Consider the following 68,824-nt stretch of genomic DNA (forward strand, 5'->3'; position numbering starts at 1 on the left):
GGGCAAGTTACACATGGCCGGTCCATCGACAAAAATGACATTCGTAAGCTAATTAAACATACAAAAAATATACATTATTATTTATTAAAAAAATGTGCATTTTTTATGTATATTATAAATTAATATATAAAAACATATAGTTGCTGGCTTATTTGGTGGACGGCTATTTATGTAATTTTCTCAATAAAAAATCAACGCTTGTTAAACAAATGATTCTTGGGAGACAATTTTCAAAGTTCTTCTGTAAATCAATTGATAATAATTTACAATTAATTGGCTGAGTCCTCTCCTACCCAAAATCTAGATTTATTAATTGTTGCTATCATGCTATCGATAAAATCTTTGGTGGAAGTTATAAATTTATTTTAAGCGTGAGAGAATGACTTGATCTGATCAACCCCACACACGCCTTGATTGATTGCTTTTCGAATGCGGAGATGACAAACGATATGCATGCAATGTAAAGTAACAAAAGAGTTGATATAAGTGGGGACAAAAGGCACCTGCTTTTGTTGACAAAAGAGGACCTCCACAATATTATTATTTGACCTGAATTTCTTCATATCCTATTACACGCGCCATTTCTTCCTCTCTTTTTTTTTGTTTTTTTGCTTTATATATCTATGTATGATCTCATGAAGCTTACTCTTTTGTTTTTCCTCTTCTCAATTTCATGTGAAAGTGTTAAACTTCTCAATTTCAATTCATTAATAACCGGGAGTAAACAACAATAATTTAAATTTAATTTACCTAACGTATACAATTTACTTATTTTGAATAATATCTATTATATGATATATTCAACTTTTCAGCTAAATTTTAATGCATGCACCTAAACTGAATTAGCTCGTCGTAGAAGTATAGAAGTTAGAAATCTTAATCAAGGTGGTCAAACAAAGAGATAATATATTATGTATTTTGTGTACTTTGAGCTACGCTATTGACAATTTCTTCTCAGAAAAATAGAAATGGCAATCCCCGTTTATTAAAATAGTAGTATTGGTGTAACTCGGTCTATGTCTGCTCTCATGCATTACACAAGTGAGGAAGGTGACCAACAACTGGATAAGCGAATGTTAGGTGAACCTGAATGGTCTAATGAAATGATAAAAATAACAGGCAAAATTTGTTAGGAGAACTGCTCCTCTACTTTTTAAAACATATACAGAATAATCTTTATGCTTCATTTATGCCAAAATTGTTCTTTAATAGAATGAAGACTCTGTGGCTCAAGTAAATTGGCTCTCAGTTTTCTCATTATTAACGAACTGTATAATATCCTTCCTGCATAGTTGCAAGTAAACTCCTTACTCAAGCAGCTTAAGCAAACGTAAATAAGCTGCTAGAAAGCCCAAAATTTGCTCTTACCATCGTAATTCTCCGCATACATCAAGGGGAATGGAAATTTCCACCTTTCCTGTTTTAACGTTGTCTTTGATTATACTCGAGTCAGTACATTTGATATTTATATTGTCGGTTTGGTAATGTAGATACTCATAGAAGCCAAACGTTTTAGACCCTGAAAAGACGCAGCAACAGTACTATAAGTCTAGAAAAAGCACTATTGTCCATTGATAACTTCGATGGGATGTTTCTGCTTAAAAAGCTAGATAAACAAACGATTGACTTGACGTGGTGCGACAGGAATCTGATTCTCATGTTAGGCTCTTGGATTTGAAACATTGTCATCGATCTTGTCAACTCAAAAAGAGTGTAAAAAAACAGCGACTGCATGACTGCATCTACCATGAAACAAGTAAAAATAATCTTTCAAGTCACAGCATTTCTCTCCTCATAATTTGTGTGAGCACCACTATGAACAAAGTATCATTGGTGGCGCGGGGGGCGGGGGGGTGTGTTTTTGGGGGGGTGGGTTGCAAAATTGCAGGTCTATCAGAGCTTGCAAAAACTTTCATGGTTCATCAATCTCTACTGCCACAAGAATGAGAAGGCTAAATCAATATTTTGTATGCAGAGCCAGAGCACCAAATATTAGTTGCTTCCAAAGAGAAACCCGTCTTGTGCACATTTCTAACTTGGAACACCGGCCTGGGACGTGGCAAGACTCTCATCTAGAGGCAAACAGGACTCATATTGATCCGTACCTAACTTCACTAGTTCTCCCTGTTGCTTGAGTAGAAGTAGGTTGGCGCTCCCATGAAGCTTGATTTGCAAAAGGATTGTTGACATCTTCTGGTCGTGAATAGCCATGGCCTACACCGCTTACCTATTTTTCAGTTCAAAAAGCACATTAAACCAATTCAGCTCAATTATTTTCACAGCATGCTCAAAAACAACATTTTTCCCTAGCATACGCCTCTACTACATCCATACACCCTTAACCTGGACAACCATACCCCTAGGACTACTTACACATTCAGCTGTCACTCTCCCCCTCTCTACCCCCTGTGGTATAACCTCCACATATTCGCTTTTCTGGCCACAAGAAATGTATTGATAGCTCACCCAAAGCCTTCCACACCATCCCAAGCAGTTCAAACCCCACAAGTAGGTATACTTACAGTTTCCAAACATGCGGATAAAAGTGTCATTCCAGGCAATGCATCAAGCCCACGCTGTAAAAATGAAATTTAATGATTACTAATTGCCGCAAAAGAATCATACAATTGAAAGCGGAGCTGGCAAAAAGAGAGAGAGCACGGTACATAGCTAAAGCACGAATAGTTAACCTACCTGATTCTGTACTCGTGTCTTGTAAATGAAACCTCCACAGCAGAATAGTGTTGAGGCAACTAATACTCTGTTCCACACAATATGTCATATTTATATGATGCTACACAAGATGACCAAGAGCAACATCTGAATATGCGAAACGCTATTCAACATATAAATTTCAACAACAGAGTCAACAACTTCCCAAGCAAGATAACCAGTTATGCTGCAGCAAAATGTATGATGCAGAACTGCATAAGATCTGGAAGAACTCACTCAAACATTTCAACATGAAAATAAGAGGTTGAAAAGGAACATGACATACATGCATGATAATACTCCAAATATGGCCCATCCTCTTGCAGCATCACCACCTTCGCTTTGCTGATTTTCTGCAGATATTTCATTCTATTATCAGGATTTAAATGGAACAGCCACTCGGAATACTAGGGTACCAGCTAGAAAGGACATATAGTATTGCTAGGACTGCATCATTCCTAATATCAGATCTTCCCTCCGCCCAAATACACAACTATTGCTGCCCCCACCCCCCAAAATATCTCTACCAATGAGATTCTCATATGATAGAGACAGGGGAGGGCCGCACTGGTTAGCTAAGAGACCGAACCACATTCTTTTTTCCCTTTTATTTTTAAAGTATTTACTTTTGCTCAGAAGTTATCGGCTGTTATCGTAGACACACATTGTCAAAGACCCAAACATGCACTGCTCTATGAGCATAATGTATGCCCATTGATAAGAAGTGTATATTCCAACCGTTTCAACTTATGTGTCTTACTTTCCTTTTTAGTCTATTTGAAAAGAATGTCTCTTTCTATATTTAGTAAATTTACTTTCCTTTTTAGTTTATTTGAGAAGAATGTCTCTTTCTATATTTAGTAAATTTTTAATTTCAACATTAGTAAATTTTTAATTTCAACATTCTCATTTTACCCTTAATGGCATTCCCTTATAGGAATGACATGTCATGTTTAACACCAGAAGTTTCAAACGGTATTTTTTTTTTTTTTTCATATTATACACACCTTTAATTTAAGACCACAAGATTCAAAAGTTTTCTTCATATTCTTAAAATCAAACTGACACAAAATGAAACGGAAGGTGTATAACTGACAGACATAGAATGATATAAGTGAAGTTGAATAAAAGCCAGATTGCACTTACCACACATCTTTGTGAGGGTGAACTGAATGGGGTCATAGTCTTTTATAGGAACGGTGACCTGAACTTCATAGGGGTTATCACGAGCAATATCACCTGAAAATACAATCAGCAATTTAGAGGAACAAACAGTTGAGCCAAAAGATAATACAATAGCAAAACAAGAAATATCTCCCTAAACAGTCTTATAAGTGGAACAAGTCAAGTCATTATACATATCCAGTCGATCAGTAATACTGTTGGTGACAAAGTTGTTGGTGATCCACCAGTTGCTGCTGAACCGGATAATCTGACCTTCAACCCTTGCTCCGGAGAAACCTGATATGTATATGGAGAGGGATGGAGAGGGGAAAACAGTGAACTTCCAAGTGAATAACATACAAGCACAAGAATAAATGCATAATGAAAAGCTTAGGCACCTTTACTAATGGTTTCTGCACAGAACCCGAAACCGAAGCAATTGCAGTCATATAAAGTGCTACATGAGTTTGTGCAGTGATGAAGCTACAAAATCACAATAAGAATCAATTGAAATAATTTTATGCATTTTAGACTGTGATATGATAACAACTACTGTGACCTTGCAGCTTATGATAAAGAATGGAAGTCTAGATCCCACAAGAACAGGACGAGTACAAAAAGCACATAGGGTAGGCATAATGTGTATTAGAACCTTGCAGAATATAGAAGTCAGAATATATTCACAAGCATACTAAAATAGGCAGTGTAAACTAAGTTGACCAACACAGAGACAAGGATGACAACCAGTCCTCTCCATGGTATTGCTTGGTTACCTGAACCAAAGCACACTCCTGAATAAATGCAAATCATCTCTGTGGAATCATGAATGGACAAATGATATTTTACTGAAAAGAGCTAAGTTAATCAGACTCTTCACTTTCGGTGCCGCACCCGTGTCGACACGATGTGTGTGTGGGTGTGGGACCCGTACCCGATTTGGTCAAACGATTGTGGGTACTTTGACCAAAATCGATAGATAAATTTGAGACATACAATGATTTCTGAAATCAAAACAAAAGCTAGGGCTATTACAATAGCCATTTTACACCTCTATATCATTCGCAACAGTCATGTTACACCAAAAAATAGTAAGAAGATGCATCTATACTTAATATTAATTACAGGTTCAAATTTGTCTCAAATTTTTTTCCATTCTTTTCCTTTCAAATAATCCACTATATTCTAGGCGTATTTTTATAAATCTATTTTAGATATTTGAATTATTTTTAGCCGAATCCCAGCAACCGTAGCACCCGTATCCATACCTGGATCCGTATCCCTGAATCTTAAAATTTATATCATGAAGGATCCAACCTCTAGATCCACACCCATATCGGATACCCGCACCCGAGTCCGAGTAGCTTAGGAAAAGAGTGGCCAAACTTCACATTGAAGGAAAAGCAGATTTAGACACGTGACTAAATATGGGCACCTCGAAACAATTTTCTATATTACAATTTTTCCTTTTAAGGGATGACTTTTTTGGGGTCAAGTAAAAGATTTCATCGATAATAACAAGGCCTACTTGGCCGTATACAAGGGGTATACTAAAAAAGGAGAAACCTACAAAATATGGTTCTCTCCAAACACCACCCAATCTTCTATACAAACAGGAACTACATGGGTGAACCAAAAGAAAATAAGGGATCAGAGACTACTCCTTAGTTGAGCAAAGCTCATCTCCACCCCTTCAAAAGCTCTCCTATTTCTCTCTTTCCAAACGACCCACATTAAAGCAAGAGGAGTAACATTCCACGCCTTGTGCCTTCTTCTCCTAGCTCCACTCTTCCAGGTGAACATCAACTCATTCACGGATCTTGGCATAGTCCAAGAAACACCAAACCATCAAAAGATATCCCGCCATACTATATCAGCATATGTGTATGCCTTAAATTTAAGCTAGCATTTCTATCCAATTCAACATCTTATGTCTGGCAGGATCTATCCTGTTACAGAATAGACCTCAACTATAAAACACAATTACATTCCCAGATAAAATGCAGAAGTAACCATACAGAAAACCACATAACCAATACATATTCTCTTTCAGAGCATAATAATTTTACTTTTCATCAGTCAAGACTCAGTTTGAAACCTCTTCTCCCTCATAGACTCAAATGCAGTATTGATTAGAACTTTGGCAGAATCAATATGATGAGCCATAATACCTCCACAATTTTGGAAAACTGCCAGATACCTAGGTGGAGGTGATGCCAGACTAGAAAAACAAAGATACAATTGATTTGTTTGAAGAGATAAGCAGCACAAGATCAAGATAAGTACAAAGAAAAAATCTAGAGAAAAGCAGTGACAACAACAGTAACAATATCACAATCTCCTTTTGATCTCTTAGCTTGAATATACATGGAGTTTACGTGTAGTTGAAAATTACAGTGTTTAAAGAAAAGTGGGCCCAAACCCAAATAACCTAACTTTATGAATTAAAAATGGGTTCAATCTGACTCATCGAGCAGTATACAATTCAACAAATAATGAATAAACGATGGAGGCTTCTACTTAAAGAAAGCAGATATATTTTTGTGATAGTCCAAAGAGGAAAGTAAGACAGACATGTCACATAAAGGGAGTAACTATAATAAGCAAAGAAAAGATAATACGTGTAAGTAATGAGATGCCCCCTTCACCTGAATTCCTTGTGAGCTGCTTCATAGCCCATTTGAGTCATGCCATTGTAAACCTGTGCATTCACAAGCAAGGGCCTCCACACCATAAGTCATGTGAGACAGTTTGAAGGTACTGGATGAAAGAAGAAACGTTTCCCTTACAATTTCCCATGACCGTGGATGAAAACCAACTGTGAAACCTTCAAAGACTCGCAGACCTGGTTTCTCACATGGAATGGCAAGTTCAACCACAGCTCTGTCCAAAAGTCATATTAGAAATACAGCTAGACAAGTTTGAAGTTGAAGTGTACAAATAATGCATTCAAAAACCTATATTTAGTGATGTCATCATGCAATTTGCATTATTTTATGTAACTCTTCCCCAATAATCAAACCTTTTCAATTACTCTCGCTGGTCAACTTTGCCCTATGCCAATACATGGTGTAGAGACATTAGAGAAATAGTTCCATAATTCGGTAATATGAGCTTACTGAAGCATTACGATTCCAAATTTTCTTTGCACTGCACAGGTTGAGAAATGTCCCTTAATTTATAAAGTCCAAACAGAGGCCTGCCATGGCAATGAGTAAATGGGTAGGTTGAACTGCAAATATTTGAAGCAGTGCAAGAGATGTTCTCTTAACTTGATGAAACAAATTGCCGTGAAGCTCAAGAGGTTATGAAGTAGGGTACAATGTTTTAACCCAAAGGAAAAAGAATAAGAAACGCCTAAGTTGTAGTCATAATACAGTTAAAAGTCAATTTGATTAAGCTTCAGAATCAGATAGGATATGCGGTTTATGTCCTGTATTGAAATAAAACATAAGGATTTACACACAAAACGAAATGTATTTGAGTTAAAAACTTTTTTTATTGAAATATTGAAGAGACGTGTTATGAACTGCCAAAGGTACATTGGACCAACTTGGACAAGAAAATATTCCATCCTTTCAGAAATACACTACCCAATTACAGCATACCCCATAAGAGCTGTGAACCCACCTCATGCTCACCCCACTTCCAGTTTTTTAGGGACACATGCATCCAATTAACTCAGCTAAAGGAAACATGATAATATTGTTAATTTTAGGTCTTTCTGTTTGCAAGGGCCTGGAAAGGGAATGTGCCCGCAACTCCAAATATATACTCCCTCTGTTTGATTTTATATGACACTATTTCCATTTTGAAATGCTCCAAATATAATTCCTCAACTTTCAAGAATGAATTTATCAAATTATTCAAATTTTAAATTTTATTGTGATGATTTCAGTGTCAAACTAACTTTTCAACAATTACTTTAATATTTTCTTCCAATACCGCTAACACAATATCTGTCACATTAATATTGTAAACTACAAGCCTAATAAAATACGATTATACAAAATGGAATGAAGAGAGTATAACTTTTCTAATCTTTTAGACCTCACCCCAACATGCAGTTTCCCTTTTTTTTTTTTTTTTTTTTTTCATTCTTTCTCTTTTTTTGGGGGGAGAGGGAGAGGAAAGGGGACAGGGGAGGGTGTCAAAACACATAGCATATGAGCTAAAATGATGTCGAAAATACCTACAAGTAGACTCATATTCAACATTGCAGATGCATCCAAGTCCACCTGAGGAATTGAAATTTCCAAAAAGAATTAGCAAGATAGACAATGATACATTCTATACCTGACTCCCACAATTCCAAATCCCACATCATTGTTGAACAAATAGGTCATAGAGGATTCCTGAGTCAATTTTGAGAAGATCAAAGAACCTAGGATCTTGTAATACTTCACCCTATTTCTGCGAAGTAGTTCAGTTAATACATTAATTGCAGAAAAGTCACTATCTATATCGGACTTAGTTCAGTTAATACACTTAATTGCAGAAAAATCACTATCTATATCGCCAGATCTTTTTAAAAAAAAATTAGCTTCCAACTTTAACAATGAGACACATATGAAACAGAAACCAGGGAGAAAGAGACAATACTTGACTGACAAATTTAGTCCAAAAAATAATAATGCACTGCAGATTTAATGATGAAATTCAGACCCATGACCTATCAACAATTCGCATACTGTTAAGCACATCCCCGGAATTAAACCAAAATTAGCAGTATGCTAGCCCTCGCCTAAATCAGGATCATAACACAAACTAAAGTACTAAACCACAGAAATCACATTGTATGTATGAACACAACTGTCTATGTACCAAGGATAAGATTCAGTGCGTCCACCTCAATGAGTTGTATACAGCTTTCCTTTACAAGGGTGACTAGCTTTGTTCTTACATACCCAGATAACCCATCCTGGACACCTCAATAACAGACATAACTTCTGGTAGATCCTCTAATTAGCAGTTGTTACAGGTACATAAACTTCATGACTCAATTCCAGGAACCACAGCACACTGTTAATGCAGGAACATAATATTCTACCTCCACACAGAGCTGTGGAAAACCCTAAAATGGCAATTTAGGATATAGACACTGGTCAACAGCTAATAATGATCTCACTAGTAACTGAAATAGACACTAGACATTCACTGGATAAAGCATGCATATATGAGCCACCAAAAATGACATTGTCCAAGGTTATTCATAACACTGGCAATACTTTGTGCAATCTTTTCAGCTCGCAAATCTTGTGCATTAATATGTGATATCAAAATTATGTTTCTCTTAGCTGACCCCCAGGCTTTGATTTATTTTTATTTTTATTTTTATTTTTATTTTAACCCCAGGCGTCATGTTTATGATGCCATTGTAGATCTAAATTTTCAGGATCAATTGAGTGTTTCAGAAGTATTTTAGAAATCAATCAAAAATACTAACTTGGAAAATTGGTTGTTTATTGAGGCTATTTCATACATCTCGAATTAACAAGCTATCTTACTAGTCAATGAAGGGTTTACATACCTTTGCATTGTCCATGAGGACAGTTTCCACAAATGATATTGACCTATCAATGCAGAGAGTAAGAGATTCAATCGAACCGTGTTGAAGTTCAGTACATGGAACCAAATATTGAGACATGATATTCTTACATGGCCCACTAACCACTTATCTTTTCAGAGGATCTATAATATGATTCTTGAAAATAAAACAGAAAAAATGTTACATATTTATGTGTGTGTGTATATATATATATATATATATATAGAGAGAGAGAGAGAGGGGAGAGAGAGAGAGAGAGAGATATTTAAACCTTAGCTGTTCGGCCCATCTTGTCATAGCTCAGCTCACAATTCCTCAGGTCACCATTGAAATATTCCTGGGGACAATATAAACAATTTACATTAATCTTAGATTTGCAGGTAAGATCGGAATTAAAAAGCAGACATGTTGTTGTTTCAAGCGACACAGCAATTAGAAGCAAGGGAGTAATGCATCTGAGGAGCAGATTGACGCGACTTGAGGCACATACTTCACAAAAATTGAAGCGCAAAGCTATCCAAGTTAGAAGTGTTTCCTTCTACAGTTCTAGCAATTACTAGTATGTATAACATGTTTGCTAAGTCTACTAGTATACCTACAGCTAACAAGTCAGTAAACAAACCCTCCGTATAACCTCGCATTAATTTTTATTTTTTTTCCTAAAGTGAATCAGTCTTTTTTCAGCTTATCTAGTAACTGTCATTTCCACTTTATGTAGTAAACAGCTTCTGCGAACCAAGAAACAACTATCTACATGAATCACTACAGTCTCCTTGCTTCATAATGTTTTAAATATCACAGAGCAGAATATAAGACCACATGCCACACATCCCTGTAGCCTATGTCAATTACCGATGGCTACATGATGCATCAATCCCAGAGAACAACAACAACTACGCCTCAATTCCAAGCAAGTGGAGTTGTTATATGAAACCTCATTGTCCATGACTTTCCTTTTAAACCTGTCTCGGTCCATTGGGAGTGAGAGGGGAGAACCAGCCAAGGGAACTAATAAAATATCCTTAACTTCCCTATTGCACCAACAGGTATCACACTCTTGCACAAACATGCATGAATCTTTTAGTTTCTCCTCTATAAGATTAAGTTGCACCAATAGTTCAAAACCTTACCTGAACGAAGCTGACATGTTCAGACCCAGCACGAAAATAGTTGAGTTTATCAAATCTACCGTAGTCCACATATCCCTGCAGTTCAGGTGACTCTTTATTACATAAGGAATCAGGATTACAATAGAATATAAAGGACAAGTCAATTAAGTAGATGTCTTCTTAGCATAACAGCTAGGAATTTCTAACAATCTCGAAGTTACACTAACAGATTTACAAAGAAGAACTCTTTTCCCCACTTTCACTAGGCACGCGCAAGCAAATCCAGCTTTAGTTTGTTCATCAATTTCTTGATAGGCAGTTAATTTCTACTCTTGTGCACTTCAGAGGTGCCAGCCTAAGAAAATTACTCGTCACAAACATGGAGAAAAGTAAGTGGAAGAAAAATTGAAAGAAAGAGATGTGGAGGAAACTAGGAAGAAAACAAGGTTCATCATTCGGAATAAACATCACACATTTCCACCACATCCACACTACTTTAACGTGTGATTCATCATTCATACATCCTTAAGTCAGGTCAGCCACTTTGATGCCACATAAGCATAGTCAGGTGTCAGATGTGTTTATTATGTGGGGTTTTAACAAGTAGATGTGCTGAATTGGACAATTCTAAGTAGGGAGACCGGCTTGCCAAAAGTGTTCAAGTTGGAATGCTACTTCATTCAATAAGTCATATATAAATAGAAGTATGAGGTGGTTCACTTAATTCAATATGAAAATCTAGTGGTAACATACATGATTTATTGCTCTTTATTCTACTTTAAAGTAACTTAAATTACAAATGCCATTATCAATACATAGTGGCATATTCAATAGCTATTAATCTAATTAGCTATGAGTCCCTAAAAGATGTCTTTTATGCATCAGGTTAGGGATGCGAAGATGATCAACAAGGAAGGAGCTAGTTGCAAATTACTAGATAAGAAGTTTGTAACAGTTGGAGAGAACATTTTCCAGAAAAAAAAGAGACAGAACGGAAAGAGGAAATAAGCATCTCGTAATATATATATATATATATATATATATATATATATATATATATATTGTAAATAAATAAATGAAAACTTCATAAAATGCGTTACATTTCGCGATCTAGACTCGACATCTTTGCAAAATCGAACCACCAAGTCAGGATCATCCTACATTAAAGACAACTCATGAGTATTACACTGTAATTGAAACCATTGGTGGACATAGTAGCTCATATATCAAATCAGACATCACCTTCCCCTTCCCCTCATACTCAAATGGCTGTCCAATCCAGCTACTCTGGAACACAGGTTAAGAAATACCAACTTTATCCAATATGTACCTCCAATAATACAATCAGTTTTAATCATTTCAGATCTTGAGACCGATAAAATATACAACATTTAAGAAGTTTGCAGGTATTGTGGCACCATCATGGTGATTTAACAAAAGGAGTTGAGATGTGGTTCATGGTAAGTGACATTATAAGGTGAACTTAGACTTTTTTTATTTCAACCAACTGAAAATAGTCAATTTCTGCATTTTTGTGCCCTTTCTCACTGAATCGGCAAGCAATAGTTTCAAAGGATACAAAATCGTGAATGTGACTGGAGTTATCCAGAGCATAGCAACCAGTATTTGGTGCAACAACTGAAACAACTCTGATTGCTTGCAACGATACAACTGAAAAGAAAATCAAAAAGATAGATTAGATCAACGTTTTCCAAATTCTCAGTATAAAGACATCGGGTGTGTTTGGTATGACGGAAAATGTTTTCCCTAAAAATTTGAGGAAAAACATTTTCTAGATCAATAAGAACACACCAACCCACCCCCACCCCGCCTACCCCACCTCCTACTCCCCTCCCACCTAGCCCCTCCTATTCTACCCCTACCACCAGAAGTTGCACTCCGAATTTAAAAGCCTCATAGTGTTTTACTTTGAATATATGCAAATACTCTTAAAATTGACATTTTTCAACTCGGTACCAAATACAAGAAAATGAGAAGGAAAATCACTTATTTTCTTGGAAAACATTTTCTGTCATACCAAACACACCCTTCAAGTAGTTCCAGAGGATGCTTCCTCATATACCAATAGTATATATTATCACCTGCTATTGCTGTGATTAGCAAATGATAAGCTACATCTTCACCACAACATTTTTTTAGGCTCCGCATCTCGCCGAGTACGGTGGTCCTGTCCTGTCAATACAGTTTAAATATGCATCTCAATATTTTATTTTATCACTATGCTAACAATGACTAATTGGTTAACGGAAATTACAAGTTATTGCTGCAATTGTTAGCTTTTTTTGCTATGACGATAGTTCGGAGTTGGTAGCTTACCAGTAGAAGATGCCTGCGTTGTTAGCACTGGTCCGTGTACAGATTTCTATGAATTGCTCTATACAATTACTTCCTCCAAAACTTTCAATTGACTTGCCCAGTTTCCCTTTTGTTTGTCACCTGTCTTTTGATGTGATTTGGAAATGTCCTAAATTGTTTAATCTACCAACACCCCTTTTTTATTTTATTTCTAAATAAATAAATAAATAAATGTATAAAACATGAGCTCTCTCTGTTGGAAGAAATTAAGAGTACTAGGAGCCTGTTTGGATTGGCTTAAAAAAAACGGCTTATAAGCTGTTTTCAGTTTATAAGCTGTTTTTTTTAAGCTAAGCAAAATGGGCCAATTTATTTTTTTAGGTTTATTTTAAACACAAAATGACTTATAAGTTGGCCGGGTTAAATGAGCCAATGGTAATATTTTTAATTTTTCGATTTTATTTTAATTATTACAAAATAAAATTAGATATTTTGAAATCATTTAAAAAGTCATGCACAAGTGGGGCCTCACATAATTTTATGAGAAAAGACATAAAAATAGCTTTCAAAAAAAAACAATTTAATTTTATATACCTCCTAAAACGAGGAAATTAATATCAGTGATGTGACAACAAGAAAATGAGATCATTTTCTTAAAAAGGCGTGGAAGGTAAAAAAAAATAACACAAAAAATGATCCCATATCTACATTTGTCATTTTCTAATTGGATGGTTTCTTTGTTCCTATTACAAAATTTTCCACCTCCCTTTTTTCTTCATAGATTCCCCAAATTAAGAATCTCGACGGACTCAAAGAGTTGATTCGTTTGTGAGTTTTTCTCTGGATTCGGTGATTTTTTGTGTTTCTTATCTTGTCGCGGTGGTTCGGTGGACGGCGAAACGGTGAACGACCCATAAAATCGATTCAATATGCGAAAAAGAGATGCGAATCGAGTGAAAAAAAATAGAGATTTTGTTCTTATGAAGGGGGAAGAGATGGAGAGGGGTGGTGTACTATGACGGAGACAAAACGAAGGACGTCGACGATGGTTCTTTCGATCTTCGAGGTGTCGTGCTCTATCATTGTCACGAAACGAAGACCGGGCGAGATTTTGTTCTTATGGCATCGCTCCAACTATGTCGTTGAAGCGACGCCGCCCCCTCTTCCATTTGTTTATCTCACGGCGAAGCAAAGATCCATTTCTACTTGGGGAACGGGTGTTAATGACGAGTGGGACGAGTGGGTTTTGTTAATTTTATAATTATTTTTTTAGTTTGGACGAAATTATTAAAAAAAGAAAACTCATTAAATGATGTGGCTCACTCAGAAAGCGAGTGGCTCAACAACACCCATTTTTGACTTAGTCTGGACAAGGGTGGGTGGAACAAAATTCACTTGAAATTTTTTTAGGGGTATATAAACGTCTGTAAATTTAAATTGCTAAATTGAATTTTCGGAATAAGTTAGGGAGGGATTTTATGTATTTTCTCTAATTTTATTGATTGAGTCTCACCCAACATAAATGTTTTCCTCTTCTCCTTAGGAAATGGGACCAACTATCTAATAACAATACAATATGCAAAGGAACAATTATTAAGGTTGCGGTCAGGGCGACTCAACACATATGGTGGCCTAAAGCAAAACTTTAATGAGAGGCTTAAGCTTTCTTGTTGAGACGGAAAAAAATGGTATATAATTTCATTTGAAACCTATTTTCTAATTTTTTGATAAGTAAAGTTATTTAAAACTCATGGGATTTATGTTAAAGTTTTAATCCGTCTTTATTGAGTTTTGAATTATCAAATTCATATTTTCTAATGTACGTATTTATATTCACATTCATATTTTCTAATGTACATATTTATATTCAAATTCATATTTTCTAATGTACATATTTATATTCTACTAAATAATTTAAAAGATAATATAAATCTATGAAGTAAGAACGTCAAATATAACAAAATTTAGATGTAAAATAATAGAAAAATAGAATAATGGAACTTGATTCAACGGATAATTTGATATCACTTTTTGTTGCTTCAATATGCTTGGTGCAAGGCTTGAAAAATCGAGGAAAAAAATAGAAGAAAAAAGTTTGACGATTTACTTTGACTCTCTTATTTTAATGAAATTATTTCTGAGACTTGAAAAAAGGCCAAGGGAATACAAAATATTAAAAGAGTAGAATACATATTATTTGAAAAGAAATGTTAAAAAGAACAAGAATAAAATGGATTATATTGATGGTGTTGGTTGTATCAGTAAACGAGGCAAGAAAATATTATTTACCATAAGATTTAAGGAGTGATTTCTCAAAAAAACTACAGTCAGACATCTCTATAACAATCACTCAATATAACAATCTTCCCGATAACAATTAAGTTTCCTTTAGAACTTTTTTCCTGCTATATGATACTTGATTTTTATAATAGTTTTTTTTTTTACCTATAACAACAACATCTATTAATATAACATATTTTTGTATTACCCCTTTATAACAATCTTACTCAAATGTTAATTGATTTTACTATTTCTCGCTTCCATTACAAGTCATTTATCTTTCATCATTGAAACAATATTAGTACTTCTAGTTTGTTGTCATAAGCAACATATAAAAATAGAAATCTTTAAGATAAGTAATAACAAGTATAATATTTTAATTATATATTTTAAATCTTTAATATACCACATTTGATAAGAACATAACATTAATAGTTACTCAATAATAATTTTAAAAAATTGCATTAAAATCTTCACATTAAAAAAAATTGGGGCCCCTACAATTATGGGGCCTCTTCACCATCCAGCCGCCCCTGGTTGCGGTGTTACTTCGATGACAATTGTGTGAATTGCCATGTTTACCATTTGTAATTTGTACTAACACCAGTTCCATAGGATATTCATATATTTGACATAATTTTGTTTCTATAGTTGATTTTTAAAAATTTAATGACAAAGTGTTTTGACATCTCTGTTCTTTTATAAAATCATCCTCTTTGTGCTAAAACAATGGCAACTCGCCGATAGTTGTTTAATACAATAAGTAAAGTTTTAAAATGTAACAAAAATTTAATGATTATAAGTATTCACATATATATCTTATGCTTTTCTTTTGGTTTGGAAATATATATTTGGTTATCTACTCTTCGCGTCTAATATTGAAACTTACACTTTTAATATCTACCCTCTTCCTTTCCAAATTAACTTGTAATATTTTCTTTATGTTAAGGAATCAACTATTGTACTTTGTGCACATTTGGTGGTTACAATTAATATTTAGATATATGCAACTGAAATCTTATATTTTATGTGCGTATTTCGGTAGTAGTTGAAACACGATATATATTCAACATTTGATGTGAATGCATTGAATTGACAGCAATGGATGATCAAATTCAAGTCCATAGTGACATTAACGATATTAAAGGTGGAGTATCCGGTCGAGTTGTAGGGGCACGTCGAAAGAAAGACTTTCATTCAAAATATACATCACAAAAAAGAAGTTTGGAGATATTACAAACATATGAATGGATGGAAAGAAAGAAGAACACAATAATGATTGTGGCTTCGCTTATTGCAAACATGGCATTTCAAGCTGGCCTCGACCCTCATAGTGAAGTTTGACAAGGTGACTCAAAAGGTATTTAGTACTAACTAATTTTAGCTAACATAAGCTTTCCTAGCCTTACTTTGTCACACTGTCGTCAATGTTTTTGAATATGATACGTAATATTTTTTGCAGGATACCACCATCTCGTCCTCGTGAACATACATCAGGTTCATCAGTGATGACATCTAATAACCCACTATATCATGGTCGATATATGTTGTCTAATACAGTTGGGTTTATAGCTTCTTTGAGCATTATATTGCTATCGATAAGTGGTGTACCTTTAAAGAAGAGAGGTTCCATGTGGGCATTGATGTTCATGATATGGAATGTTATTTCTGTAATGGTACATACTTGTGCTACATCAATCGTAATGTTTGCTTCAGAACTCCTATACGAAAGTGTCGTAATATACATACCGAGTGATGTCAAAATGAACATAGTTAGAGCAAAAATCAAGAACATACTTTCGAATATGAAGTCAAATTTATAAGAAATTAATAACTGATTTGTTCAATTTATAGAATAAGAGAATTTCTTTTTAATTGATTAACAAAAATGCAATGGCATGCATCTCCTAAACTCCTCAGTATGTTTCGCATGACTTGTTCCTCAATTAAATGTAAATCACACACACACACACACACACACATATATATATAGAAAATGACACTCAAATTCTCCTCTCAAAGTGATTCTCACTACTTCTTTCATTAAAAACTTTAACGAGCAAAAAGCAAGGGCATGGTTTTTCCGACTTGTTCCTCCCATACGCACAAATCTGATACTTCTTTCATTAAAAACTTTGAGCAAAGTAAACCATCACTTGCTTTAAATAACCAATTCTTTATCTTCTCCGTGTCACCTTCCAAACCAACTACCAGAGTGTGACCATAAAGGGAAGAAGTTCAACTTGTCATTAGGTTATCGTGTGCCTCCATACTTCCTTCTTTCATAAGTGGCACTCCAAGATATGTCGAAATGTTTTGCTTTATTTCGGTGATCTTGTCATTGATTTCAGCAAGACGGTTCTAGTTTGATGACGAAGAGATAGCCTTTTGGGATGGAAGCGCATGAGAATCTAGTAGTTCCATCACTATCGTGATTGATTCCCGTCCTCAATTCTAAAAACTTTTCAAAGATTAAGTCTCGCACACACACGTGACCATATATATAATTTTTCCTCTTGAGCCTCTCTGCGTCTTTGAGAAAGATTTGCATGAATAGCGATTCGTTCTTGAGCTTTTTCAAGAACATACGTATTGACTTAGAAACACGCTTTCCTCGGTGAGAACATTAAGAAGTTTCTCCAAGAATACGGTGACTATCGCATCCACCATTTCTTTGCTTCAAATTTACGAAATGCAAACAATGAAATGGGCTTACCTGATATAACCAAAAGAACAAATTGCTAAGGGGTGAGGATGTGGAGGGACTCGAGGATAATACTGGTGGATTCACATAGAGATTTTCATAAAATAAACATGAAAAGTCTTTTGCAGTTTTAAGTGATAATAAGAAGAAAGAAGGAAAGCACAGAGACTAAATATGAGTTAATTAAAGGAAGAAGAGGAGAAATTGAGAGAATGGGGCCAACACGGTTCAAAGAATAATCCTTGCACAGTTTTGTCCCAAGTCAACGAGTCTTCTCAATTCTGTTTCTTTAAAAGCAGCAAGGAAGGTGTGGACACCATGACTAACGCCTAGGGGTGTCAATGGTTCGGTTTGACCGATTTTTTGAAAAAATTTATACCATATCAATTTTTTGATTACTCTACTATATATAACCAAGATTAAATTTTTGAAAACCGTCCTATTGAGATTGATTTTTCTTCGGTATCGATACGGTTCGGTTAATATTCTGTATTTTTTTTAAAATCACCTAATGTAATACAAAAAACAAGGATTAAAAGTTATGAAAGAAACAAACTGAAAACTCTACATTATTGATGCTCACAAATACAACGACATCTACTTATAACTTATAAGGGACACACTGCACAATAAATATGTATATTCGTTGCTTCTAAAAGAATATTAAAATTATTAAAAACTAGAATTATAAAATGGATCTTGCAGGTAGCAAGGCGGCAAACCAACAATTGTATCAAGACATGATAATTGGTGTTTAAAGATTATTTTTATCATAAGAAATTATTGAAAAGCAGAACTATATAAATTAATTGTCATATATGTTCCAATGGCAGTGGAGAAAGAGTAATTGTACTAAAAAAAATTAGTTAAAGAATTTGCAATATGAAGTTATGTAGTTACTACCATTGCTAATTGGAATAAGAACTTTAAAAATTTAGAAAAAATATAAACAAAAAGAAGAGGAGGAGAAACCAAACCTTTTCTTCTTTTGCAGCAGTTGATGATATTATCGTGTAGTAGTGTTCCAAACTTTACGTATTTGGTTTCAATAGGGCCGACGGGTAGGTTTAAGTTTTAGTTATAGCCCTCTCCATTTAAATTCATCCCAAGGACAAAATATCTAAAGCTATGTATTATAAATTATGCTATATAAAATATATTTCTACGTATGTATTAATTCGGTTTGGTTCGGTATTTTTTCAGTATTTTTATAAAATAAAAAAAACCCACCCTAATTATTCGGTACGGTTATCCATTTATTTTAAAACCTTCGATTTTATTTTTAAAAAAAAAACTAAAATCGGCTCGGTACGGTACGATTCGGTCGGTTAAATCGGTTTTTTAAAAAATCATTGACACCCCTAATTTGTAACGCCACAAGGAAGAAGACTAAATGAATGGTCGAAGCCCTCAGAGACTTCTATACTTTGTTATTACAAGAACATAGAAGAAAAATCAACTACTAAATAAATTGGAGATTTTCTAAAATCCAACTTATTGTAAGAACTGACAATTATTTTTACACAAATGTACAAGTTCCTAACCAAAATAAAAGAATAATTAGTCCAAGTAAATTGTAAAAAGATGTAGAGAAAGAGAAATGCAGCGAAGATTCTTTTTCCTCTTGAGTCTCTCTGCATCTTTGAGAAAGCTTTGCATGAATAGCAGTTCGTTCTTCTTTTTCGAATCAGTTGTCCGCATTGACTTAGAAACCTGCATTCCACGTTGAGAACATTGAGAAGTTTCTCCAAGAATACGGTGATCACCGCATCCACCATTTCTTCGTTCAAATTTCGAAATGCGACAGAATGGGCTCACTTGATATAACTAAAAGAACAAATTGCTAAGGGGTGAGGATGTGGAGGGACTCGAGGATAATACTGATGGATTCACATAGCCATTTTCATAAAATAAAGATGAAAAGTCTTCTGCAATTAAGAGCCCGTTTGGCTTAGCTTATAGGACGTTTTCGCTTTTTTGAGTTTTGTGACAAATTTTATAAGTCATTTTGTGCTTAAAATAGCCTCAAAAATAAGCACTTGCTACATTTATCTAAAAAGCGAACTTAAAATTTACCCTTCAAGACTTCGCATTAACATTAGCCCATCCAAACAGGCTCTAAATGTTACCTCCTGCAAAAGGAAAATCTAAGTTTGTCCAGGATTGTGATATCTCTTGACATTATATTGACGCCCACTTACGCCTTGTTTGGTTTACCTTGTAAAATAATATAGTCCTAGCATCGAACTAGTAATACAAATTTTGGTTCAATTTCTGTTTCACAGTAATAATATACACCCCGGATCTAGTATTATTATGTCAGATTTTAGATGGAACAAAAATACATGTATTAGTACTATCTGGATAAAAGAACCTAAAATGATAGTACTAAGATTACCCTTAGAGGAAGCAGCCTAGTTTTAGTAATGAAGGATATAGTAAGAACCCTTAATAATTTTTTAAAAAAGTTTTTTCTTAAACTAACGAATTGCACACGACACAAATTTAGTCGCAACTAATTCTTGGTTTTGGCATCCAATTCCTGCATAACAATCTTTGAATTACTGCGAGTGATCACATAACAATCCTTATTCTAATCCCTTCGTTTCAATTTATGTGAACCTTTTCGGAGTACGTGAGTCAAACTTTATAACTTTGACCGTAAATTTTGACAAAGATTTTTCAAGTTTGTAAAAATAAAATCTATATATAATATAAAGCTAGGCATAGACAAGGTGATGTGGCATCTCTCTATGGCCCCCATTAGTATTTATCTTTTTTCTCTTCATTCTCTTTTTTACTAAATAAAATAAAATATTGAAGGTCCATCCCATAAAGACTCAGTCACCATTAAATAGCATTATTTGCCACTACTTCCCTTATAATTTATGTAACTACATTGTATTAAATCTGTATCTATATATTATAAAGCTAGACATAAAGTAGGTGATGTGGCACCTTTCTTTGGCTTGCATTGATATTTATCTTTTTTGTCAATTTTTTGAATTTTTATCTCATTTCTTTAATTTAATGTAGTCTTCACAAATTATGACAAATAGTCTCATCAATGGTTGTTACCGTTACAACCTTTCATATTCCATATGTATGGACCATGACAAGCTCTCATAATAATTCATATTCATGGAGGATATAGAATATATGTTGTCTTTACAAATCACACTGAGTTATAAATATTTCATATTTTCGCAGATGCAATGTGAGGTATATGTTGTGGTCCAGTGTAAGTTTATATTACCATTTGTTTTTGATGTTTTCCTAGGATATTGTTGTTACTGCAATTTAAAACGTTCTCTTGATTGTTTCAAGATTATACATTCCTATAGTTATCTTTTTTATTTGAATAGAAGAATTATAAGTACGAAGTACTAGTTTAAACTTTTAGGATCCATCGAACTTATTTAGGAAGTCTGTTATCAAAACTCTTCTTAGTTGTAATAGAGTCTGTAGGTGTAGTCACGTGTATTCTTTTTATTTCCAGGTTTAAGGTTACTCATCTTCGAAGTCACGAAGAAATAATACTGGAAGGTATATATTTTATTGTTTTCTTTATTTCCTGTTTTAATACCTTTCTCTGTTTCAATTTCACTTGGATTTTTATTAGTGATGATATTCCAAAAACTGAAATTCTTTTTCATATAGATCAAATACTAATATGTGAAGATTAGTAGGTAGCTATTTTCATTGATGAGTTGGGTTTGTCTTTTGTTTCGTATTTGCAGGGAATAGCAAGCTTATTTTTATGCTAAGGCTTCCTGTGCAATTTACAGACCATTTCATTAGAAATAGTGGTAATGTTCTGTTTAATTTTTTTCACAGATCTCGACATTGTGTTAACAGATTTTTATTTTGAACAAAACCAACCATGAGGGATGAAATCCTAGAACAAAAATTGCAATAGAACTGACAAATTTTATTTATGGACTAATAACTTATGCTATCTTACAATGATAAATAATCTCATTTTTCGTTTTGTTGGCGTGCTTTGGTGGTCACCCAAACATCGTGATATTTGAAATAGATAGTTGTACTTATGGGGCTATTTGGTTCATAGATAAGTTATAATAGATGGATTATAATATTAATATTAATATTAATATGGTCAAGAGGTCACTACGTATTTGATGTTTCACAAATTGTTTTTGTCAAGCTCAACTTTCAGGTTATAATTATATTTATTAGGATATAAGATCGTTGATACTATTTTCTAAATTATAAAAGTCAATTTATCTGTACTTTTTATTTTTAGCAGGAAAGGAAGAAAGAAGGACATACATTTACCCTAAAGATCTTTAGTGCTTAACTTTTCCACTTTAACAAACATAACCTCCGGCGAATTGATCATGTCCATAAACTTGAAGTATTGATTTCTTTTATTTAATTAATTCATAAAATTAAATTTTGTCCGTATAAAATTTTAATAAACAACTCTGTAAAATCAAGTAAATTTATTTTTATTTTCATAACTGCGCAAAGCGCGGACATGTTCTCTAGTGTGTGTGTGTATAACTGTATATGTATATATATATATATATATATATATATATATATATATATATATATATATATATATATATATATATATATATATTTGGGAGTTCTTGAAACTGATAAGGAAGTAAATATATTGAATATTAATTATCTAAATCACAGTTTGTGTCTTGCTTTAGTCAGTTAAATCTTTAATTTTAACTTATGCCATGTGTCACCTATCCAAGTAAGAACTTTGAAAAATGGAGAGAAGAGAAAGGGAGAGGAGCCCTATCCGTTATTGTAATAACAAGTTCAGGAAAGTCGGACTACTTATTTTTTCGATTATTAATTCCTCGGTTTTTTTAAAATAAAATTAGATATTTAGAAATCATTAAAAAAAGTTACATGTTTATGACAGTTTGTTGTTGAAAATGAGAAAAATAATTATTACATTTTCGATGGCTAGTCATGAAAAAATAGCTATAAAATATTACCGTGAATGTTAATAACTTTTCATCGTGTTTCAATATACTTTTAAAGTAGACATTATTTGCCTCATCCAATAGTATATTGCTGAAAAAATCAATTGCTTTCACTAGTAAAAACAGGTCAAAAACTGAGGGCCAAGGTCGGGTTTTGAATGAAAACCGACCCAAAAGGGCGTGTCGGTTTAAGGTGCGTTGCTTTTTGAAAACCGATGGACAGAGTCGGTTAAGACTCACGGACTCCATCGGTTATTTAAAATAAAAGAATGTCGGAATTTATTGAAAAAGTCAGTATAAAAATTTTAAAAAAATGACGGACTCCGTCATTTTTAAAAATAAAATAAAATAATGAAATGTAGCAACTTAGAATCGAGTTCAAGTATGTACCATGTCATTGAACAACTCTATCACTAGAGCAAACTAAACCCGTCAACCGGTTTGAAGCGGACCGGAAAAAGGTTACGGAATCAAGTTCGGTTGCACGGTTAAAAATCCAAAACCGAACCATCGGTTCAAACACGTCCAAAACCCTTTTTTTTTTCTTTTTTTTTTTTTTGTATAGTATATATATATTATAGTATTTATTAGTATATTGTAGGTATATTTACATATGTTATATAAGTTTATAAGTAACGTTTATATATTCCGACTAACGGGCAATAAGCAAGATCGCAATACAAGCATATACGTGTGTGTGTGTGTATATATATATATATATATATAGATATATTAAGTTATATGCTTAAGTTATACTACATATACCTAAAATATAGTAAGAATATACTTATATATATATCAATATACTTAGGTTATATAACTTATATATATATATATGTTTAAGTATACTATATATACTTATAACTTAAGTTATTTATAGCTTAATTTTTTTCTAAGTTTATAAATTCGTATATATACGTATATATATATATATATATATATATATATATATATATATATATATATATTAAGTTATATGCTTAAGTTATATACATATATACCTAAAATATAGTAAGAATATACTTATATATATCAATATACTTAGGTTATATAACTTACACACACACACACACACACATATATACATACATATATATATATATATATGTATAACTTATATATTATAAGTATATTCTTAGTATATTTTAGATATATTTTTAACTTAATATAAGTAAAAATATGAACACAAGTAAATAGAAGAAAGATATAGCCATATATATATAAGTCATATATAACTTAAACATATATATATATATATATATATATATATATATGTATAACTTATATATTATAAGTATATTCTTAGTATATTTTAGTTATTTTTCAAGTATATAACTTTCTAGTTTTTAATTTAAGTAGATGTATATTATAAGTATATTCTTAGTATATTTTAGGTATATTTCTAACTTAATATAAGTAAAAATATGAACACAAGTAAATAGAAGAAAGCTCAATGAGCCATATATTTTATTCATTCTTGGATAACATTTATTTGCAAGTTGTAGTTTTTTTTAACTTGCAAATAATACATGAGTTGCAAAGAAATAGTAGAATAATAAAATCACCAATTCTCAATCATTTGGTTAATTTCCCCCATATCATATTCGTCCATGGAGATATCTTCAAAGTCTTCCATTTGGTCCGGTCCGCTTGCTATCAAATCTTCAATCTCTTCCTCTTCGCCTTCCTCCGCTTCTAAGTTTTGATTGCGTCGCTCTAATCTAATCCAATCGCGAATGCACACTACTACTTGCAAGCTAAAGCCGGATAATGAGTGTCTATGGTCTCCAATTTGTTGTCTTCCTTGGCTAAATGCACTCTCCGAAGCCACGGTTGATACTTGAACCGTAAGAATATCTCGAGCCATTTTTTAGAGTATCGGATGACTTGCCTTGTATTTCTTCCACCATGCTAAGACGTCCAACTCATCTAGTTCCTTGATATCCACATTTGGCTGCATCAAATAAAAGTTATATTCATCAAAGTTTGCACTACAAGAAGGAGTTGGTTGAATGTAAAACTTTTAAATGCGACAAACCCGACCTTTTTGCTACTTTGAGAAGTAGTAGGGCGTGGAGCAACGGGTGTAGCACGTTCTTCCAAATTAGAATAATAAGTAAAAACTTTTCTAAACTCGTCATCAATAGCGAGTTTGGTCCTAAAGATGGTTGAACTCCTCTTCAATTTCTAAAAATGTATAAATTTGACCAACCAATGCTTTAGTATAAGACACTTTTGAACAAGGATTTAAAAGAGAACCCAATATAAATAAAGTTGGGATGGGAAAAAAATACTTCTTAAATTTGATTATCATATCAAAAATAGTCGCTTGATAACCGGGTTTATATTTATACTCTTGTAAAACTCTAGCTATTTCCGCTAAGTAAGCTAAAATTTCGGTTACCGTGGGATAGAATTATTTAGAAAAAGCAAGAGTTGCATTATAAAAAATTTCTAAGAGTTCAACACATTCCTTGACATCTTCCCAATGCGTAAAATTTAACCAATCATCACTATTAATATTATATTTGTTGTAAACTTGTTATATGGGAATCCTATACTCATATGCTTGTTGTAGCATAATGTAAGTGTAGTTCCACCTAGTCTCAATTTCTACTTGAATTTTCCTAGGTTTAAGGTTATTTTCCACACAAGCATTCTTAAAATCTCTAAGCCTTCCCCTATTAGCATTCAAATTAAAAAAGTGAAAACGTAACCGCATATCTAACTTTTTTTGAATAGAATCGTCAAAACACACAAGACCATTTTTACAATTAAGTTTAAAATGTGACAACTACATCTCACATGAAAAATATTTTTTAGCGGAGGGTTTAATTTCTTTTTAAAAGACCAATCGCCTTTGTATTATTAGAAGCATTATCTAAAGCAATACAAAGTGTTTTTCTATAAATGTTAAAAAATCTCATAATAGTAGACATTGAATCCACTAAAAAATTTTCATCGTGACGGCCTTTTCCTTCATCATATAAAAAAGCTATAACTCTTTTTTGCATAACCCAATTGTCATCAACCCAATGACATGTAATAGCAAAAAAATCTAACTTGTTAAGACTAAGATCCAAATCAGCGGTAAGAGAAATATTACAATTTAAAGAATTAAATACATGGCGCAAATAAAATCTATATTTTTTATACAAATCTATAACATCCGCTTTACAAGTACTTCTAGAATACCCTCAAATAACGGATTATAACAACGTTGAATGTAAGAACAAACCCCAAAGGAAAGGAAAATGGTAAACAATCATAAGCTACCATTTTAGCTATTTCTACACGCTCTTTTCTTGTCATACTTAAAAATTTTACGGAAGTTCGTGGGTCTATCGTCATTTGAATACCCCATATTTGAACCCGTTTGCTCTCCCAAACATCCATATATTTCTTTCCATAAACATTTAGTGTACCCGTTCCACCATCCTTACTAGTTCCTTGCCTAAAAGCAAATACTTGTCCACATGGTACATTTAACTGTTTGGCTTTCCTATCCTTAGTCATAAATTTTCAAATTTTTATTTTACGAGTTCTAGGCGGTTTGTCTTGTGTATGTGTGTGCAGTATATGTATCTATATGGGATTTTTGGGGGCTTGTGTTTCATCATCAATTTCATTAAAAGTGTCGGTATAATGTTGTTGCATTGCCTCATGATCTAAAAGTGGATTATTTCAACCAACATCAATACCTAAATTAGGTGTTTCTTCCACAAATGTTTCCTCATTAAGCCCCCCCTAACAATACCACTAACTACGACACGTGTCTAAATCTCTTCGCCATTATTAAATAGAATTAATTTAAATCACACTCAAATAAATCACAAGAAAATAAATTGCAACAAATTAAATTAAAAAAAATAAAGATAGAGTTGGAACGAAGGTACCAAAAAGTAGGACAAATTTCCAACAAAGTGAAGTTTGCTTGTTGCAAATCACCAAATCTACTTCGGATTGTTGCAAAATCACTAACTCCACCAACAATATTATAATTGTAAAATTAATAATTAAAACTATAATAAGACTTTATAATATTTATTTGAGAGAAATTTAAAGTGGCTAATTGTTGCAAAGTAACTATAATTGAGAGATTGAGATTTGAGAGAAAGAGAAGAGTGAATTGGTGTGGATTAAAATAGAAATGGAGAGGGGTTTATATAGGGGTGGGGGATGGATTAAAGTGTTTAAAAAAGTTTAAAAGTTTGGGGGCGGGGGGGGGGATTGGGTTTGGGACCGTTTGGCAACGGCCATTTTTGCAATGGACGTTGCCCAATGGTCCGACTACCAACGGGTATATTTAATTTTTTTTTTTAATTCCAATTTAACTTGCTTCCGATTTTACCGCTTTTAACTGCTTAGGCCCGATTTTACGTTTGTTTAACATTTTTAAAAATCGAAACCGGACCGGTATGTAATAAATGTTAACGGAACCGTTTTACCTCGTCCGGTTTAACGGTTCAACAGTTAAAACGGACCGCCTATTGACGGGTTTAGACTAAACCAAGTAAAAATCTTAAATGGATTGTTCCATTGACACTCCTCCATCAATCATGAACATCAAATATGACATCTCGTGTAACCTATAATGTAAAAAAAAATAAAAAAATCAGTTCAATTATAAAAGAAATTAGTAGAACAATTTTTATTTTTTTATTTTTTACCTTTTATCAATCTTAACTTTATTCTCTTAATTATTATCCCGAGAAAAGAAAAGGAATGTATATGTTGTTCTCTTTATCCACCTCATTCAAACTCATCAATCTTGCTTATGTTCTTCAGACAAGTTAGCAAGAGAGTTCAGAAACTTGCTAGTATATGATTTAAAGAAAAAAAAAAAAAGTTCATAAACTTGTAGCATATGATTTAGGAAAAAACTATAGAACTTAAAAGAAAAGAAATTGGTAAATCAGTAAGTAGAAATTAGCAAGATATTTTGAGACTTTAAATTATATTCAGCTAGTTAATTGACCCGCGCTTTGGGCGGTTAGACATTGCGTTTTGAAAATTTAATTGATGTAAAAGAGATTAAAAAAAAAATTGATACAAAATATAAAAGTGTTTAATCTTAGACAAACATATATAAAAAAATCAAATGTATAAGGAAAAAATACATATGCAAAAATAAAATAAAAAATTCAAATAATTAAAATTTCCTATTGGGAAGGAAATAGAGAGAAAAATTATGTAATTTTAGTCTTCTTGACGTGTCTTTAATTAGTTGTAAGAATATTTATTTATTCATGATTAATAAATATAAAATATCACAAAATAGTTAGCATTTCCCTCAAGTAACTGAAAAAATAAAATTGTTTAGTAAGCAACAACAAAATTAGATATCTTATAATGGATTGCATATCCAGTTGATAAAATTTGAAGGGAACAATATCACAAAAAAGCCATCACAACATTTCCTTAACAACATAGTGATATTTTTATTTTATTTTTTTAAAAAAGAAGAAGCATGAAATTAGAACATACTGACACCAATTTAAGAATTTCGAAAATTTGATTTATGAAATTATATTTTTCTAATACTCCAATCTTAAAATAACCAAACAACAGGTTAAGTAAAAATTAGAATATCTTTCAATTTTTTCCTAGAAAATAATGGAAGCATACAAGTTCATAACATTACCATAAATGTACTTTCCAAGACTTAAATTTTCAATAACTAAAAGAAAGGCAAACCAAACCATAACTTTAACTGAAATAATAATAATAATAATAACAACAACAACAATGACACAATAGAAAATCTAGAGCAAAACTGTCAAAAGCATTTGAAGTATTTTTCTCACAATAATCAAATTACAACCAAAATTTTAACAAACGTTTGTTAAGATTTCTAAACATCCAAAAGATAACAAATCAACAAAAATGCTCAAATCTTAGTACCTAAATCCGTGAAGGGTTTTTAAAAAGCAGTTTAGTATTTTGGTAAATGATGGATGAATGAATATAAATAAACTCGATAATGACAAGCAAAATCGTCCTGAATAAAGTACAACATCATAAAACATCTTTCTCCAAAGGACGTCAAAGTAAACTTTAATATATTAATTACTAACAAATACTTCAAATTTCATCAATTATTTCTTCATAGCAATGTTTCATATTCCTAAACTAATTCAATCAACATACCCTTCAAATTTAGTGAATTAACTAACATAAACAAAACGATAATAAATATTTTAATTACATAGAAAAATTATTAATCTATATCAGAATTTTTTTTTAAACTTACTTCCTAATGATTCCCCCTTTTATAATCTGGATAATTATTCACACTAATTTGGCATAAGAAAATGGGATTATGGACACAATTTGGCATAAGAAAATGGGATTATGGACTGAGATCATAAGAAAGAGTGAGATGTCTGACCCCCAATAAAAAAATCAATTATTTCTTCATAACAATGTTTCATATTCCTAAACTAATTCAATCAACATACCCTTCAAATTTAGTGAATTAACTAACATAAACAAAAAGATAATAAATATTTTAATTACATAGAAAAAATTATTAATCTATAGCAGAATTTTTTTTTAAACTTCAAACTTCCTAATGCTTTCCCCTTTTATAATCTGGATAATTATTCACACTAGTTTGGCATAAGAAAATGAGATTATGGACTGAGATCATAAGAAGGATCGAGATGTCTGACCCCCAATAAAAAAAAGTGTGATGCAAGTGATAATTTGATATTCTAAGGATGCCCAATTTTGCAACTTCTATGTAATATTGTAACTAACTCTTTAAAGTTTCTTTTTCTCTCTGCTTTGTCATCTTAATCGTACCAATCTTCGCCTTCCCGCCATAGCTACAATATCTGTGGCTTCTTCCACTACTTACATAGCTATACAATGCACATCAACCTTTTACATATACATGTAAGAACGTGCACTGATTTAGAAGAAAGGTTTTTTTTTTTTTTTTTCCCCAGAATTCACGTTGCCATTGCTGCTGCGAAATTTTGCAAGAAAGATTTGGTTGGCAGAATTTGAGTGGAGAAGAGGAGCAAAAGAGGAAGATTTAATGTGGTACAGCAACTGAAATGTTTAATGTAAACAGATTTTAAACACAACCTTTTACTATTTGCAACCATTCGTATAAGTTGCTGAAGAGATGCAACTGGTTAGTCTTTTTTTTTTTTGAGTTTATAGGGTAAAATGGATAGTTAATTGGAAAATAAGAGGAAAAAGGCAAAAAAATAGAGAAAAAGATAAATATCTTTCCAAGCCTTAGAGAGCGCCACACCAGACCTATGTCCCGGCTTTATATAAATATATAGATATATAAATTTATAGATTTTGTTGAGGATGTTTGCATTCCAATTTTCACATAAAAATGGTCAATTGATTTTATAGTCATTTATAAATCCATTTCTAAATCTTTTATCTTTTTATAAAAGATTTTTATTACTATTATACATAAAACATTCAAAATAATAAATAAAATTTAATTCAAATTAAGAAGGGTTATATTAACTTTCTTCCTCAAATGAAAAAAAAGTGACATGCATACAGATGGAGAAGAAAAAATAAGTAGGCGTTTGGCCATGAAAAACAATATTTTTCACTTTATTTGAAATTTTGGAGTTTAAGTTGAAGATGAAGTTGTGTTTGGTTATAGTTTTTACAAAGAATATTTGATTGTTTAAATGTATTGAAAGTGAAAAAAGTGAAAAAAAGATTTTCGGTATTTTCCAAACTCCAAATATAATTTTAAGTTATATTTGAAATTTTTATAGCCAAACACCGATTTTTTTTAAAAAAAAGTGGAAATTTTTTTTCGAAAAAAAGTGAAAAATTTCATGGGCAAACGGGTCCTTAATTTAGAGGGCTGAAGCTATAATTTTCTATCATGGCCAATATTTCTAGACCCACGTAACCATATTTCCAAGACTGGCTTGAAAAACAGCAGCAAATTGTATCTTATCACTGTGCACTGCAATAAAGGAGTACTAGAGTATTGACAAATTTTGTACTAGAGTATTGACAAATTTTCTCGAGAGGGTAAAAACTGACAGCATCGCCATTGCCTATTTACCATTAACAACACACAATTTCCTCATTAATGTAGATCTTCCATTCTTTAAAACAAAGTCCTTATTTCCAAGTGTCAATTATAAAAGCCAAATGTACGCCAATTACCAGTCCAGATCAAAAACCCCAACCCTAAAATGCAGAGAAAGGTGACACAGATCCATCTCAGTAATACCTTCACAAACCCTAGGTTTAGACATGGCGAAGCATTCTTCCGTAGCTATAGCTTTGTTTCGAAAACGATGGTTGACTGTAGTAGCGCTCCTTGTGATGCTTTCAGTTACCACTGCCATTGCTTTTATCGTTAGAGCTAGCCTTGAATCCTCTTGTGATTGCCGCATAGATGTGAAGCGATATAGCGAATCAGCTAAACCGATTGGGGTTGCTGTTACTCAGAGCCCACTTAGTTTTATGAAGTCTAAGCTTGTGCTTCTTGTCTCTCATGAGCTTTCCCTTTCTGGTACCCTTTTATTAATTTTTGCTTTGTCTAAATTTCGCTTTTAATTATATATATATGGTTTAGTATGTTTTGTTTGGTTCTTCAATGTTGCTTATGGAGCATTCTAGAGTGAGATGTCGCTGTCTAGCTGGGGTGAAGAGTGTTATTTAGCTGTATTAGTGAATTACTTGTGTTGCTGCTGATCCTGTTGTTGTGGTTGCACCCCCTTTTTTGTATAGGAAGATGTGACAACCACTTTTTTTTTTTTTTATGTGTATCAAAGGTTGGATCTTCCATTTTATTAGCCAATTCATTCATTCAGATTGGTGCTGTTTGAGGTGCGAAAGAAAGTAGTCGCGAAATCAGAAGACTAAGTAGGCGTTTGGCCATGAATACCAAATATTTTTCACTTTATTTGGTATTTTGGAGTTGGAGTTGAAGATGGAGTTGTGTTTGGTTATAGCTTTTGCAAAGAATAGTTAGTTGTTTGAATGTATTGAAAGTGAAAAAAGTGAAAACAAGTTTTTTGGTGTTTTTCAAATTGAAGTTGTATTTGGAACTTCCATGGCCAAACGTTGATTTCCAAAAAAAGCAAAAATGTTTCCGGGAAAAAGTGAATTTTTTTTGATGGCCAAACGGGCCCAAATAAGAGGTGTAACTTGTCAGATAAGCGGGGATGGAGTTAAATAGAGAACATTAAAATGGAGTGGATGTTTGTGCGGTCCCTAATTAATGCTGCCGTTTATGTATCATCTTCCCGTACCACTTCACTAGAAGTTTAAATTAACTGAAATGTTATGGAGCAGTGCATTAGCTGAGATGTATATGGAACAAAATCAACTGAAAAACAAGTGTTGCATAAGAATAGATTGAGAAATCACTGGATCCTCCTATCTTGTCGCTTTTCATTCTGTTGATCTACACCCTTTTGTTGCTATCATGTATCTTTATAGCACAAGATAGTTGTGACTGATTTATTGAAGGCGATATAAAATTCATAGAAGTTTGAAAAAAGAAATTTGTTCTATAGCGGGAACATTGGAGTTATCTTGTAATTATATTTTGAGTAACTAACAGAGTTGATCTGTAACTTTGGATTCTTAAGTTAGCCGGTTTCCCACTCTTCTAGCACTGGCAATATTTCATTATTTGGCGAGTAAAATAACCAAGAGTTTTCAACTGGTACATTGAGCTTCGGCTAGAACCTCTTCAGCTGCTCCTTGTCCTGATTGCTAAAATGTTAAAAATGGGTGTAATCTTTTCTGACTGATGAACATTTAACTCATGTTGCAAAATGTGCTCTTTCATGCCCTGTTGATAATGCGCTTTCTTGGTGCTAGCAACAGTATGTCGACTTACATTTTCTGCTTCCTAGTTATTCTGTGTTTTAATAATTATTAATTTAATCCTGTATAACTTGATCTCACATTTCCGCCAAACAATGAACCACTTATATTACAACTTTATTATTTCAGTAAATTAATATGCTTCTTCTTGATAATGGAAATGAGACCCAACAAACTAAGCATGTTGCAGGTGAAAGTTTGCCTTTGGTTTGGTATGGTATGATGCATCATTTCATTTTGTTCCACATATTCTAGAATTCTGTTAGTTTGACTTTCTTCTTATCAGAAAAAAAACCCTACTAGTCTGGTTCTCCTTGCACTTGAAAACTGAGTTCAGTGTTGGCAAATAAATGGGCTGGGAGCTGGGAGAAAGAGGGTGTGGTTAATGGGGCGCTTTTGGACATTTTGGATAATTAAGAGAGAAAAGAAAGAAAAGAACTTTCGAAGAGGCTGAAAATATATTTATTAGGAGTTCATTTGTGTCTATTTTGTAGTTTGTATTGATGGGGTAAGGGAGGAACACCAACATGCAAGTTGGTTAGGAACTTGGACTTTTGGATGCTTAAAAAATACTTGTATCATACCTCCTTTGTAATTGTGGTCGTAGAAAGGAAAGATGGTTGGCATCTTCCCTGACGGGACAGGAACAGCCTTCGGGCTTTACCTGTTTACTATCTCTTTTGTAATTGTAACACCATCTTGGTTGAGTATCAATGAATACTTTGGTTTATGAAAATAGAAGGAAGAAAAGAAAGGACCATCTCTTTTAATCATTATGACTGTTTTTTCTTTTCATATAGGTGGACCCCTGTTGCTGATGGAGCTGGCATTTTTGCTAAGAGGTGTTGGTGCTGAAGTCTGTTGGATCACAAATCAAAGACCATCTGAAACAAATAACGTCGTATACAGTTTGGAACACAAAATGTTACACCGAGGAGTTCAGGTTGTACTTGGCAGTATTTCTTCCAGCTCGAGATTTTATACCTTTCCATTATTTGCATGATCTCATGTTTTCTTATTTTAAGTTTCAGTTCCAGTTCTAGTGTTTGTTTGTCATTTGGTATTGTATTGGTGTTCATTCACCATTCTTTTGGAGAGGACTAAATGTATCTCCACAATTGGTCTTTTTTCTTTTTCTTCTATTTTCCTGTTAGATATTCTGTTTTTCCAATACTTAGTCCTAAATTAACATCCATATTTAACTTTTCATGGATTTTAAGAAGAGAATTGAAAGTTATGGGTTAGACTAGAGATAAAAGTGTGTGAAAAACTTTAAACTGTAAAGACGAGCCTCTTGCATGAGTTACATTGTATGTAACAAAACCATTGTTTTATATATATATTTTATAATGGTGGTGTATGGGCCAGCTTATGAGCCTTACAACTGTTCCACCAGGTACCTGCTACTTCCCAGTAAACCTATCCTTTTCTTGTTTGAGCTTTTATATAGAAAAAAGGGAAAATCAATTTGGGATGGAGGGACATGCTCATCAAGGTAGATAAAAATTAGAGTGTATTAAAACTTTTGACTTTTTTGTTTAACGGCATCCAACAAGTGTATAATAGTAATATCGGTAGACGATTGTCAATACTATTAGTGGAGATTATACCCTATGTATTCTGCCCCTTATCCATTTGAGGTGATATTCCCTGTTTTCCTGTAATTTCTCTTGGCTTTTAGCTCTTTTAACATCTTACGATTCATGAAAACTGAAAGATGATAATGATAGAGGTCCTCTTTGAGATTCAATTTCTTTTCTATATTTTATTCCTTATTTGTTTTATACACAGAGAGAGAGAGAGAGAGAGTCACTCACTATATTTTGATAAGTGATATTACTCCTTATAAATAATAGAGGTAATTCTCCGCGGGGTTGTCTGCAATTCATTTATTCTGTTCCAGCAGCCTTAGGCAATTAATAGCTGGCATATTTGCAGTGGTTTGCATGTCTAGTCACTGAGATCTAGAAATTTATTCCTCTAGTAAAGATTTAAATGGTTGTGCTTATGGGTGCATGTCTGCTTTCAGGTTGTCTCTGCTAAGGGTCAGGAGGCAATAGATACTGCTTTAAAAGCTGACTTGGTTGTTTTAAACACTGCCGTTGCTGGGAAATGGTTGGATGCTGTTCTTAAGGAACATGTTCCTCGTGTCCTTCCCAAAGTTTTGTGGTGGATCCATGAAATGCGAGGTCATTACTTCAGTCTAGATTATGTGAAGCACCTTCCATATGTTGCTGGTGCAATGATTGATTCGCATGTAACAGCTGAATACTGGAAGAATAGGACACAGGAGCGGCTAAGGTACATTTATAAGTTCTGTAATTTTAATATTAAGTTGGTGATGGATCTACTTCCAGTGGCCTTTTGAGGTCATGCATCTTTAGATTCAAATTACATCTTGAGCATCATTTGGTTCTGAGGCCAGAATGTTCTGTTTACACACTAATGTGAATTTACATGATAAATAGAGTAGGTGAAATCTATTTTTTTGTTTGATTGTTTTAAGTTGAGTAAATGAAATCTTTTAGTCTTAAAATGGCACTTTACTCTCTCAAGATGCCATCATTTCCCAGTGTCTGTCGATTTGTACAGTCACCATAAGAAATGGTAGAGGGAGGAGAAGGAATACAACAACAACAACAACATATCCAATGTATTCCCACATGGTGGGGTCTGGGGAGGGTAGCGTGTATGCAGACCTTACCCCTACCTTGGGAGGTAGGAAGGCTGTTTCCGATAAACCCCCAGCTCAAGAAAAGGTGCCAAGACAACAATAATAATAAGCAGTAACAACAACATATAATAAGATAAATGACGTTAAAGAAAGAAAGAGAGAAACAAGCAAGCTATATGAGAGATATAAAAAATAAGCGAGTAAACAAAGATAATAAAACTCCTAATGCGGAAAAGAAATCCTCGCGGCCCCCTACTAGCCCTCTACCCTGATACTCGACCTCCACACCCTCCTATCACCGGTCATGTCCTCGGTAAGCTGAAGTAGCGTCATATCTTGCCGAATCACCTCTCCCCGTGCCTCTTTGCCTACCCCTCCCTCTCTCTTCGGCCCACCACCGGCCACCTCTCACACCTTCTCACTGGCGCATCAACGCATCTCCGCTGCACATGGCCGAACCATCTCAACCTCCCTTCCCGCATCTTATCCACCACTGGGGTCACACCCACCTTGTCCTGAATCACTTCATTCCGAATCCTATCTCTCCTGGTATGACCGCACATCCATCTCAGCATCCGCATCTCTGCTACCTTCATTTTCTGGACATGGGCTTTCTTCACTGGCCAGCATTCCGTCCCGTACAACATAGTCGGTCTAACCACCACTTTGTAGAACTTTCCCTTAAGCATAGGCGGCACCTTCTTATCGCACAACACCCCCGATGCGAGCTTCCATTTCATCCATCCCGCTCCAATACGATGTCTGACATCGTCATCAATCTCGCCATTCCCTTGGATGATCGATCCCAGGTACTTGAAGCTTTCTTTCTTCGGGAGGAGAAGGAATGTTAATACATAATTGAACAACATAAGACTTATGAAGAATAAAAGTTTAAGTGTCTATGCACATTCGTGCAGATAGATCTACTTCTCCTCCCCTCATAAAATGAGACAAGATGGGGTTTACAAGATTTAGCTACCTATTGGGAGCTGCTGTAATTATTCAAAGTTTCTAGCTGTATTATGAAACAAGGAGACAAATAATCTCATTGAATTATGTTATATACGAAAATTAAAATAGCCTTCATGTGTCGACCCAACATGTTACCTGCGGCATTTTAGTTATGGAATTGTATTATTAGCACATAAAAAATTGGTAAATGAACAGACTGTAACTGTTCTCGCTCTCTCTTTACCACTTCCTCTCTCACCCCTCTCTCTCTGAGATAGGTTAGGTTGTACTTTACACAAATCCAACTGATAAAAGTAAACTTTCTACTATGGAAATTTAGATCAGATTGCTTCTCATTTTAGTTAACCTTTCATCGTCGGGTTTCTTATCTATCATTGATGTCTTTATCCAGATCTTTCCTAATGAGATTCTGTTGGACTCAGGAAGTGATAAAGCACCACTCCAGGAAAACTATTCTGGTTTGCCGTGTGTTATATGGACAAGTACTCACTTGTATTATCACGGCTAGTAGAAAATGCTAACAGTAATTGTAGTGTGACATATACTGAAAGTACCCTGATCCTAATTGTGGTGGATGCTTGGTATGTTTCTTTGAAAATTCTGAATGCCTATATATAAGTGAAGTAATTTTAAACTCGAAGTGTATCTCAATCTATTTTGAGGCGTACAACTTAGTTGAATTTATTTTACTTTACCTGATAAAAAAATTTCGCTGAATTTATTTCTCCATTGCTAAGGTAATATACTGGAAATGTTCTTTCTAATACTTGGGTATGAATGCTCAAACTTTGGTCGAACTCCAGAAAGATAGCTCCTGGATGACTTCTTAGTTATGTCCAAATCTACCTTCTATTACGTTGCCTATTCTTCATTTTTCGTTCTCGTTTGTAGGCGTTGTAAAACCTCTCTTAACTGTTATTGATATTCTGTAGGATCAAAATGCCAAAAACCCATGTTGTTCATCTTGGCAACAGCAATGAGCTAATGGAAATTGCTGAAGATAGTGCGGCAAAAAGGATTTTGCGGGAGCATGTTCGTGAATCTCTTGGAGTTCGAAATGAAGATATACTATTTGCCCTCATAAATAGTAAGCCTTTTCCTGTAATACTATTATGCATTATAGTCTATCATGTTTTGTTCCTGATAAAAGCTGCTTTCTTGAATACATGTTTAGGTGGATTGCTCTTGATTAATTTTCTAAATTTATCCAATCACTATGATTCACTCGTATTCATCATCATGCTGTACATACTTTTCCTTAACTACTGTCGACTTGGATTTGAAATATGGGTAGAATTTCTCGCTGACGGTCCTTTTCTAACTACACTATGACCTGGACTTGCAATATTGCAGGTGTTACTCGTGGGAAGGGGCAAGACTTATTTTTAAGGTCGTTCTATGAGAGCTTGCAGCTTATTCAAGAAAGGAAGTTACAGTTGCCATCAATTCATGCTGTTGTTGTAGGGAGTGACATGGCTAGTCATAGCAAATTTGAGACCGAGCTTAGGAACTTCGTTATATCAAAGAAGATCCAGAATTATGTTCATTTTGTCAATAAGACATTGACAGTAGCTCCATATCTTGCTGCTGTTGATGTTCTTGTTCAGAATTCTCAGGTTTGTAGGCATGGGGTGAATGCTTGGTCACTTTTTCTTCCTCTTTTTCCCTCTTAAGTATGATTATTTTACTTATGCGGTAATAGCTAACTCCATATATTTCCTCCCTTCTATTTTAACCATGTAGGCACGGGGTGAATGCTTTGGTCGAATTACTATTGAGGCCATGGCGTTTCAGCTGCCTGTGTTGGTAATTGCCATTTTTCTTCCTCCATCTTGGCTTGTTGTTATTCTTTTACAGGCAGCAGTTCCATTTTATAATCTTAAATATTCCATTGGATTGGAAAAACTTACCCTCTCATCCATTTGCCTTTCCATTTCAGGGAACTGCAGCTGGTGGCACCCAAGAAATTGTATTAAATGGTACGACTGGTCTTCTACATCCTGCGGGGAAAGAAGGGATAATGCCACTTGCAAAAAACATTGTTAAATTAGCCACCCACGTTGAGCGGAGGCTTACAATGGGTAAGAAAGGGTATGAGAGGGTAAAAGAGAGATTTCTTGAGCGTCACATGGAAGAAAGAATCGCAGCAGTTCTAAAGGACGTGTTGCAAAAAGCAAAGGTACACCAAAGGGCATGATCTCTGTTCTCAGTTGGAGCTGCATTTGTAGATGTGACGTGGAAATTTATAAGCTGTGAGTAGGTGGTCAACAACAGGAAATGAAGTACCATAGGGAAACAGTTCAGTGTCCTCTTGCTTATATATTTTGAGTGTAAAAAAGAAAGAGACATTTTCATCCTTGATGTTGTCAATGTGGTGTCGAAGGACTAGTGCTCCTAATCATTCACCATAATTTTGCACTTCTTTTTGGTTTGTGGGCAGGTTAGTACATAGTCTGGGAGGATGTAGTATGATTTTATGGACGTTTGGGTAATGTCCTTTGCATCATTGTGTTCTGGACCTGTATTTCCTGTAATAGAGTGGGGTTCCTTTTTTAGGTCAAGAAAGCTAAAATTATCTCTTCCCTCCTCAACTAACACAAATACACAATTACACACTCCTTAGGTAACAAGTCTTGTTAATCCAGAGGGGCGGATGCAAGATTTGAATTTTATGGGTTTTGAGTTTGGAATTCCACTCCTACTTAAGTGATTTATTGTGATGTTTGAGTTCCCTCGTATCATAACTTCTCAGAGACGTGAGTGACCTACGTTAAAATGTTGCAAAAATGACGTGAAGGCTTTAGTATACCAAAATAGAATGCTGACAGATGAACCATCACCGCTCTTCGCCGAGAGGAGTTTGAATAAAGACCGATTATATATGTCGGTTTGTACACTACGGAATGATAAGAACGGACAGCGTTTCAACTCATCAAACTGAGATTATGGTTAGTAATCAAAAGAATTTACTAAGAGATGGGTATTAATCAAAAGAATTTACTAAGAGCTTATGGTTCTCAACAAAACCACAATGTTCATGCGAAAAGGAGAAAACAAAAAGAAATGATGAATGACCCTCAATTTTGTTAACTAAAGTTTCATTGCAGGCAGATTAATGAATTGATGCCCAATTTCCTATCTAAATTTAGTTTTATTTAGAGATGTGGATTCTTGTACTTTCAACTCCTTCACCTAATCATGACTGTCTATGTATTTTCACTTTAATTTTTAACTAATAAAATTAAATTATTTATTTCCATGTAAATGAGTGCAAGAAAGTGTTTACCCTTCTGGTAATGACGTTTGCGTCAATTTGATGCAATTCAATTAATTAACCACACAATCACAAAGCTAGACCCCTTGAAATAGTACCGTCCAAAAACATTGGGGCTCACACAGGTAATCTTTTCCATCGAGTTCGAGCTTATATGAATCACCAACTTCCACAACTGTAAAAATTTTAGATTCATTAAACTATTTAGATTTAATTTTTTTTTTTTAAACTATTATATGCAAGTCATTTACAGTCAATTGCCATCATAGTTAGCTCTCCCTTGTCCTTCTACTTCCGGTTTCATATTGTCTCAACTCTAGACCTTAGCTTTGCATGTAATGGTTTCACTTGCTCGTAAGCTGATAGTATCCAGGAACCCTAGTCCAATACCCAGAAACCCACAAGCTTTGCAGCCCTTTGTCCCATTTTCCCGTCTTCAAGAAACAAAACTCTTAGAATGTCATCTAGTTTCACTTCTTGACAACTGTAACAGCCTAATTCAGATCAAACAAGTACATGCTCACGTTATTCGTAAAGGTCTTGACCAATGCTGCTATGTTCTCGCAAAACTACTACGTATGCTCACAAAAATCAATGTCCCAATGGAACCATATCCCTGTCTTGTATTTCATCAAGTGGAATATCGTAACCCTTTTTTATGGACAGCTTTAATTCGTGGTTATTCAATTCAAGGACCATTGAAAGAGGCTGTGCGTTTGTATAATGCTATGAGAAGGGAAAATATATCGCCTGTTTCTTTTACTTTGACTGCTTTGCTCAAGGGTTGTTGTGATGAGTTTGAGTTGAATTTAGGTAGGCAGATTCATTGTCAGGGAATAAAGATTGGTGGGTTTTGTAAAGATATGTTTGTTCATAATATTTTGATTGATGTGTATGTTAAATGTGGTTGGTTGGATTGTGGTCGAAGGGTGTTCGATGAAATGTCTGAGAGGGATGTGATTTCGTGGACTTCGTTAATTGTTGCGTATTCAAAGAGAGCAGATATGGAGGCAGCTGCTGAGCTGTTTGAGAGATTGCCTGTGAAGGATTTGGTTGCGTGGACTGCTATGGTGTCGGGTTTTGCACAGAATGCTAAGCCAAGGGAAGCATTGGAGTTCTTCTATAGGATGCAGTCTGGAGGTGTGGAGACTGATGAGTTCACATTGGTTGCGGTTATTTCAGCTTGTGCACAGTTGGGAGCTGCTAAGTATGCAAATTGGGTTCGTGATTTGGCTGAGGGATATGGTTTTGGACCTGCTAATCACGTTATGGTGGGGTCTGCATTTATCGATATGTACTCCAAGTGTGGGAATGTGGAGGAAGCGTATAAGGTTTTTATGAAAATGAAGGAAAAGAATGTGTTCTCGTATAGTTCGATGATTGTTGGGTTTGCAATGCATGGATGTGCGAATGCTGCATTAGATTTGTTTGAAGAAATGGTGAAAACTGAGGTAAAGCCTAATAAGGTGACATTCATTGGTGTTCTTATGGCTTGTACTCATGCAGGTTTGGTAGAAAGGGGTCGACACCTGTTTGATATAATGGAGAAACATTATGGTGTTGAACCATCAATAGAACATTATGCTTGCATGATTGATCTCCTTGGCAGGGCTGGGCAACTAGAAGAAGCTCTTGAGCTTATCAAAGCTATGCCAATGGAAGCTAATAGTGGTGTCTGGGGAGCTTTGCTGGGAGCTTGTCGGATTCATGGTAATCCTGAAATCGCAGAAGTTGCTGCTAGCCATTTATTTGAGCTTGAACCTGATAGCATTGGAAACTATGTCTTGCTTGCCAATACATACGCTACAGCGGGAAGGTGGGAAGATGTTTTAGGGGTAAGGAAATTAATAAAACAAAAACTGCTGAGAAAGGACCCTTCACGCAGCTGGATTGAAGGCAAAGAGGGGTTGATTCATGAGTTCTATGCTGGTGATATGACCCACCCAAACTCGAAAGAGATTAAGGAAGCACTAGAGGATCTTATTAGTCGGCTTAAGTCACACGGCTACGAGCCAAACTTAAGCTCTGTGCCTTATGATCTGAGTGAGGAACATAAAAAACGAGTACTTCTTACACACAGTGAGAAGCTGGCTTTGGCATATGGGCTGCTCATCACTGATTCTGCTGGGTCTACCATTAGGATCATGAAAAATCTAAGAATCTGTGAAGATTGCCACTCATTTATGTGCGGTGCATCTCAAATCACTGGCAGGGAGATTATTGTCAGGGATAACAAGAGATTTCACCATTTCCGAAATGGTGTGTGCTCTTGTGGTAACTTTTGGTAATTGAAGGAAGAGCCGTCATTTTTCTGAAGTGCCACTCTAAGTGAGCTTGAAGGATCCTTTTCTTTGGAAATTGCCATTACTTGGTCACAAGTGCCATAGTTGTTCAAAAGGTTTTTGAATTGCTTTTTAGACTTGAGGGATTGGAATTCTTGCTCAACTGAAGATATGATTAATTCATTCAAGGACGAATCTAAATTCCAGAATTTCTATGATCGAAGGTGCCAAGCTAGATGACAGGTGATTGAACTGCACATATTTTTTTAAAAACATGCAGTGACATTTTAATGTTGTGCTCACCTGGTACATACTTAGAGCTCTCATTTAACAAATAGTTGATCAATGCTGAGTTTTGTTAACTTTGAAGCCTGATTCAAATGCATATCTCGCTGCAGCAGTCTAGCTATATGGAAGCCTCTAAGGCTTATCTCACTATAATATCTGTGTGTGTGCTCTCAAGTTCGTTGTGGCGTAATGAAATGGGTTGACCATTGGTCTTACTTGCCATGTCAACAGAAGTCTTGCTGGTCCGGACACTGCAGTTGTAAAACAGAAGCTCCTTATTGGTCTTACCTGCCATGTATACATTTTTTTGGAGCTCAACTGGATAATTAACTTTGTTATTTAGTGGGAATAAATGACATATCTGGGTTTACATGAGGGTTATACTATATTGATTTATTAAGTAAAAAGTTTGTGAACTAAATAGAGATTACATGCTGCTCTAGGGCTGTGACCTTCTTTGGATGTCAATGGGTCGAAATATGGAACTAGTTCACTAAGAAGAAAACTCCTCCAGAAGTACGTTTTACATAGAAAAGCTAGAGTTATAGCAACTTAGAATGTAATGCTTTTACATTTTTCAGAAAAGCTTCTTTCTTATGCTCTTACGCTTGCATTTTCTGACTTCTATTATATTTTTGTGGTGTCGTTTTCCTGTGAATGTGAAGGTCCATTCTCCTCCGCTTACGAAGAGAGGGAAGTGTTTCTCACTGCATCTTTGGGTTCTGAACATGGAGATGTCATAACCTGGCAAGATCTGGTACACTACAGGCATTTTGCTTATTACAACTTGTTGGCCAAAGTTCAGGGGGAACAAGTTTCTCTTTAGATAGCATTTCTGACTCGCTGTGCCGAGTATTCACGCTTGTTGCAGCAAAAGACCGAAAAAGGCAATTTTGAAGTTGGTATTGTGTGGGGGATCAGAAGATTGGTTCCAGTCTAAGTTACTCGGACTCTTTGAAAATGTTGCCGCACCCGTGTCGGATCCTCCAAAAATACACTATTTTGTGAAGGATCTGACATGCACCAACGACATTTTAGGAGAGTCCTATAGTAACATAGGTTCCAGTTACTATCGGCCGAAGTTTTTATTGCAAAATCAGTTTGTCGGGCAGATGAAATGTACGATCAGCTTTCATGGTACTCCTGTTAAATTCTCCAGCCCATTTGGTGGATAGTTCCGACTGTCGCAGAGAATAAGATTGAATCTTGAAATTGGAATTCTCTGTGGGCGCACACATGAATCAACTCTGATGCCATGTGGGCTTCAATCTTATGGAAAACTATGTTGGCAGAAGTAGTGGGGAACAGGAAGGGCTACTCTGAGCAGATGCAGGAAGCAGGGGCATTTGATCTGGTTACAAAACGAGTTCAGGCAGCTTTTACTAGGCTAGAAATTGAAGCAATTTCCTCATCATACACGGCCGAGCATTCAGCTTGGGCCTTCCAAGCTTGCTTACTTTGGTGTGTCCAGTTTTTACTCTGTTGTAATAGTGACTTCCGCAGAAAGAGTTGGATGTTCATTTTAGAAGGCATTGTTTTAACAGTACTTATTTGATATTGTTCCCGAGTATAGGTTCTTTTTCACATGTTCCTCATCTGTTTTTTCCCCAATTAGTTACATCGCGGATTAAAGTAAGAGATGAGAAATTAATAATCTGTGCTATCTTTTATGTCATTGTTAACACCATTCATCATCCACATAATCCAACCTTCATTGATTAAGTCGGATTCCCAGGCAAGAAGGAAGATATTGGCCTTAGATGAACTTAAATACATTCATAATCACTATGAGGAGGTACATAATACAACGCACTTAAAAAGACTTATTACATGTGAATATGCTTCCACTAGCACTAAAAGGGCTAGCATGGCTTATTATACACAAACGCCATGCTTCAAGACACAGCAAGGACGAACTAGAAACGACCGCGAATACAAGTGCTTAACCAAACATCTTACATGTATATATATAAATCTAATAAAGGATTTATTGTTTTGCCGCAGCTTTCTAGTGGTGGCCGGGAAGTTTCTCCTTAATCTTGTCCATAATTCCCTTCTTCTCATGAGGGTGATGCTGCCCTTCCACACCATAGCCAGTAGTCGTTGTTGTTCCAGTTGAATGAGCTTGGTCGTCCCTGTGACCTCCTGGCAATTTCTCCTTAACCTTGTCCTTTATCCCTTTCTTCTTCCTTCTACCACCGTGTCCATCATCCTCAGACTGCAAAACACAAACGTTAAACATTATCAAGAGTCACATACATACAGATAAATAAGAGGTTAGTTGAAACAAAAGTTTCGAAAAGACTACATACAGAGCTGCTGGAGCTAGAGCTGCCGGAACGGTGAAGCATGCCACCGAGAGTACCATGCTCATGCTTCCCACCAGTGATGTGGCCAGCCTGAGTTCCATAGGCACCTGTTCCGGTGGTTCCATATTCTCCCATGGTCCCTCCAGTATGATGGACTGGGTTTCCATATTCGTCAGTTTGGCGGATGGGATTACCGTATTCGTCCGTCTGCATAGCCTGCCCTGCACTATATTGGTTCTCGTAGTGCGACATTTTTTCACTAACAGAGAGTTAATAAAACTAAGAGCTGAAATACACAATTAATCTATCTGTTGAGAGTAGTGAGTGTAAATGGTACAAAATTTGAGTGCGAAAAAGAGATAGATATAGGGTTGGAAAAACAGAGATGAGGGTGCGGAAGAAATGGAGGTGCATCCGTGCATGCATGGCACCAGAGCATCACAGGTGTTACGTGAATGTAACACAGTCGACATGAACGTGGCAGCATCATAGACTGACAGGTTTTTGCTCTGTCGGCTTTCAGATCAGAATGGTTATTTTGGGTCAAATTCTTCTACTTTACGCAGTGGACTACGTAAATGCAAATCAAGATACAGACGAAAGATGATAAAATCATGTCTCAAATAGTTTCCCAAGTTTTTAACTCCAGGCACTCTTATTTGCCATCGTAAGACCCATCCTACCAAATGAATTTCGCTAAAGCTAGAATATAATACCTACTCCCTCCCCCCGTTTTAATTTACGAGCCTTTTAGGATTACGAGGGTCAAACTTTCACTACAAGAAAGAAGACATTTGCCAATAAAAATGTTTTTATTGTTATAGATAGACTATTGTTGCAAAAAGTACTTTTGGCAACAATATTTTTTTTGTTGTTGCATAAACTTTTCTCATTGGCTGTTATTGCAACGACGTGTAACAACTTTTTTGTTGTTGTCAAATGTACTTTTTGCAACGACAGTTAATACTATGGCAACAAAATTAAATTGTTTGGCAACAAAAAAAGTTTATTTTCAAAAGATTCATCATATATGCCAACAATAAAACTAAATTATTGTCAAATATTAAATTTTGTCAACTATATTATTTTTGTTGTCAAAAGAGCTGATGCTATTTATGTACTTTCTTGTAGTGTTTATAACTGTAACCGTAAATTTTGACATAGATTTTTCAAGTTTGTAAAAAAAAAATTATATATTTAAAGCTATATAAAAAGTAGTACTTACTATAAGTCATGATAATTTATAAGTCAAATGATTTAGAAAAAATGTAAAAAAAACATGGTGAAAAGACCACTTTGTAGACTAATAGTAATAGATTCACATAAATTTTTGAAACAGAGGGAGTATATAAAGTTACATACGGGCAAATTAAAATCTTTTGGTGCAATAGAAATCTTGCGGCAACAATTTTTATTTTGATGTTATTATTCATGATTAATTGTAAAGCGCTCATGTGTGACTTTATTTCTATTTTTTTGTCTTTTGTCAAAAGATCAGCGAACCAGTGTGCCCATCTGCTAGCTTGGACTTCGGGTTCTATGATGCTATGTAGTGGATCCTAGATCCCCATCTTTGATTCATGATGTACTTAACTTTGATTTGATTAGTAATTGATCAGAATGTTTTTTTAAAAAAAAAATCTTTTGGTGCAAAGAAGTAAAGATTATGGAATCACGTCTAACTTCTAAGATGCCAAATTTGGAAAAGGCTAACTAATAGGGTGCCATTGCTATATGCTTAATATCAAGTTTATTAGAAACATAAGAAATGTAATTTTCAATTTTAGTACATATGAAAAGCTCAGCTCCAGTTGGTTCTAGGAGAGGTAGATATGTTCTCTCAGGTGAGAATAACCCATCGGGCTAAAATGGTAGGAATGTGAGTCTTGAATTTAAAGGGCCTAAATGAGATCTCTTCTCAGCGCACAACAATATTCAAAGAGTTACACTCGCAGAATTGCCATTTTTTTGGGATGGTCTTTAAATTTTCATTTCTTTAAAAATCCATGGGTTTGTGTTAACCCCCACATAGTCAAAAATTTTTAAAAAAATCGCAAGGCAGAGTTTAAATTTCGTTATGCCCCCACCGGCATACACTTGTGAAGGAATTACCAAAGTTATGCGGACCCGCATACTTATGCCTTATGGGCAGATTTGGCATAAGTATGCGGGTCCAAAAGCATCTCTTTGGTAATTCCTTCACAAGTTTATGCGGTCCCGACATAAAAGTTTGCCCATTAAAAGTATGCCCCCACCGGCATAAACTTGTTTTGGAATTACCAAAGTTATGCCGGATCCGGCATACTTATGCCAAGTCTGCCCATAAGGCATGAGTATGCCGGGTCCGACATAAATTTGGTAATTGCTTAACAAGAGTATGCCGGTCCGCATACACGTGACCCAAACCTTGCCTTTTTTTTTTTTTTTTTTTTTTTTTTAATTTATGCTTGAGCGGGGATTCGAACTCGTAACCTCATGATTTCGCGTGAATGCTCGAGTTGCAATGCGAAGGGCAAAAATTAAAGACCAACAATATGAGGGATAATTTAAAATACAAATATGAAAAAAAAATTTAAAGACCACCCCAAAAGAAGGGCAATCCGCGCAAAAAAATGTTACACTTTTGTGTTAGCCTTGCTGAACTTGGGCCTCTAAAGTACTCTCGTTTTTGGGTCCAATGATATGCAAAGGCAAATGGGGCTGGCCCGTTGGAGGCCAAACCAAGGCCCAATTCCAATGTTTTGACATTTGTTTGTGCAAATTGGCCTTCAAACGCACTGGTCTTTAATTTTTATCCCTCAAATTGCTGGTCTTTTATTTTTGCTCTTCGCTTAAAAAAGTGATCGAAAATATTCCGAGATTTTAGGTTGGAACTCCCACTCAAAAAAAAAAAAAAAAAAAAAAAAAGAATTTCGCAAAACAAGGCTTTCGCGAAACCTCTGCCTTAAAGCCTAATATTTGCTCAAAATTAGGCCTATTTTGGCCGAATAGGTCTAATTTTGCTACGAAACTCTGCATTGCGAATTTTTTTTTGATTGAGCCAGAATTCGAATCTAGAACCTTGGAGGTATAAGGGGAAGGATAAAAATGAAAGACCAGCAATTTGAAGGACAAAAATTAAATACCACCGCTGAATAAGGACAATCGTGCAAATGCCCATGTTTTGATCCTTTTTTTTGTTATAGTTTGGAGAAGTCTGACGATGAAAAAATGTTCCCTAGTTTGAATATTTTCTTTTCAATAAATTGGTTTGACTGATCTGATATAGAACTTTTTGACTAATCCCACTAAATTGCCTTCTTGCTTCTCCAATTACCTGAGGGAATTTAATCGGAATTTCACCTTTGAAATTTGAAATCTATGACATTTATTATTTTTTAATTACAGAAAAATATTCTTCGTTAAATATCATCTTTTTAAGGAATAGGAGTTAAAAATCCTTTCCCTTCTGAATTTTGACGGCATATGAAAGGTAAGAATTATATAGATTGGGAAAGTAAGACTCGAGTCAGGTAATGGGCGTAAAACGGACCTTTGCCGGCCCATGGTCAATAATAAGGATACGTAGCCCAAGGTCCAAATTTTTTGTTTTTTTCAAAGGGAAAAGGACACTATATGTCCAATGGCATTAAGTAATGTCACATTTGGCCAATATTTGGGCCTAATACCCTCAAGAGTCCGGTCGGCCCAAAATAATCTAAAGCTCGACGACCACAATAAAATGCTTTAAAAAAAAAAAAAAAAAAACTTTTTAAAAAGTCACCACTAAAAGGGCTGCTACACATATATATATACATATGTTGGAATTATATATACACTCTATATATAAGAATTATACATTTTATATACATATGCTGGAATTAATCTTACACTTATTATACATAAATTATATGTTAATTATACATTTATTATACACATATTATACAATAATGATATGATATTTATTTTTAACATATAAAACAGTGATACATATTATATACCACAATGATATGATTTCTATGATACATTTTTTATACGTATGATACACTTTCTATACAAGACTGATATAATTTATATACACATGCTGGAATTATATATACACTTTCTATACAAAAATTATTCATATTATATACAAAAATGATACAATTTTCTATTCTATAATACACATTATATACACAAATGATATATATTATATACAAAAATGATACATACCTTAGTGATTCATATTTTATATAATTTCTATACATTATAGATAGGTACTAATACATATTTTTATACACAAACGATACATATTATATACAAAAATCGCCTCAGAGTTTTTTGGGATATTTCTTATTAAATATACACATATTATACATGTTTTGGGATATTTAACCTTTAGTGGCGACTTTTTTAATTGTCACTAAAAAGCCTGATTTTTCCGTAGCAGCTCTTTAAAAGTCTGACTTTAAAAAAAAAGGGGGGGGGGGGGCTGTCGGACCACCTAACCTTTAGTGGCGACTTTTTAAATCTTTTGTGGCAAAGTCGCCACAAAAGGCTTGCTACATATTTGGCTACTAAATGGAAATAGTTTATGGGCTAATTTTTGAGTTTGAGAATAGATGAGTCAGCGCATGAGATTATTTATGGCCGAGCGGCCATTTGTATCCTTTCCCCTTTTTCAAAAGTCCAAATAAATACACGCCAAAAAAATAAAGTTCTTGATTTGTTTCTACACAAATCAAAAAGGTTGTCGAACTACCTTTTTAATTTCTTTCCCTTTCATTTGTTCGACTATAGATAGGATTACGTAATAAAATTGTGAAGAATACATTGCCTCATCTAAAAGGAAAGAAAATGACAAAAAAAAAAGGACAAGTGAAAGAAAATAAATATAACGTACGTGCATTGCCTTATTAACATGATGGGTGAAATAGCAGCGCACAGTTTTAAGAGACCCATTTACCCCTCTTTTTTCTCTTGTCAAAATTACGTCGAGTTTAATACGAATCAGGTTGTTAAAGCCTTGGGTTTAATTGGAGTTAATTATACTCGAGTCCAACAGTTCCAGATTCAATATCGTCCTAATTATTCGAAATGTAATCCTAATTATCTTACAACCCAAAAGAATAAGTACGTACAGCACACTGGATGAAATTTCCGTCAATAGATCTTCATATTTTTTTGGTTATTCATCAAAAACAATTTTCGTGGGTACTTGGTTCTTTGTCGATCTAGTGTGTAAAGGCTCCAAAATTCTAGCAGAATTTTTTTGAAAAACCCCATATCCACGCATGTGTTTGAAAGTCGTTATGGCATATCTAAACTTCGAGAACATGGGGCTGATAAAAACAACATTTACAGCTCTATAGTTTTTCCATACGTAGTGATTGATTAACCTGTGCTTTCTATGGCACTTAGAAGATTCCTAAATATGTCACAGTCTAACACTACTCTACATTTTAAATTAGCATATCGGATTTGCCATTAAGATTTAACTGCATATTATTGTTATGCCTAAATAATTTGATAGTAACATAAAAAAAAAATACGAATTTAAATTGTAAATAATGAAATTATAAATTTTGCTTACACTACTAAATTACTTCAGCTGGTAAATTGGCCACTTATACCACATTATCGGTCAATGTGCTCATCAAACAAATTTAATTTTAATTAGTGCCTCATCAAGTAGTTTGATTATTTAATCATTTTTTTTTTACAGCATTAAAGTAAAAAACTTGAACTCAAAAAATATATAGCACAACTTAAAACTCACATATTATTTCCAAAACATCATTAAACATGGGACACCACAACACATTAACATATCATATGGCATCATTGCTTTCCAGGCATAGAAGCTAAATCCTTATACACCACAGTAAAAACTCACTCATCTTAAAAATAAATACAGAAGAGGGCATGGCCGCCTACATACAGATGGCGTGAGCACACTGCCCTCATACAGACTAAAAACCACACGACGTTAAGGTAACTTACATGACGGCCACTAATTAGTGCATGAAATAAAATCAAGCACTAATCAATTGCTAGACTCTTATTTGTTGCTATAAAGCTAGAAATGAAAACAAAGGTGATCAACATGTTCAATGCATCCCAGGGATCTTGTCCTTAATTTTGTCCATCATTCCCTTCTTCTCTCCTCCTTCAGTAGTACCTTCAGTAGTACCATAAGTAGTTGTTTGTGCATGTTGAGTGTATTGATCACCTTCCTGTTGGCCATGCCCACATGGAATCTTCTCCATTATCTTCTCCTTCATCCCCTTCTTTCTCCTCCCTCCTTGTCCATCATCCTCAGACTACAAAACACATATTGCAGTAAATAAAATCACGTTAACTCTTTGATTTGAAATATTTTTAATTTCAAAATTTTAATTTCACCTGGATAATGATCTATTCAAAAACACCTGACACATTTTTATATTTGAAAATAATACTCCATTTCAATTTATGTAAATCTATTTTCTTATTAATCCGTGTTCAAAAAAATAACCTCTTTCTATATTTAAAAACACTCTACCTTTATATAATGATTTACAGCCACACAAAATATATGTGACTCATTTAAATCACAAATTTAAAAATCTCCTCTTCTTTTTTAATCTCCATACCCAATTAAATAAATTCACATAAATTGAAACGAAGAGAGTACATAACTATAAATTATTTATTTTATCTCTAACGAGAAGCTAGGCTGCTTTTTTAGGGACGCCAAAAATATTACTCGTATGACAAATCTAAGACAACGAATTCGAAAAACTTACGGAGCTAGAGCTATCAGATCGACGAAGCTGTTGTCCCTCATGGTGCTGAGTATGCATACCAGTGCCAGTACCCATTCCACCAGTACCAGTTTGAGTTCCATATTCTCCGGTACTCATGCCCCCCATACCAGTACCTTGAGTTCCATAGGTTCCACCAGTACCCGTGCCCATACCCGTCCCAGTACCTTGGGTTCCATATTCTCCGGTACCCATACCGGTACCCTGATGAGTACCATATTCTCCACCAGTGGCACCCATGCCCCCCATACCGGTTCCTTGATGAGTGCCATAGGTTCCACCAGTACCCATACCCCCGGTTTCTTGGTCACGGTTGCCATATTCATCAGTCTTGTGCATTTGCCCTTGGCTACCGTATTGCTCGTTGTATTCTGCCATCTCTTTGGTCAAGATTCAGAAACACTTGAATATTATATTATATATATAAGAAATAAGATAAAAAGCTAGACGAAAGAGATAAAGAATCACAATCACTGTTTGTACTTGCTTTGGTTTTACAGAAAGAGGAGAAATGTTTTTGCTTTTTTTGTGATGGAATGAGCTGCAGGCAGTAGGGATTTATATAGGGAAAAGAGAAGGCCGAAAGGCTAATTCGAGGCGTAACAGGTGTTAAGTGACTACTGGAGTTGAGGATTTTAGGGTAAGAAGAGCGAGCGTGGCAGCAGGTTGTTGAAGACAAGTGTGTGAGAGTACTGTCGGTTGTAGTGATAATTAAAGATTGGATAAGAAGATATTTAACTGAAACAGTGAAGCTTAACGGAACTGGAAAAAAGAGGAAGGTGACACTTCGCAGCTTTACATTGAGCATAGAATGGAAGACAAGTGTAATGAAGAGTGTCGACTGGTCATAAAGATGAAGAAGACTTTTGACTGAAATATTGAGGTGACATTTCGTTGCGTAATTACAAGAAAGTGAAAATAAAAGAGGCATTATGGGGGTAAGCAGTACGTACCGACAATTTAGGACTCGGAATTCTAACTGCAATTTATAGCCGTGAACGTGGCATGGTAAGAGAGGCAGCAGCTATGACTCATAATTCTACTGAAAATTATGGATAAGCTTCATTTTCCTTGCATCTTTTACGATAAGAATGAACAGTTTGGATGATTTGCTGGATAAATACGGAAGCCCGCGGGCTGTACTTAGCAGATAGGAGTAACAAACTTTGTTCATGTTCCTTCGTGCCCTTTGGTTTCTGATTTATTTCCAAATTTTCTTGTTACACTGGTAATAAATAATTTTTTTTATTACATTGGAAAGAGGACACTTAGAATTGAATCCACATGATCATCGGAAGTTATATATAATGATAATATAATAAAATTTAAACTATTACAGTATACAAAATTTTAACTTGTTATAACAACTTATTATTTCCTTCAAGTTACAAATCTATACTCATTTTAAGAAATTACTTGCAATTATTTCTTATATAGATTATCTGTGGATTTAACTTGAACTCTTGACAAATTAAATCGACAATTTGTGAAATAATCTCAATTCTTTATTTGAACCATTGGGCTTTAAGAGGAGAGAAGAGGATTTAATTGCATGGTTTGGCCTTCAAATGGACTGGTCCTTAATTTTTGGCCATCAAAATTGAACTTATGCTTCGCAGGACATAAGTTGTTTAAGGGGGGCGGGAAATAAGTTGTCTTTAAATTATGATATAATAATATAAACTTATACCCCGCGAAAAAGCTATTTGTTCTGAGGGGAAAAAATTAAAGACTTGCACAAATTAAAATAGGACAAATGTGCAAATGACCACTATTGGCTGCTAGCCCCCGACTCCTTCACGTTCTATCAAATAATGCTTCTGAAACCATACTCACAAACCCCCCCCCCCCCCCCCCCCCCCCCCCCCGGCGCCCAACCCAACCAACCAAAAAAAAAAGGGGGTATCTGAAACGACGGAATTTAACAAAATCATGAGATGCTGGAATTTAACAAAATCAAATGATTTCTATGGAAAAATCAATTTCTAAAGATGACATAACTCAAAGTAAAATATTTGCCAAATGAGAGGTACGAAGATGAACTGCAGCTAGCGGTGGGTTCTACTGGGCTTAAGAATATAAGAAGAGGAGTCGAGCATGAAAGAGAAGAGCCAATTTGAGTAGCCAAGGTGGCCTGCCTGGCAATCAAAAAACAAGAATGCTATTAATTCTGGCCATATCAAATTAACAGCCTCAAGAGTGAATGGCGGGCAAGTCATCCTTGGCTATCAAACTAAAGGGGCTCTTATCTTCATGTAAGACCTCTCTTCTTAGTTTCCTGAATATTTCTCTTCATGCTAATTAATTAAGAATTCAAATTGGAATACCCTTTTTATAGCCTCTAATTAAGAATAGAGATCTGATCCGTTTCTAACTTTTACCTAATTCCTTAGGCAAATTGGTCGAACATGTGTAGTACGTAATAATTTAGTTATCTGTCAACCTCTCGCTCACATGCATGTAATGCCACTTTACCAGATTACCATAAACGGTTATACTCCCATGGCGGTGAGGACATGATAATAGATAATCTTATGTGAAAGAATTTCATCAAGAACGAAAAAAACAGAGGATTATTTAACACGTCAATAAGTTTATGCAATTTATTTCATGAGACTCAAGTAAGCTAGAGAAGTGGCACTAATTCCTGGAACCAAGTTTCTTTTTTCTTCAGAAAAGTTGGAAGAGTCAAATTAATTAATTACCAATTATATAATTTTTATTTCCTAAATAAACTGAGGGGTGCGGTTGCCTTTGGACAGTGTAAAATGATTGCTTGATGGACTCTTCACTCTTCTATCAATCTTCATGATGCGTGACTCAACTTACTATCTATAATTATAGCGTGATTTTTTCCCCAAGTTTTAGTAGCCTAATATACCTAGGGTCTCTTTGGACGAAATAAATACAAGGAGTGGAGAAACTACCCCTACAAGTTAATGGCGAATGCCGTATGATATGGATCACATGCGCTACCAATTCATTTAACTTAGTCTACTTTCTATAATTAGGACGTTTTCGCGTTGTAGCTGTGATTGTGAACCAAAATTTTTGACAATTTGTTCAGTATGTGTACTAGTTGGTACGTTTATCACAAGTGTCGGGAAAAAACGGTGCTACCCAACACAAGCAACATCCCTGGACTTGCATTTCTTATAACTTTTTCTTTAAGATTCACGTGTCATATGGTTTACTCTTAACACTAATTGAAACCATTCGATAGTATGATTTTGAATTTATGTTGTGCGGAAAGACAAACAACAGAAGTTCAGCTTAAGCTTTAGTTTATTTTTTGCATGAGTAAGGCCTTAATTCTACCAAATCTTCCTCAAAGGATGACATAAGAAAACCCTGCATGCAACATAATTATTTGCCACTTCAAGTCACACCTAGTATAGTTTGTTGGGTAGGGATCTTAGTAGTTCAGTTGGTTGGCTACCTGAACTTTCACCTTGTTGGTCAGGTTCGAATCCCCACGTTGTAATTACCTCTCCCTTACCCTTATGTAATAATAATAATAAAAAATTAAAAAGTATATTCTGTTGGGAGTTGTGGAAGGCAAGATGTGCCAAATGATATGGTCAAAAATCCATTTCTGTTGCTAGAGTATGGCATCAAATTCTGTTAATTAAAGGGATCATGGACCATCTTGATTGGTTCTATAATATAGATATTAGCCCAATTCAACTAAAATTACAGTGGATCCTATCTTAGCCCATTTACAAGAGTGCTACTAGATCTTTGGATAGAGTTAACTACTACTATAACATAGTTCTATCACATACAGAAAATATGTTTTTTTTAATTTTTTTTTTTTTTTTTTTTTTTTATTTTAAATAACTTCCCCTTTTATGTTATTGAGAGATTGAATTCTTCCCTTCCCCTACGCAAACCCCCCCCCCCCCCCTCCCGGGCGACTCCTTCCTTTATTTGTGAAAGATGATTGGGGTTGAGTTCTTGGAGATTTTGATGAAGCATGTTAGTCTGTTACTATGTTTGATCCCAAATGAATTCATCCTCAATTTGTTTTGCATTTCTCATTCACTGTTTGAGTTCGCGAGCCATCCTGCTGTGTAGAGAACGTCTAACATTGTCATTGTTTATAATTAGTACTCCCTCTGTCCCACTTTATGTGATACATTTTCATTTTTAGACTATACGTTTCAAAAGTCTTTCTTTCTTAAACTCTGTGTCTAGTTAAACTATATCACATAAATTGGAATGAAATGAGTAATTGTTTTGGTCTTAAAACAAGCATGCTTTTTATCAATTTTAATAATTTTATCTATATACGTAACTGTTTATTTATAAATCAGTTTCAGCACCTCAAAGTAATTTTCAACGCGCGATACTCGTAACTTATAAGATATTCTTAATCAACTAACACAAACGAGATCTTAGACGTTTATGTTCAGTATATAAAAGCACATGGAATCTTCTGGTTATGGTTGTCCACATGGTCTAGTAGTGTTTCTTAACTTATTATCATGACCTAACCTAACAAGCAATAAGATCATAAAGGAATAACGGCCTAATAAAGTAGTTTACAATAATTTTTATGCAGATTATGCACCAGCCTCATATGCCAATGTTGCTAATCGCATGCATATATATAGTTGTAAGAAAACAAAAAGGCAACACTAATTTGACCAAATCGAAGCACACCAATCACTTAAGTACGGACTAACTGGTTCTTATGACTTTTGATTCGGGCGAGGCCATTAGTCTCCAGCAACAGGTTGTACACGTTACATGCCACTTCTCTTACAAATTAATAGTCTAATTAATTAAATGAGAGGCCCTTAATTGGCCTGACTTTTGAAGTCGGTGCTCTTTAATTTATTCTGGAAAAAGATTAGACATCACCGACAGATATGGATCTTTAGTTAATTTTGGTTAGGAATCATTAATTATACTTTGAGGGGTGTACGATAATGAGATTAAGAATAAAGAAATGGAAAAAGAACCTGACATGTGCAAATGCTTAATTATACTCTTGACAAAATTCTAGTGGACTAACATATGCTTTGTTTCTTTTGTCAGTATTATTCCGCGAAAAAGTGACGATCCTAATTTGCTCAAGGAGTAATTTATTTGTTTAGAGTAAAATTCTTGGCTTCTTCTTTCTTTTTTATTACAAAAATTAAATTAAATTAAAGAAGGTACTCGTGATTGCTTACATGTGCATACCAATCACATGGAAATTGGCTGGAGTTACTAAGCTGGGAAGGTAATGAACGATTAATGATTTGTTGGTATTCAACGCAGAAGAGAATACATTGTAAATAATCAAATGCTATAATTCACACCGCACGCTTCTAGCTAATTATAACAATTTTTCTTGCAGGATTTGTACGTACACTGTTGTCTTCTCTTTTTCCCCCGTCATTTAACACTCGACTAGAAATACAATAAAAATTTTCTGTTATTGGAGTAATTTATCTTAGGAAAAATTGCAACAAAACGAAACAGAAAATTAGTGGCTTTGACAGTGGCATCACTATCCTTAAGGAACCCTAGTTCCTACAATATCATTGCTTGGTATATGGCAATTTTTTTCCAGGATTTACAAAGACAAGTGAAATTAGAAGTAAACAAAAAAATTGGACATTTCCAAGAGAATGGTGTGAATATTTGAGGGTGAAGAAGAGAAGTAAATAGTTAGGAAAATCCATTTATCATTAATTACGTTTGGAGGAGTGACATATGTAATATTTTAGATATCTATTAAAACGCAACTGTTAAAATAGACACAACTTTAATTTCTTGAATGGATTTTTCCAACAGCCGTTTTATTTTTTTTTTTATTTTTTTTTGAATATATATATTTATAAGATGGATAAAAATATTTACTATTTAATTTTGCGCTTCCCCTTAGGTTATATATCGTATTGTCAAATTCGATTTTCTCTCCAATAATTTATTTAACATTACTGTTAAAGTGCTTAAAGACAAATTTTTATTTTACAGATGAGGAACATCTTGATTTCTCTTAATTCAGTACACTAAGAAGTAAGAACATAAAATCCTTTTAATAAATTCAACGTGAAAGAATTAAAAGATCAAAACACTGGGTGACATCAATTTATGAAAACCAGTACTGAGAATGAGCCGAGAGTCTTAGGGAAGTAGACTTTCTATCCCACAAATGTAAGGATAAAGTCTGCGTACATCATACACTCTCTCTAGACCATATATGTAGAATTACACTGAATATGCTGTTGTTGTAGTATTATGAATGATATTACTACTATATATAAGGGAGAATAAAAACTTTTTGTAGTCCTCACAAGAATTTTGATCCTACGATGTTGTTTACACTTGGCTTTGCTTTGTCTTTTTCTTGCCTATTTTCATTTTTTGGGCTCATTTTTTCCTCAAGCCATTTCTATGTGGACCTAGGTAATTGGTGTATATATTGAATGTTGTAATATTTTGTGAATCTTTTCTTGCCCTTCATTTCCTTCTATTCATATTATATTTGTATTTTTAGCTCTTATATTTAGTTCGAATAAATATTTCTTTATATAATCGAGAAGGTATTAATAGTCGTTTTTACCAAATTTATCATTATTTAGATAATTGAATTTTCACATAATCAAAAAATCATATTAAGTTGGTACTATTTAATGAAGGTAATTTACTGAAACGTTTCTTACTTCTTAGGGATAAGTGATTTCTTAAAGGGTGTGTCCAAGCTAAAAACACAAGATAATATGAACTGAAAGGATTATTAGATTACCGTTTACATCATTTGTCATTTTATATTACCAAAATTTAGGCAATTATGGAGCCACATTATCATTTTCAACTGGAGCATTTATTAGATCTTACTAATTACTCTTGCTCCCGTTTTAATTAATGTGGCACTTTTCATTTTCCCAGAGTCAATTTGACTAAATTTTAAAGTTAAATTGAATTAGACTTGATATTTTAAATTAAAATTTAGATATTAAAAATACATAAAGTACTGTAAAGAAATTTTAACTTTAGAATTAATATTTTTAGCATAAACTCTATATGAAGAACTAGATTGATTCTTGAGGTTCAATTAATGAACTTAGTTTTTTCCCTTAATTTCGTTTAACACTAAGCTTAAGTCACCACATTAACTAATATAAAATTTTTGTTACATGAAATTTTATGAATAAAATTAAAACTTAATAAATATTAAAAAAAAAAAAATCTGGCACTATTTTTATATCTTGAGTTTGAGTCCGGGCTTAGCACGAGCCTCATGTAACTAGTATACTATTAAGCCCGGGCCTCATGTAACTAGTATATTATAGAAAGGGAAAGCCCCTAATGATTATGCTAGTGATGCCGACTTATTAAGTAATCTTCTAGACAATTATTAGCCATCGTTAGGTTTAGTTTGTTGTATTTATTGTAATCATACTACTCTATATAATTGTATTTTCCCAATAATTCAAGCTTTATATTTCCGTTTATAGATATTTTCTTTTCCGTTTCGTCCACTGACCCTTGAATCCTTGGATTAAATAATGGACAAAGAACCTCCACCAGAAACACTTCCTCTATAATATTCTCCAATAATTAATCAAAGTCTAATGATCGCTTGAGCAAAAATCACTAAGTGATTCGAGCCTTGTGTAGGAAAAAGTCCTGTCAGGTGCCCTTTCTTCTTAAATGGGTCTTACGTGGTGAGAATCAGAATTAATCGGGCTCAATACGAATATCGAACATCGAATGAGAAACGAAAAAAATTAACTAAGTGATTATTTATATTGTATTACCTAATATCACTAATTGCGATAAAAGTGGAACTGAAATTGGTCTTAAAGCACCCACTAGAAAATATGATAATCTACAACCCGAAAAGTGAAAAGAAAAGTTAATCGCACTCATGAGAATGCGTTTGGTTCTCATGGTCCTTTCACCAGTTTCCTAGCTAAAAGTCATCAAAATAAAAAATAAAATAAAATAAGAGATTAACTAAAATCAAAGAGCATAGAAGTGTGTTACACAACAAGAGACCTATTGAATTACTCTTAATAATATAACAAAAGAGACAAGGAACCTAGTAGCAGTGACCCACTTACAAACCAAGAAGGCGTCACACCATCATTTTTCAAAATTTCTCTATTCTATGAGATACAATTATTTATTAGTGAACCTAACCAAACGCCTTCATCTAGAGCCAAGCCAAAGAGTCCACAAACAACAATATCTTCTTTCTTTAATTGATTTTTCAATGCCTTATTAAATGATAAATCAGTACATGAAGGCATCAGCAGAAGCCATGATTGGTTGATTCACATGTAGCAAATTCCAAGGATTCAAGAAATCATCTTCACCAATAACCTCTGTTTCATCAATTGTTGAATTTGCTGAGTTGATGCAATTTATTATCTCGTTTAAAGACTGAAGCCTGTTGCTTAATTCTGCCATTTGGGCTCTGAGAACAGAGTTATCTGCTTCCACATTCAAATAAACCTGAGTCACCATATTTATGTTAGTCACAATTTGTTTATTTTGATCCTTGAGTTGATTCACTTGAACCATTAATTCATTCAAATGCGTCTGCTTCTTCATTCTTGATCTTCTTGCTGATTCCCTGTTCGATATCATTCTTTTGCGTTTCCTTTGATCCATTAGTTGCTGTAGATCCTCTGACCCTGAAGAAGTTCCACTAGGAGAAGCCATAATACTTGTAATCTAACACGTTAAAACTGAATAAAATATGTATAAGTTGTAAGTATCAGTAATAATAGCTAAATTAGAATTGAGGTTATAGGTATTTGATGGAGCTTAATAATAAGTTAGGGAGAGGAAATTAAATGGGAAGGTAGTTTCATGAGAACACGTAGAACCAGTAGAGGAAGGCAACAGAGAAGGATTGGACTAAGTGAGTTCCACGACGAAGTGTTGAATTAATTGTAAAACCAGAAAGAAGGACTTCACTGATTACTGGAGACATGAATCTCAAAGTACATCTAGAATCGAGGCTCTATAGTAATGCATCAAAATAAAAGTGAAATAGGAAGACAAATATTTTTAACTTTCTGAAAACAGAGAATGAAAGAAAAAGAGATTCAGAACATATATAGAAGGGATGAAGAAGAGGTGAAGGAGGAAGGGGCTTTTGATGATAATGAAGATGCATTTTATAGACATGTTAATGACCATTGAAAGAATAAAATACTCATAGTAAATAAAGTAATACGATCATCAATCAAATATAAAATTCCAAAGACCTAAAGCACATTACGTAAAGCTTTAAAAAAGAGTGGCTTTCTATTGGTTAATTTTCATTCTATTAAGGTAGGTACGGGAGAAATTTCAATATTACCGTAGGACAATGCGCTTTACTTGCAAACCACTTGGATTTACTATTTGGAAGATTCTATCGTACATGCGGTAACTGTGTAATGTACAAAATAATTTATGTACTGAACGTATTATACTATGCGCTCGAGTTCTCTTGTTAAGAAAAGTAAAAAATCTAACAAAAATTTTTACCTCATGATTTCAAAAGGAATTGCATAAAATAATCTTTAAAAAAGTTGACTTTAAAATATACTACGTTCGGTCGGTCCCTGGGGGGGGGGGGTGTTCAAACTTTATAGGGCAATTCGGAGGAATGCCCTTATTTTGGGGTGGTCTTTAATTTTTGCCCTTCGTTAGAATTCCTTGATTTCGGATTCGGACCCCCGCTCAGTCAAAAATTTAAAAAAATTCGCAAGGTACAGCTTGAATTCGCAGAAATTTGCTAACCTAAGGCAGAGTTTGAAACTATAGTTTTGATCGCAAACTCTACCTTAAGGTAGAGTTTTTGAGTGCATGCCAAAACTGTTGACGATCCAGGTAGGCAAGTTTTACCTTCTAGTAGCATCAAAAGATGCCAAAATTTTGCCTTAAGACCTAACTTTGTACAAAAATTTTGCCTTGCGAAATTGTCATTTTTTTTTTACTGAGCCGGGGTTCGAACTCCAAACCTCATGGTATTAGGCGAAAGGGATAAAAATTAAAGACCACCAATTTGAGGGACAAAAATGTGCATTTGAAGGGCACTCCGCACAAAAAAAAAGAACGTTATACGGGATCATATCTCTTTTAGGTTTCAGACTATTTCCGGGTCAGTTCTTAAAAAAATCAATATCCAAGCTCACGGAAAGTTTGCAGTCTCCTTCTGTATTGTCAAGAGAACATGAAATCCCAAAACTCAGTCAACTATGGTTCCAGAACTCACCTACATTAATTAATTACTAACTTACCATAAAAAAATTTCGACGTACAATTCACACCAATTTATATTTTGAAGCATCTATGTGTCAATATGATCATGCACAAGACAAACAATCTTCCTAAATCTTTTCTTTAAGTACTTTTTCGTTTTTTGGTTCAATAGAGGAGAACAAAATCCTAGTTTTGAAATGTCAAGGTAAGATGTCGCCAACTAGCAAATTGATATGAAGGTGAAATTAGAACAGAAAGTCCGAACATAGGGCAATTAATTCTCAATAAAAAGAAACTAAAATCACCGACAAATTGTCACACCGTACGATAATGTCAGACCCTTTAAGGATGGCGAAGAGTTACTATGCCTAGATTCAGGTCGCATATGCATTTCAAACACCCACCGACTTTTCTTTCATAGAATGGTTTGTTAAGAATTTTCTAGTATTTAGTACTACAAGTCAGAGACAGTTTGCGAAGGCACTAGGCAAATACGACCAGCAACTAAAAAACGTAAAAACATGTCTTAGTTTTATATTCGAAATGGTTATGTTCAAGTATTCCACGATTGTTCAAGAATGAGTTACTTATTTATCTGATCTTGGACCATATTTCTCTTCAGAGTTAGATTTGGGATTAAATTATGTGTAAAATTCATCTTGTTAATATAGTTATATAAGAGCAGACCCCTCCCATCTTATGCTATGTTATTCACATTTCGTTTTCCGTCTTGCGCGTGCAACGAGAATTAAGTGTTTGACATTGATTGAGTAAATATGAGTTGTCTCTCCTAATTATATTATTTTAGGTAATTTTTATCTCATGAACTGATTTTTAATATTAAATTAAGCTCAAATTTTAGTTTCTTATCATGTTAAAGCTTCTATCCAAGTCGGATAAGTTAGATTATCGTTATGTTATACATAGTCTCCTGCAAAAATCAAGAGAAAGCAAGTGAATAAATATATATGAGAAGTGATATAATCATTTAAATTGCTCTTCTGCAATTTGGTGCTCTAGTGTCTTGACAAAATCTACAGATCAATTAGACTAGATATTGACATCAAAATATTTAGAAAATGAAGGTAAAATTTTGACAATTTCTTGAGAGCCTTATAATAGTTTCTCTGTTGCCACTTATATCTATTATATCTAATATATGACTTAATTATTTTGGAAATTCATTTATAAACAATATTTACATAGTAAAAAACAATTTGCCAATGGTCACGACCTTGAAATAAAAAGTTCATCTCAATAGAAGTGAAAGTATAACATAGAAACTTAAGTGGAGGAATGGTGTTCAACTAGTGCACCACCATAAAACAAATTAAAGCTTTGGTAACCTATCGTTTTGCCCCTTCGGGTTGCCTTTGTGTGCATGTCATCTTTTTTGTGTCAGTCTCCACAACTAAAGTAGCACAATAAGAATATTCGTTAATCAAGGTGCTCGATCCCCTAATTAATTAATTCAATCCTCTCTTTACTTACTCTATTAAATAGGCTCAGAGCTAGCTACTTCTATTTAACCTCATTTCCATTCATCAATAAAGATTAACTTAACAATTTTAGGTCCTTGATGGACAAAGAGCTCTCGTCTTGTGTCTAAACTTGAGTTCCTTTTTTTATGACGTTACCAAGTCAACAACTTGAAGTTTCTTAATTAAAGCATATTTCCACTGTAAGCAAATAAATGATGATTAAATGGACTGCAAATACTTCTCTTCCCCTCTTCCTTTATTCGGTATGTATTCCTCGAGTCGAGGGTTTATCGGAAACAACCTTCTCTACCTCCAAAGTAGGGATAAGGTCTGCGTACACTCTACCCTTCCCAAATCTGACTTTGAGGGTTATACTGGGTATCATGTTGTTGTTCTTGCTGCTTTATTCGACATGTACCTTTAAGGCTATTACTATGAGAAACTATTTGTTACATCAAAGTACAAGACAAGAAAGAAGATACTAGTATACTGCTTTACTATTTTAAATGTTGGTTGAAGTATGTAATATGAAGTTCTCCCACACTTAACATACTGTAAAATATTTGACTTACGCCATAAACGGTGTAAGTATTTTCTTTTTTCTCATTTGGTGCAAAATATTTCTACTGAAGATAATATTTGCATCAATTAAAGGGTTAAACATTTGAAAATAATTTCATCATTTGATGTATATTTTCACAAACAGCTTTATGCAGGTAAATTCAAATAGCATCATTAATAGTACTAAGACTCGTTGAAGATATATTATGATAGCGTCATTCTCCTAAATCCTAATTACCAATAAAATTAGGTTGTACATTAGAGCATCATGCAAAAATACAAGTTCTTCATGGTAAAATGTACAAACTTTTCCCATTATTGACCACATTCGTTTCTAATTGTGATGGTCTGAAATCTGAACTCTGATGGAGTGGTTATCATAGTGTCATTAAACAACAAATAAAGGCCAGAATTCTAATCGCGGATTCTGCTTTAAAAAATAAGGAGCAAACACAACCAAAACGCGTTGTCGGGGATCGAACTCGGGTGACAGGCGGGAATACTCACCACTATACTACAACGACTTGGTTGACATGGAACACAATTTAATAGCAAAAGACAGACTAAATGGTATGGCTATCTCAGCCCAGATTTATATATTTGGTTAACAAAACTTGTATCAACCTTGAAAGAAGTAGGAGTATTTGGCAATAAGAAAGAGCCTTCCCAATGTAACATATGAATGGAGATAAAAACAAATGCTGACAACATGATAGCAACATTCATTATCGGCATTAGCTGATCTTTACATTTTGTGATCATTTTAAGTTTTAACTTCTAATACATAGACCTATAACTTTCAGATTAGACATATATTCAAATCAGCTCGCTTTAGTAATTTTGAATGTTAATGAGCATCTACAGAGTCACAGTAATATTTGTTTGATAATTTAATTTATACATTAACGTAAATAATTCTTCGGGTATAACTTTAGCCATTATAGAAGGTAACTTGCTTACTTTTCATGCTACATGTAGTTATCTATTGGGTAACCTCATTGTATAAAACTTCTTACTGATATTCTCTATGTTATAATGGCAGTTCAATAGTTGCACATCCCAATAGCCTTAAATGGAGAATGCTTCGGAGCCAATGGTACATGATAGACAAGCATAGCGCCAATAAAAGGATAAATGAGGCAAATAACACTCAAGCTGGAAACAAAATGGGAGGCTTAGCCCATAAATTATGTACAGCTTACGAGAAGTCTAGTCCAAGGGTCCATATGGACAGGATGAATAGGTTGCCTCATTCAGTCCTCAGCTCATCAATACACACCAAAGATACTCCACATAAGTGAGTAATAGTCTAAAAATAAAAAGAAAGGCAACATGGTATACGAAGCACCCCGCGTTCAAGCAGGGTCCGGGAAGCGCAAGTATCAATGGCTCGAATCATGACCTATAGGTCATATGGAGACAATTTTACCATTGATGCTGTTTTACTGATAATCTAAAATAAAGATGATGAAATGAAGTCTCCAATTATAACCTTAAGTGATCCTCAGATTGATCAGCTCTAGGCTCCAAATGTCTCCAAATGACCACAACGACTTAACTGTGTATTTTTTCTCATAATAGAGAAGCAAAAAAGTTTCACTTACCTTTCTTTTCTTAGGTCCTCTTGCTTTGTGTCCCAAGCGGATGTAAGCTAGTCTACAATTTACATAGACAAAAACTAGTAAAATGTGTTGATATAAGCTGCTTCAGGATGGTAATGAAGGATTTCTCTCAGCATCATCTCCCGAATCAACGGTTCTGCCATATTCTCATCGATATCCAGATTAAGAGGAAATTGAGCGGGAAGATTGCACGTTGGATCATAAAGACTTGACAAGTAAGGGTGATAGAGAGCTTCTGTAACTGTGATTCTCTTCGAGGGATCAAAAACGAGCATTCGCTTCAATAAGTCTATTGCTAAAGGATCAGCCTGAGGGAAGAGAGAAGAAAAGTGAGCGCCTCGAGTATAAGGAAGAGATCTGATGAATCCTTTAGCCCTTGGGTTATCAATGAAATGAAGATCGGCTTCAGGCTGGGTACCAAGGATATTGAGAATAAGTTTAAGCTGATTGAGACATTCAGTTCCGGGGAAAAGAGGCTTCCGTCCAAGGATTTCTGCGAAGATGCATCCAACAGACCAGACATCAATGGATGTTCCATAATTATCACAACAAAGAAGTAGCTCTGGTGCACGATACCAACGAGTGACAACATATTCAGTCATAAACTGTCCATTGTCTCTGCTAGTCCTAGCGAGTCCGAAGTCACAAATCTTTAACTCACAGTTAGCATTCACAAGGAGATTCCCAGGTTTCAAGTCCCGATGGAGAATATTAGCTGAATGAAGATATTTCAAGCCGCGGAGTAGCTACAAAATCACAGGCAGAGTGGTCATTAGCAAGAATGCATTAGAAGATGACGAACAAGATCAAGAAAGGTGCAGTAATGATATCAACCTTCCTAAATGTAGAATCAGACTTCTGATATACATTGATGATTAATGGAAAGAGAACGGTAATTTCTCTAGTGACTATAGTATCTAGCATATCAGCTTTGCAGACAAAAATGATTGTTAAGTATCTCAGATTAAGAAAGATCAAATTTTTAAACCAATTTCTATTATCTTCAATACTATTCAATTACTTACCAACTTGCTTTTGTGGAAACTGGAATTGTTTCATTCTATAGCCTTGATGTATGATGCACAATCAAGATCAAGTGAACTTCAAAAGATAACACATCCAAGAAAAAATTAGCTCAAAGCAGGGTTCATTTAGCAGAAAAATCACCATAAATGCCGTAGTTTCAACACTATTTGTGTTCCTAGAATTTCTTCTAGTACCAAAAAATTAGAACTCCTTTGCAGTATCGTTCAGCTTAGCAATCCAAGTTTTATGAATTCTCTCACAGCTTCTCAAAAATATACAGGACAAGTGCAGAAGGGCAATAGTTTTCTCATAAGTTAAAATCCATAAGACTTCTTTGATTACTACACAATGCACAAATACGAACGTTTTACTGATGTTTAAGCACTCGACATTGAGTTCTCAAAATTATAAAGAAATGCACAGTTATAAACAAAATTTTAAATTCATAGAACATATTGTAGATCTTTCCAGTATACTCCATTAATCTAAGGACCCAAATCAAATGAGAAGAAAATAAAAGTATTTCCGTGGAAATGTTTCCTACTGTAACTCCATTTAATTTTACCTACAGCTTGTGTACGGTATAAATTGCAGAACAAGTAGCAACTACATAATTTTTTCAGCCAGGAACCTTCATAATTGCCACTTCATTCGGTCCCTTAAAAGTCAGAAGAACAAAGCTTATTGCACTATATGTTTCATGAAGAGACAGACATTAAAAGAAAATATGAGTTAATGGCAGTTGATAACAAAAGGTAGCCAATAAAGAGAATGATACAGCTAGTTCAATTTTAGCAACTTGATATCGTTTTTCTCTTTGCTCTGCTTGATACAAGTAAAATTGTCAAAAAAATGTGAACTTTTTGCTTAGGAAGGTCAGTTTCTTTTGTTTTCCTTCCCTCTCTTCCCCCATTCATTTCCCCATCCAGGTATCATTCTATCAGATAAAACTGAGCATCCTGAATGCAACCAACAACTAAACATCAAAAAGCTAAAACTCAATCAAGTGCTCAAAAACTTACCATTAAGGGAGAACTAGAAAAGTATATACGTATTAATGTGACGTAAAAGCATTAAGGACAACAAACAGAAATGAGTTTTCAAAAGCTAGCCAATACCTGAAAAAGAAAGTACTTGCAATGGTCATTGGACAAAGGCTGATTCGACTTAATAATATGATTAAGATCCGTATCCATCAACTCATAAACCAAATAGATATCCTTGAAACTGCTTCTGTGAATAGGCATCATCACATCCTTCAAAGCAATCACATTCTCATGCCTTATATGCCGCAAAAGCTTCAATTCTCTTAGAGTTCTAAGCGCATCAATTCTATTCGAAAACACGTTATTGATTTTCTTGATTGCAACTCTCTCATTTGTCTCCCTATTCACTGAGGAACAAACCACACCATAAGCTCCTCTTCCAATAGGTTTGATCGGTACATATTTCGTATCGACTTCAAATACAGTTTGCCACATTGTGTAATAGTGCTTCCCTCGAGGCCTAATTCCATTTGGAGGCTCCACTTGAGTTGCCATTTCTCTGTTATTTTGCATATGTGGGGATTAAAAAAGATTCAATTTTTCAACATCCAAAAATCTATAATCCTAACTCCATCTATATAACAAGACAACAACTTGAATAAAGCAACATGTTTTGCACTCATGACTCAGAAAGCAAAGAATAAGAACAGTATAACAGTAGTAAGCAAGAAAAAAAAAAAATAGAGGGAAAAGGGTAGTAGAGAATATATACTTTGTTTTGTGGCAATTCGATCTTCTTCTGATCCGCTGTTCTTTTTCTTGAAGATTATAACTTATTAAATTCAGAATTTTCTCTTTTCTTTACCTTCAATCTTGCACCAAATTCAGAACAGCTTTATTCAACTTTATCAGTGTAAAAGCATCCGCATCAGCATTCCCAAAGAAGTAAACCGAAAGGATCATAAATTCCTCAACTTTGACAAAGAATTTTCACTCAAAGCTGAGATATACATAAGGATCACGCTCAACCCAAGAAGAAAGTTGCTTCTAATTTTCTCTCAGAAGCCAAACATGGCCTTCACGCAATAAAAATTAAGCAAGATTTTAGGAAACCCACATATTGATAATTAATTTGGTAAGCGTGAACTGAAAGCGATATTAAAATAGAAAGAAAGAAACAGAGTAGAGGACAATAAGGGGTATTTGAGGGAGAGACGATTATCTCAAGAACACGACAGCTACCGTATCTGTACAAGCTAGTTTAGATTCATGCACAATTCCACTACAATAAAGTACTCAAAATTTAATACGTACTACTTATTGACAAATAAATTTTACTGGCAACTAAATTCAACAGCAGCCTTCATTATTTCTTCCGCCACATGTACTTAACACGATTGTTTTCTTGGTCAAGTGTATCAAAACTTCATTTTATTTTATTTTACAATTTTCTTCACTTAAAAATTCAATTACATTATACTCTTAAATTTGAAATTGTGAAGTATTACTCCCTCAGTTTCAAATTTTCGTGCCCTCAAATATGTCATAACATTTGTGTTATTATAAACACTTGTCACTAAGAGTATAAATAAGAAGTTTAAGTTAAACATTTTTTAAATGGACTGATAAGGAAATAGTGTCACATAAATTGAAATTGATAGATTAATATTTTATTTTTTGCTGAAAAGTAATATTTCTTTTATTAACTAAAACTTATCAATATTGTCTTGATATTCTGTTGC

General features: G+C 34.3%; 7 protein-coding genes and 1 pseudogene across 10 annotated transcripts; 3 read left to right on the forward strand and 5 right to left on the reverse strand.

Moving 5' to 3' along the window:
* Window positions 1-1,622: 1,622 nt before the first annotated feature.
* Window positions 1,623-13,034, reverse strand: LOC132046513 (uncharacterized). 2 transcript variants are annotated; one of them, XM_059437159.1, is made up of 18 exons: window positions 12,868-13,034; window positions 12,633-12,718; window positions 12,110-12,201; window positions 11,773-11,817; window positions 11,631-11,687; window positions 10,552-10,626; window positions 9,693-9,758; window positions 9,404-9,446; window positions 8,066-8,111; window positions 6,663-6,756; window positions 6,522-6,574; window positions 4,275-4,359; window positions 4,071-4,173; window positions 3,859-3,951; window positions 2,999-3,065; window positions 2,695-2,761; window positions 2,523-2,576; window positions 1,623-2,227 (listed from the first exon to the last, which is right to left on the reverse strand). In XM_059437159.1, exons 2-18 carry the CDS (start codon window positions 12,697-12,699, stop codon window positions 2,090-2,092), a joined length of 1,245 nt encoding a protein of 414 aa, XP_059293142.1. In that variant the 5' UTR covers window positions 12,700-12,718; window positions 12,868-13,034; the 3' UTR covers window positions 1,623-2,089. The 2 variants fall into 2 exon arrangements, with proteins under 2 accessions (XP_059293142.1, XP_059293141.1); XM_059437158.1 differs by having other exon boundaries at window positions 12,633-12,723.
* A 17,767-nt stretch (window positions 13,035-30,801) lies between these two features.
* On the forward strand, window positions 30,802-38,865 carry LOC132046515 (uncharacterized). The gene is made up of 7 exons (XM_059437162.1): window positions 30,802-31,318; window positions 33,444-33,586; window positions 34,673-34,944; window positions 37,222-37,376; window positions 37,643-37,905; window positions 38,033-38,095; window positions 38,229-38,865. The coding sequence occupies exons 1-7, from the start codon at window positions 31,057-31,059 to the stop codon at window positions 38,484-38,486; spliced, it is 1,416 nt and encodes a 471-aa protein (XP_059293145.1). The 5' UTR covers window positions 30,802-31,056; the 3' UTR covers window positions 38,487-38,865.
* On the forward strand, window positions 33,241-33,327 carry LOC132048490 (U6atac minor spliceosomal RNA; annotated as a pseudogene).
* Window positions 38,866-39,696: 831 nt separating the features above from the next.
* On the forward strand, window positions 39,697-42,911 carry LOC132046514 (pentatricopeptide repeat-containing protein At5g44230). Its single transcript, XM_059437160.1, has 2 exons — window positions 39,697-42,088; window positions 42,799-42,911. The coding sequence occupies exon 1, from the start codon at window positions 39,902-39,904 to the stop codon at window positions 41,849-41,851; it is 1,950 nt and encodes a 649-aa protein (XP_059293143.1). The 5' UTR covers window positions 39,697-39,901; the 3' UTR covers window positions 41,852-42,088; window positions 42,799-42,911.
* A 1,024-nt stretch (window positions 42,912-43,935) lies between these two features.
* On the reverse strand, window positions 43,936-44,795 carry LOC132046516 (dehydrin Xero 1-like). Its single transcript, XM_059437163.1, has 2 exons — window positions 44,446-44,795; window positions 43,936-44,351 (listed from the first exon to the last, which is right to left on the reverse strand). Exons 1-2 carry the CDS (start codon window positions 44,692-44,694, stop codon window positions 44,142-44,144), a joined length of 459 nt encoding a protein of 152 aa, XP_059293146.1. The 5' UTR covers window positions 44,695-44,795; the 3' UTR covers window positions 43,936-44,141.
* Window positions 44,796-50,435: 5,640 nt separating this feature from the next.
* Window positions 50,436-51,584, reverse strand: LOC132046517 (abscisic acid and environmental stress-inducible protein TAS14-like). Its single transcript, XM_059437164.1, has 3 exons — window positions 51,374-51,584; window positions 51,189-51,322; window positions 50,436-50,723 (listed from the first exon to the last, which is right to left on the reverse strand). The coding sequence occupies exons 1-3, from the start codon at window positions 51,582-51,584 to the stop codon at window positions 50,511-50,513; spliced, it is 558 nt and encodes a 185-aa protein (XP_059293147.1). The 3' UTR covers window positions 50,436-50,510.
* A 7,604-nt stretch (window positions 51,585-59,188) lies between these two features.
* Window positions 59,189-60,267, reverse strand: LOC132048277 (bZIP transcription factor 11-like). The gene has a single exon (XM_059439182.1). It carries the CDS (start codon window positions 59,871-59,873, stop codon window positions 59,442-59,444), a length of 432 nt encoding a protein of 143 aa, XP_059295165.1. The 5' UTR covers window positions 59,874-60,267; the 3' UTR covers window positions 59,189-59,441.
* Window positions 60,268-64,554: 4,287 nt separating this feature from the next.
* Window positions 64,555-68,506, reverse strand: LOC132046518 (mitogen-activated protein kinase 7-like). Of its 3 annotated transcripts, none has more exons than XM_059437165.1 (3): window positions 68,421-68,506; window positions 67,215-67,641; window positions 64,555-65,816 (listed from the first exon to the last, which is right to left on the reverse strand). In XM_059437165.1, exons 1-3 carry the CDS (start codon window positions 68,447-68,449, stop codon window positions 65,127-65,129), a joined length of 1,146 nt encoding a protein of 381 aa, XP_059293148.1. In that variant the 5' UTR covers window positions 68,450-68,506; the 3' UTR covers window positions 64,555-65,126. The 3 variants fall into 3 exon arrangements, with proteins under 3 accessions (XP_059293148.1, XP_059293150.1, XP_059293149.1); XM_059437167.1 differs by lacking the exon at window positions 68,421-68,506 and adding an exon at window positions 67,948-68,392; XM_059437166.1 differs by lacking the exon at window positions 68,421-68,506 and adding an exon at window positions 67,855-68,391.
* Window positions 68,507-68,824: the final 318 nt, after the last annotated feature.

The sequence above is a fragment of the Lycium ferocissimum genome, chromosome 2, assembly GCF_029784015.1.
Source record: "Lycium ferocissimum isolate CSIRO_LF1 chromosome 2, AGI_CSIRO_Lferr_CH_V1, whole genome shotgun sequence".
Taxonomy (NCBI): domain Eukaryota; kingdom Viridiplantae; phylum Streptophyta; class Magnoliopsida; order Solanales; family Solanaceae; genus Lycium; species Lycium ferocissimum.

Excerpts from the sequence above, each read along its gene's own strand:
- LOC132046516 (XM_059437163.1), bottom strand. The coding sequence starts at position 44,694 with ATGTCGCACTACGAGAACCAATATAGTGCAGGGCAGGCTATGCAGACG. Across the intron at positions 44,352-44,445 it reads GCTCTAGCTCCAGCAGCTCT|TCTGAGGATGATGGACACGG; the intron begins GTATGTAGTCTT and ends TGTGTTTTGCAG.
- LOC132046514 (XM_059437160.1), top strand. The coding sequence starts at position 39,902 with ATGGTTTCACTTGCTCGTAAGCTGATAGTATCCAGGAACCCTAGTCCA.
- LOC132046518 (XM_059437165.1), bottom strand. The coding sequence starts at position 68,449 with ATGAAGGCTGCTGTTGAATTTAGTTGCCA. Across the intron at positions 67,642-68,420 it reads GCTGTTGAATTTAGTTGCCA|AGAAATGGCAACTCAAGTGG; the intron begins GTAAAATTTATT and ends GCAAAATAACAG. Across the intron at positions 65,817-67,214 it reads GCAAGTACTTTCTTTTTCAG|CTACTCCGCGGCTTGAAATA; the intron begins GTATTGGCTAGC and ends GTGATTTTGTAG.
- LOC132046513 (XM_059437159.1), bottom strand. The coding sequence starts at position 12,699 with ATGCGGAGCCTAAAAAAATGTTGTGGTGAAGATGTAGCTTATCATTTG. Across the intron at positions 6,575-6,662 it reads ATCCACGGTCATGGGAAATT|GTTTACAATGGCATGACTCA; the intron begins GTAAGGGAAACG and ends GTGAATGCACAG. Across the intron at positions 2,228-2,522 it reads TATCCGCATGTTTGGAAACT|GTAAGCGGTGTAGGCCATGG; the intron begins GTAAGTATACCT and ends ACTGAAAAATAG.
- LOC132046515 (XM_059437162.1), top strand. The coding sequence starts at position 31,057 with ATGGCGAAGCATTCTTCCGTAGCTATAGCTTTGTTTCGAAAACGATGG. Across the intron at positions 34,945-37,221 it reads AGGACACAGGAGCGGCTAAG|GATCAAAATGCCAAAAACCC; the intron begins GTACATTTATAA and ends GATATTCTGTAG. Across the intron at positions 37,906-38,032 it reads TTCTTGTTCAGAATTCTCAG|GCACGGGGTGAATGCTTTGG; the intron begins GTTTGTAGGCAT and ends TTAACCATGTAG.
- LOC132048277 (XM_059439182.1), bottom strand. The coding sequence starts at position 59,873 with ATGGCTTCTCCTAGTGGAACTTCTTCAGGGTCAGAGGATCTACAGCAA.
- LOC132046517 (XM_059437164.1), bottom strand. The coding sequence starts at position 51,584 with ATGGCAGAATACAACGAGCAATACGGTAGCCAAGGGCAAATGCACAAG. Across the intron at positions 51,323-51,373 it reads CGGAGAATATGGAACCCAAG|GTACTGGTATGGGGGGCATG; the intron begins GTACTGGGACGG and ends ATGGAACTCAAG. Across the intron at positions 50,724-51,188 it reads GATCTGATAGCTCTAGCTCC|TCTGAGGATGATGGACAAGG; the intron begins GTAAGTTTTTCG and ends TGTGTTTTGTAG.